We start from the raw sequence: 72,089 nt of genomic DNA on the forward strand, positions 1-72,089 counted from the left end.
ATTCCTGATGAAGGGCTTTTGCCCGAAATGTCGATTTTGCTGCACTTTGGATGCTGCCTGAACTGCTGTGCTCTTCCAGGTCCACTGATCCAGAACCATTTTTTAATTCACCTGTCACGCATCTGATAAGATCACTTCTCACGCATCTTAGCCGCGTTGTGAATAGGCCCAATCGACATAATCTTTTCTTTCCAAATGATTGGAGATATCAACACTTCACCTGAGGAAGGAACAGCACTCTGAAAGCTTGTGATCTCAAATAAACCTATTGGACTAGCACCTGGTGTCATGTGACTTCTGACTTTGTCCACCCCAGTCCAACACCAGCACCTCCACATCGTGCATAATCTTTGATCGTAGGGCGCACCGTTTCAGCCCTGGGACCAGCCAAATAAATCTTCTAGGAATGGTCTTCAGTGTAAGTTGATCTCTTGTTAAATGAGGGACAAAGTCAACATTATCATTGGGTATGGCCTCACCAGCGTCCCACAACAAATTTCAAAATTTGATATTCCAGTCAAGCTTGGAACACAATCCACTATTCTATTTGTCTCTTCCAAAGCTTGCTGTGCCTTTATTTAAAAAGAAAAGCGTTCATTTGTATGTGGGCTGCCTGACCTTTCTGTATCATAGCGGGATCATCACCAGACTGTTAATACACAGACATAGTTAAAAATCACACAACATCAGGTTATAGTCCAACAGATTTAATTGGAAGCACGAGCTTTCGAAGCATCGCTCCTTCACCAGGTGATGCTGGTGCCTGTCTTCAGTGATTGGTCAGGAGCTGAGGATCCAATTGCAGAGAGTGTGGAGCAGAGACCGAGGTCTCAGAGTTTGGAGATTAGTTTAGTTGGAATTATAATGTTGAAGGTGAAGCTACAGTCAGTAAGTAGAAACATAATGTAGGTATCCTTATTCCAGATGTTCGAGGGACGAGTATAGGGATAGGGACATGGTGTCGGCCATGAACAGTAGGAAAATTGCTAGGGGGCAGGCTGGGAGGCGAGAATTGATATGAACCATGACTAACCTCTGGAAGCATTTCATAATGACGGAGGTCAGAGCCACCAGGTGGTAGTCATTGAGGCACATCGCATGAGATTTCTTTCGGTACAGTGATGATATTGGTCTTGGTGAAGCAGGTAGGGGTTTTAGATTATGGTAAAGGGACATTGAAGTTATCAGCTGGTCAGCACAGCATCTGAGTGCACAACTGGGCACTCCATCTGGGCCAGTCACTTTCTGTGGGCTAACTCTCAGAAAGGCTGAACTGATGTTCGCAGCAGTGACTGAGGAAACAAATGCATCCAAAGCTGTCTGGACAGGTGACACCATTTTGCTGATCTTCTGTTTGAACTAAGCATGTAATGCATTGAGTGTATCAGGGAGGGATACATTTCTGTCCGCTATTCTGTTCTGCTTCACGTTGAAGCCTGATATGTCATGTAGACCTTGTCACAAACGACAGGTGTCCGTGTGGTTAGTTCGGGTCTCTAGCTTAGTCCAGTGTCGCCTCTTGGCATCTCTAATGGCCTTCCAGAGGTCTTCTGTAAAGGTCAGAGTCATCAGACTCAAACTCCACACACCTGGTCTTCAGTCGGCAATGGATTTCCTGATTCATCCATAGTTTCAGGTTGGGGAACTTACAGATTGACTTCTTTGGCATGTAGTCCACTGCATATTTACTAACAAAATCCATTTTGATGTGGCATACTCATCCAGATTGGCCACTCAATCCTTGAATTTGGACCAGTCCACTGATTCCAAGCAGTCCTGGAGAAGATTTCCACTGCCTCAGACCAGCATTATTTTCCGTACTGGTTCCTCATGTTTCAACATCTACTTGAAAGCTGGGAGGAGGAACACAGAGGAACACTGATTTTCCAAATAAGGTCAGAGCAGGGCCAAAGTTGGAAGCAAAATCCATAAACGTTTCCAATTCCAGATGATAGAGGAAAGCAGCACCGAGTGGTGTACCGAACAAAGAGTTGTGGATTGGGGCCCAAGAAGGACTGGAATAAGGCAAGTTCCACAGATGCTGCCAAACTTGCTGAGCTGTTTCCAGCAATTTCTGTTTTTGTTTTGGATTTCCAACATCCGCAGTTCTTTGTAATATTTTTGTTACAGTGGCAATGCCTAAATGGCTCCCCAGTTAATTTTCTGTTCAGTGTTTGTTCAGGACGCCATGAGCAAAATGGTTATGATTGGGCATGCTGGGAAATTTGGTGACACATTGCGATCTATTCTGTCAGCTGTGACCTGAAGCTTCCTGTGCTGACCAAATAAGGGAGATGTGATAGTTGTCTTCAGACATACTGCACCACTATTACATCACATGGAATCTTTGTGTAAACATTTGGGAGTAGTTTACCTGTAAAACTCCATTGGCTGGAATCAGATATTGTGATCAAGTTTTGGTCAATTCATTGGCTGAGTGCCAGAGAAGTTTCTGGGAAGTGAGCTCATCTTGTGAAAAAAGTGAGCAGAACAAAGAATTCCTCAGGAGATGCCTTGGCGATCACATTTGAGATGAGTCATGGACCAGATCAGAAAACACCAACAATGCATTGTAAGGAGATAGCCTACACTTTAACATAGAACATAGAACATTACAGCAAAGTACAGACCTTTCAGCCCTTGATGTTGCACTGACCTGTGGAACCAATCCGAAGCCCATCTAACCTGCACTATTCCATTCTCATCCATATGACTATCCAATGACCATTTAAATTCCCTTAAAGTTTGGGAGTCTACTACTGTTGCAGACAGTGCGTTCCACACCCTACAATCTTCTGAGTAAAGAAGCTACCTCTAACATATGTCCTATTTCTATCACCCATCAATTTAAAGCTATGTCCCCTCTTGCTGGCCATCACCATCTGAGGAAAAAGGGTCTCACAGCCCACCTTATCTCATCGTCTGATTATCTTTTATGTCTCAATTAAGTCACCTCTTAACCTTTCTCCTCTAACAAAAATAGCCTCAAGTTCCTCAGCCTTTTCTTGTAAGACCTTCCCTCCATACCAGGCAACATCCGAGTAAATCTCCTCTGAACCCCTTCCAAAGTTTCCACATCTTTCCTATTATGTGGTGACCAGAACTGTACGTAATATCCAATTGCGGCCGCACCAGAGTTTTGTACAGCTGCAGCATGACCTCATGGCTACGAAATTTAAGCCCTCTACCAATAAAAGCTAAAACACTGTATGCCTTCTTAACAACTCTATCAATCTGGGTGGCAACATTCAGGAATCTATGTACATGGACATTGAGATCTCTCTGCCCATCTACACTGCCAAGAACCTTCCCATTAGCCCAGTATTCTTTATTCCTGTTGCTCCTTCCAAAGTGAATCACCTTACTCTTTGCCGTATTAAACTCCATTTGCCATCTCTCAGTCCAGCTCTGCAGCTTATCTATGTCCCTTTATAACCTGCAACATCTGTCGGTACTATCCACAACTCCACTGACCTTAGTGTCATCTGCAAATTTACTAACCCATCCTTCCACACCCTCATCCAGGTCATTTATAAAAATGACAAACAGCAGTGGACCCAAAACACTTCCTTGAGGTATACCACTAGTAACTGAACTCTAGGATGAACATTTCCCATCAACCACCACCCTCTGTCTTCTTTCAGCGGGCCAATTTCTGATCCAAACCAGTAAATCACCCTCAATCCCTTGCCTCTGTATTTTGTGCAATAACTTACCATGGGGAACCTTATCAAACACCTTACTGAAGTCCACATACACCACATCAACCACTTTACCCTCATCCATCTGTTTGGTCACCTTCTCTAAGAACTCAATAAGGTTTGTGAGGCACAACTTATTCATTTCTAGAAAGGACCCAAACATTGTACACCATGAGACCTGTCCTCATTTTGACCATTCCTGATGAAGGGCTTTTGTCTGAAACATTGACTTACCTGCTCCTCGGATGCTGCACGACCTACTGTGCTTTTCCAGCACCACTCTAATCTTGACTGTAATCTCCAGCATCTGCAGGACCCACTTCCGCCCTCACTTTGACCATGCCTCTTCCTCAAGCTGGGCCATTCCCACAGTTGCAGCAGCACATTTTGTCCCATGAAGAAAACTGCCTCTTGCGCAAAGAGGGATTTTGTGGCTGGCATTGGCCTTCCTGATGCCGTTTCACCCTTCCCACAACGTCCGAGAAGATCAGATTTAACCTGGTGTGGGATCTTCACACTGGTAACTCTGTGAGAGCTGTCCCTGCAGTTGGGTGAGCGCTGCTTCTATTATCAAACAGAAACTTGAATAGCTTGTTATCCAGTGAAGTTGTAGGCTGGGTCTTGAAACCTCTCTTCCATGTTTGGACTGTCCTTTCCACCAGACTGTTGGACAATGGAAGCAGCTGTCAGTACATGCTGACTGCCATTCAACTCTAGCAAATACTCAAAGCTCCCTGCTGTTAAATGAATGCCCGTTATCTGTGACAAAAATGTCCAGACGCTCACAACTTTTAAAGCATTGTCCCCACATTTGTCAAATGAACTTTATACACATCTAACCACATTGAACGAGCGCGCACAAGAATAAAAAGCATGGATCCCACAAATGGACTGGCACAGTCGATATTTAACTGAGTCCAGGCTTTACCTGGCCAGTCCAATGAGTATGGTGCACTGCTGGCAGGAACATTTGCCCATGTTGGCACTCTGGGTACTGCCCCACCAGCACAGCTGTGTCGGCGTCCGAACCTGGCCACCTTGGCAGTCAACATCGCCATTTTGGAAATCACAGGATGACGCTGGTGGAGCTTGGCCAGTATCTGACAGTGCCCTTTGCTTGGATTAAACATTGCCTGTTCCCCCCCATTAGTATGCTGTTCTCAATGGTCATCTGGTCACACCAGGACCAGGAAGGGTTCAATCCTGGTTGCGATGACCCTTTTATTTCCAACATCATCAGTTGTTTTTGCTTCACCAGGACAGGACCTTTTTTATATCCACAGTCCATTATTGTCAGAAATGACTGGAAGGACAACACATGTCAGCATGACATCTCACTGGGGATTATTCAGTGCCACCATCATCAATGACGATAGCTGCCTTTTCACTTCCTGAAAGGTTACTTCTTGGCAACATGACTATTGCAAGGCTGATCCTCACTGAATAGTAAATCGAAGCTGCCAAGATGGAGGCCAGGTCATTATACAATTTTTCTGTAATAATTCACCAACCCAAGGAAAGGCCGAGGCTCTGATACAGACGTGGGAGCTGAGGAACCCTGGGTTGCCCACACTTTATCTTCGAATGTGTGTAACCCGGTCCTGTTGATGCAGTAGATCAAGGGGGCCACTTGCGGTGCCATGGAACACACATTTTTTCTTTCTGAAGGTCTTGGATGAACATTAAATGATCTTCCCAGTTATTAGCACATCATTCAGATAAATAATGACTTGGATAGACCTTGTAGAATGTTCTCTGTCGTTCACTGGAACATTTCACTGGCTGATGATAACCCAACAGAAAGCCAGTCATGTGTATTGGTTCCACCCTTATAGGTATTAAATGTAGCATATTTACAGGAATCCTCATCGAATCACAATGGCACATTTGCATGGCTCATATCCAACTTCATGATGAACAGTCCCCTGCAGATTTGCGTACAACTCCTTGATGCGATGGATCAGTTATTTATCTGGCTTCAAAAATTGGTTCACTGTTTCTTTATGATCTCCACAAAAGTGAATTGACCCATCACAGGTACGACCAGTGCTGCTCATAGGGCAAACTATAGTGGTTTGATGATGGGAGAAGATTTGTAGCTCGGGTGCTCGTTGTTGTGGTTCTCTTCGCCGAGCTGGGAATTTGTGTTGCAGACGTTTCATCCCCTGTCTAGGTGACATCCTCAGTGCTTGGGAGCATCCTGTGAAGCGCTTCTGTGATCTTTCCTCCGGCATTTGTAGTGGTTTGTCTCTGCCGCTTCCAGTTGTCAGTTCCAGCTGTCCGCTGCAGTGGCCGGTATATTGGGTCCAGGTCGATGTGTTTTTTGATGGAATCTGTGGATGAGTGCCATGTCTCTAAGAATTCCCTGGCTGTTCTCTGTTTGGCTTGCCCTATAATAGTAGTGTTGTCCCAATCGAACTCATGTTGCTTATCATCTGCGTGTGTGGCTACTAAGGATAGTTGGTCGTGTCGTTTTGTGGCTAGTTGGTGTTCATGGATGCGGGTCGTTAGCTGTCTTCCTGTTTGTCCTATGTAGTGTTTTGTGCAGTCCTTGCATGGAAGTTTGTACACTACATTGGTTTTGCTCATGATGTGTATCGGGTCCTTTGTCCTGGTGAGTTGTTTTCTGAGAGTGGCTATTGGTTTGTGTGCTGTTATTGAGATTTCACCACAAAGGTATACAGGAAAGCCACACACACAGACCAAGTCCTAAACTACAAAAGCAACCACCCCAACACACACAAAAGAAGTTGCATCAAGACACTGTTCAAAAGGGCCACAACACACTGCAGCACACCAGAACTGCAAAAAGAGGAAAAAGAACACCTCTACAATGTATTCGCCAAAAACGGATATCCCCGCAATTTCATCAACAGATGCCTAAGAGAAAGACAACGAAATGAGGACATGCCACAACCCAAAGGACTAGCCACGCTACCATACATCAAAAACATTTCTGAACTGACAGCCAGACTACTACGACCACTAGGACTCATAACAGCACACAAACCAACAGCCACTCTCAGAAAACAACTCATAAGAATGAAGGACTCAATACCCAGCATGAGCAAAACCAATGTAGTGTACAAAATCCCATGCAAGGACTGCGCAAAACACTACATAGGACAAACAGGAGGACAGCTAACGATCCGCATCCATTAACACCAACTAGCCACGAAACGACATGATCAGCTATCTTTAGTAGCCACACACACAGATGACAAACAACATGAATTCGACTGGGACAACACTACTATTATAGGGCAAGCTAAACAGAGAACAACCGGGGAATTCCTAGAGGCATGGCACTCATCCACAGATTCAATCAATAAGCACATCGACCTGGACCCAATATACATGCCACTGCAACCGACAGATGGAACTGACAACCGGAAGCAGCAGGTACAAACCACTACAAATGCCGGAGGAAAGATCACAGAAGCGCTTCACAGGAGGCTCCCAAGCACTGAGGATGTCACCCAGACAGGGGACGAAACATCTGCAACACAAATTCCCAGCTCGGCGAACAGAACCACAACAATGATTGCTTCACTTTCCAGTCTCATGATTTGTGTCTCTACTTTTGCACAGAAGGCAAATGGCACTGGTGGTGTGGACCTGTTTTACCGAAAGGCCTGCTTCCATACTGTCGAGTTCCTGTCCAACCCTCAGGCTCTCTGTTCGACAACACTTCACAGGCCCTACCATTAACTGTGTAACTCTTGCCCTATTCCCCTAAACAATACGCACCACTTTGCATTTATCAAAATTAAACTCCATCTGCCAAACCTTACAAACCAGGTTTTCTATATTCTCATCCAAATCCTTTTCGTAAATGACAAACGGCATTGGACTTAGCACCACTTTCTGTATTCGTCACAGGCCCCCAGCCTGAGAAACAATCCTCCACCCTTTAAAAGGTGTACGTAGAAAAAAGCCAAGATCCCCTGACACTACCTCCATCAGACACTCCCAGAACAGGTACAGCACCGGGACAAACACTCTGCTCTTTAAAAACCGAAACCAAAGCTGCTTTCACTTTGTTAAACCAAAACGACACTGTTACTCTGGGGAAAGACAGAAAGAAATAAAAAATCAAAAACTGGCTCTCCCTGGACTCCGTCCCCACCAACAACTCATGGGCATGGGTCACAGGGGGCCAAAATAAAAATAAACTCAAACAAATCAAGTGGTAAATGAACAGCATTGATTAGATTCGCTACAGTGAGGAAACTGGCCCTTTGGCCCAACAAGTCCACACCCATTTCCCCACCCTATATTTACCCCTGACTAACACATCTTTGGACTGTGGGAGGAAACCAGAGCACCCGGAGGAAACCCACACAGACAGGGGGAGAATGTGCAAACTCCACGCAGACAGGCAGGAATTGAACCCAGGTCTCTGGTGCTGTGAGGCAGCAGTGCTAACCACCGAGCCACCATGCCACCCCATGAGTGGAGTTATCTCCACTCGAAATTCTCTCTCTCTCTCTCTCACATATGGATGGTGACTGACCTGCTGAGATCTCCAGCATGTTCTTTTCAACTAAATAAATAGATTCTCTCTGGTCTGTGGCTATTGAACACTCCTGGGGAAGGAACAACAACGGTTGAAGATTCAGAGGAAGTAACCAGCTCATCTCAACTAAAAATAACTTGCCCCTCACGCTGACCCACATAAGAGCTTCTGGGACAGCAACTGGCTCAACATTGGACAGCTTGTCAGTGGTGAGGTCCTGCAGCGAGGTAGATTCTGAACAGTGTTGAGGTGGTGACAGAGCCCCACTCGACACATGTTCAGAGGGGGAATGGGTCAGTGTTGAAGCCATTTGTCAATATGATAACTTACACATCGTTGTGGACCAGGCGAATGAGGATGACAAACTTCATGGTGCAAGTAAAGTGGAGAAGAATGCTTCCCAATTGATTGTGTCAAAGGCCTTTGTAAGGTCCAAGAGAGCGATATACAGCAGCGAAAATCATGCCCCTCTGTGGCCAAACACCACACTGAGACTCCAGGAGGAGTTCCTCAGCCATAGGGAGGAGAGTTGAAAAAGACCTTGGCGATGAGTTTTCTAATGTTTGACATCAGTGATATTTGGCTATAGTTACCCCAGGCTGGCATGCTCACTTCTTTGAAAATACTCCTGACTTTGGCATCTGGGAGCTCTCCAGGGATCCTCTTCTCCTTCCAGATAAGGCAGACAAGGGCATACAGCTACACTGGGAGTTCAGTGCCTCCACACTTCAATGCCCCATTTACACCTGCAGCCTTCTTCTTAAGCTGGAGGACAGCCTGCTCTGTTTCATCCAGGGCTTGGGTATTGCTAAGGTCCTTACGTGTAATATGCTGCAGGAAGCAATTCAACAATTTAGACTGCACAGTACATCGCACTCAACCTCGCCTTTCCCAGTGAGCAGACCTCCTGACACATCAGGCCTCCCTGATTGGGGCTGTTAACCTGGTCCAATCTGGGAAATCGTATTCAGTGAGGTCCAGCAGGCTGATCTCATTCCAATCACTACCTTCCTTGCCCTCGCTGTGCTGAGACACAGGCCTATTCTGTTTGCTTCAGCCTGATTCCTGATGAAGAGCTTTTACCCGAAACGTCGATTTTCCTGCTCCTCAGATGCTGCCTGACCTGCTGCACTTTTCCAGCACCACTCAATTTGGGACTTTACTCACTGGAGTTTAGAAGAATGAGAGGTGATCTCATTGAAAGATACAGGGGCTTGACAGGGTCAATGCTGAGAGGATATTTTCCCCTCATGGAGAGTCTAGGACCAGAGGGCACAGTCTTAGAATAAAGGGGTGCCAACTGAACACTGAGATGAAGAGGAACTTCTTCACTCAGAGAGTTGGAGTTTTGGAACTCCTTGCCACAGAGAACTGTGGAGGCAGAGTCCTTGTGTCTATTTAAGGCTACAACTGATAGATACTTGATCAGTTGGGGAATCAAAGGTCATAAGGAAATGGCAGGAAAATTAATGTGAGCAGCTGAATGGCCCATTTGTGTTCCTATTTCTTATGGTCGTATGAGATTGTGATTCTGTCTATTAATGCGGCAAAGGTATATTTGTACATTATTTGAAACAGTACGTGTTGCACTGGAGTCATCTTTTCAGTGTGGAATGGGGTGCATGTGGAATTGAAGGCTGGCGAGAGAAGGAAACTGAATCAACCTTAAATGCACCCTTGACAAACTAATTCTTTTTTAAAAAAATCATTCAAGAAATGTGTGCGTCACTGGCTAGGCCAGCATTTATTGCCCATCCCTAATTGCCCAGAGGGCAGTTAAGAGCCAACCACATTGCTGCAGGGTCTGTAGGCACGTGTGGGACAGACCAGGCAAGGATAGAGGATTTCCTTCTCTGAAGGACCAGACGGGACAACAGGATGTCATTTTAGGAATGTGAAAATGATAATATCCCTGATAGGATTGCAGAATAGTTAAGGTGGAAATGATGTATGATTTTTCAGTTGTCTGTCGCAGTATCTCATTCCCAACACCAATTGCAGATATCTCCACATGATTATTCTCTTCAGTAACTTGCTCATTTCCTGTTGAAATCCACAATTGGATTTTATATTTATGCAAATGAACGGCATTGCAGATCGCAAACTTTTGCAGTGTGAAAAAAACATGTTTGAATCATTTATACTTTATATATTCAGCTTGCAATCATGATTCTCAGAACTTCCCCCAAAAGAAACTTGCAACCCTCTAATTTTTTCCCTGAACAGCGTGGTATTGAGTAACTACAAACAATATTTTGTTAAACTGGATTTCTTCAAAGAGGGAAAAATCCTATAGCCAGATAGACACCATATCAATGCTCAAAGACAGCCCCCTAAAACATTCCAATCCCATTTTCCCAACTCTTGGTCTCCAGCCTTGACATTACACGTTTCTCATTTCAATGCAATGGGATAAATGTTCCTGCCTCTCACCCTCACAGGAATTCCAGATTCCCCACATCCCATCTCAACCTCCTGCCTGAGTTGCTTCATTATTAAGTTACTGAGTGATTAACACGCTCAAACAAATATGTGGTGCACTTGCTCATCAGGAGACAGCTCGAAGCAAATAACTGTCTCTCAATCCTGTAACCTTGATTTCATAAAAGAACTGCGCGACAAGAATTCACATTATTAGCAAAACGAATATCTTTATTGAAAGGAAATGACTTGTCCAAAAAAAAAGCCCTTTTAACAGATTCACATACTTCATTACAGTGTGTACTATACATTTAGGTTCAATTCCTAAATTATGGTCATATGAAGTGTGTCAAAGTTATGTGCTTCCGAAGAGAGGAGCCATAAGTATTACCACAATCCTCTGAAAAGTTCTCCAGGCTCCTCCACAAAAATTCACACTCATTCACAGTTTGTCATGAATGTGAGGGTCTCAGCTCCTTATCCAGGTCATTTTTGGTATTTCCAATGTAATGGGCTTCTTGCTTCCTTTTGTGGATAGCTTTGTTTTTTTTCTTCTCTTTGAGAATTTAGAAAGTGAAGGGGTGACCTGATCGAAGTCTTCAAGATATTAACAAGAAAAGAAAAGGTAAATAAAGATAAGCTACTTCCACTGGTTGGAGAATTCTAGAATTAGGAGAAAGTAAGAACTGCAGATGCTGGAGATAGAGTCAAGAGTGTGGTGCTGGAAAAGCGCAGGTCAGGCAGCATCCGAGGAGCAGGAAAATTGATGTTTCAGGCTGTGTGCTGAGGGGTTGGTGAAGGTAGCTGAGAATGTGACAGGTGGATGGGGGCGGGGGGGGGGGGGGGGGGGGGGGGGGGGTCGGTAAAGGTGATAGGCCAGAGAGGAGCGTGGAGCGGATAGGTGGGATGGAAGATGGACAAGTGGGACAGGTCATGAGGGCAGTGCTGAGTTGGAAGGTTGGATCTGAGATAGGGTGAGGGCACAGGAAATGAGGAAACTGGTGAAATCCACATTGATGCCCTGGGGTTGGAAAGTCCTGAGGTGGAAGATGAAGTGTTCTTCCTCCAGGATGTGGGTGGTAAGGGTTTGGCAATGGAGGCGGCCCAGGACCTGCATGTCCTTGGTTGAGTGGGGAAGAAGGGGGGGGGTTTAGTTGAAGTGTTCAGCCACGAGTATGGGGCAGTGTTCTGATTCCTGATGCTGAGCTTATGCTCGAAATGTTGACTCTCCTGATCCTCCGATGCTGCCTGACCTGCTGTGCTTTTCCAGCATCACACTTTTTGAACTCATTTCGGAAATATATCAGGAAGCATTTCTACCCATAAATTGTTGTGGAGGCTTGGAACTCTCTCGCAAAAGTGACAGTGGATGCTGGATGATTTGTTATGTTTAAATCCAAGATTGACACTTTTTTTGTTAAGCAAAGATAGGAGCCATATACAGGTATGTGAAGTTAGGCCATACATCAGTCAGGATCTCATTGAATGGTGGAATAGGCTTGAGGAGCTGGATAGCCTGTTTTTTCTTTTCGTTCATATGCTGGACGTGAGTGTGGCTGGCTGGGCCAAGCATTAAGGGCCTTTCCTTAATTGCCACTGAAGGTGGTGGTGAGCTGCCATCGTGAACTGTTATAGTCCACATGCTGTGGGTAGACCCACAATGCCCTGTGGGAGGGAATTCCAGGATTTTGACCCAGCAACACTGAAGGAATGGCCAATATATTACCAAGTTAGAATGGTGGCTCAGAGGAGGACTTGAGGGTATTGGTATTCCCATGAATCTGCTGCCCTCGTCCTTTGAGATGGACCTGATTGGGGGTTTGGAAGATGCTGTCTGAGGATCTTTGATGAATTTTTGCATCTGATGTTTCTGCATTTTGTAGATGCTGCTACTCAGTATTGGTTGTGGATGGCATTGATGTTTGTGGGTGTGGTGCCAATCAAACAGAATGCTTTGTCTTGGACGCAGTCAAGCTTCTTGAGTGTTGTTGGAGCTGCACCCATGCAGGTAAGTGGGGAGTATTCCATCATGCAAAAAATGAGGTCTGCAGATGCTGGAGATGACAGCTGCAAATGTGTTGCTGGTCAAAGCACAGCAGGCCAGGCAGCATCTCAGGAATAGAGAATTCGACGTTTCGAGCATAAGGGCTTATGCTCGAAACGTCGAATTCTCTATTCCTGAGATGCTGCCTAGCCTGCTGTGCTTTGACCAGCAACACATTTGCAGCAGTATTCCATCATGCTCCTGACTTGTGCCTTGTAGATGGTGGGCAGGCTGTGGGAGTCACGAGGTGAGTTACTTGCTGCAGTATGACCTGCTATTGTAGCCACTCTGTTCATGGGGAGAGACCAGTTGCATTTCTCAATGGTAACCTTCATGGTGAGGGAGATTCCGTGATGGTGACACCATTTACTATCAAGGGACAATGGTTAGATTCTTACTTATTGGTAATGATACTTGTGTGGCCTGAATTTCACACGTTATTTCTTTTAATCCATATTTGGTCAGTCATCCTCAGGTGAATACACTGTTTTTATACTGGCAACCTGCACTCGACAGCACTGCTGAAAGAAATTTGACAATGCATGAGCAAAGTAGGCAAGAAATATCATTTACTCTCAAATTTTAAAGAGCTCACTAAAGGGATAGCACACGAAAGTACACATGGCCCCACAGGAGTGCTCACTCATTTTCATGAGACAACTGGTAGGTGGCTTAGTCTCAGGGTCACAACGCAGGCATGAGGAGAGTTTGAGAAGGAAGGTCTTTAATTGTAACCTTCAGGAATTGAACCTATGCATCACTTAAATTGTAAACTAGCTGCCCACCCATCTGAGCTAACCTTTGAAGCTTGTGTTCAAGTGGCTCAGTGGTTAGCTCTGCTCTCTCAACACCAGGGACCTTCAGGGGGTTCTGTCTGCATGGAGTTGGTGCATTCTCCCCACTGTTTGTGATATACATAAACCACACAAGTGATTTGGAGGAAGGAATCGGTGGTCTGATTAGCAAGTTTGCAGATGACACTAAGATTGGTGGAGTAGCAGATAATGAAGGGGACTGTCAGAGAATACAGCAGAATATAGATAGATTGGAGAGTTGGGATGAGAAATGGCAGATGGAGTTCAATCCAGACAAATGTGAGGTGATGCATTTTGGAAGATCAAATTCAAGAGCGAAATATACAGAAAATGGAAAAGTCCTGGGGAGAATTGATGTGTAGAGATCTGGGTGTTCAGGTCCATTGATCCCTGAAGGTGGCAACGCAGGTCAAGAAGGCATACGGGATCAACGGGATATTGAGTACATGAGTTGGCAGGTCATGTGACAGTTGTACAAGACTTTGGTTCAGCCACATTTGGAATATTGCATACAATTCTGGTTGCCACATTACCAAAAGGATGCGGATGCTTTGGAGAGGGTGCAGAGGAGGTTCACCAGGATGTTGCCTGGTATGGAGGGTGCTAGTTATGAAGAGAGGTTGAATAGAATAGGATTGTTTTCATTAGAAAGACAGAGCTTAATCTCCTGTGCACTCCCAACTCCCTCCCATTTCCCTCTTTCATCTGTCTGTCTGTCTCCTTCTCTCTTCCTGCCTCCTTGCCCCACACCTCACTCTCCATCTTCCTCTTACTGTCTTTACCTCCACTGGCCCGTCTGTTTCCCTCTTTCACAGTGTCTCCCTCTCTCCGATGCCCTGTTCTCTTTCTCTCTCTCTCCTTCCTCCCTTTCTGCATCCTTCTCAGTCTCACTCCCTTCCCTGTCTCCTTGCCTCTCTCACCATCTCCCTCCCCTCATCTCCCTGCGTCTTTGTTCTTTTCACACCCCTCTTGTCTTTGCCTTTCTTTAAGGTGCATTCTCTCTTTGGAGAGAAGCCAATTCAACTTTGCTTAGTTTTGTAAAAACTAAACACTTACCATTCATTCTGCTTGGAAAGTGACGTTTACATCTGTAAAAAAAAACAAAATCAGTTCTGGTATCGCCCCAAAATGCACTTTCATCTTTATTCAGGGACAGGGCAACATTTTGACTGCTTAGCAAATCATAATCCTCGCAATCAGAATAAAAATTGGACACTTATTGACCATCGCTAATTACCCAGAGGTCGCCCATGTTGCTGTGGATCACACTGAAATCTTGCGCAAGATATTAGAAAGAAATAAAGATTAGATTAGATTACTTACAGTGTGGAAACAGGCCCTTCGGCCCAACAAGTCCACACCGACCCGCCGAAGCGCAACCCACCCATACCCCTACATTCACCCCTTACCTAACACTACGGGCAATTTAGCATGGCCAATTCACCTGACCCGCACATCTTTGGACTGTGGGAGGAAACCAGAGCACCCGGAGGAAACCCACGCAGACACGGGGAGAACGTGCAAACTCCACACAGTCAGTCGCCTGAGGCGGGAATTGAACCCGGGTCTCAGGCGCTGTGAGGCAGCAGTGCTAACCACTGTGCCACCGTGCCACCCACTAAATAAAGGATATCAATTTGATTTATATTAACAACAGCATGACTTTTCAAAAAAGAGTTGACTTTTTTCCAATGATTGGAAATCAGTTGGTCTGAGCATGACCTTATTTAAATCCTGACAAATTCCACACTTGCATTGAAGGCTCTGCAAAGAATGTAGAATTTCCCCAACCCCTTCAGAAAAATCAATGGCAGAGCAGATGCTGTTTCCATATTGGTGATAGGTTAGAGTTTTGCAGTTGGAGAAGCCCACAACACCTTCAACAAAAGCCCTTCGACCCATTGAGTCCATGCTGGTCAAAAAGAACCATCCTCACAATTCTCTCATCCCATTTACCCAGTACTTGGTCTCTCGCCTCAGCGTCACAAGTGCACATCTGAACCCTTCTTCAATATGACAAGGGTTTATGTCTCTCCCACCTTACAGGCGGTGAGTCCAGATTCTCAAACATCCTCGGAGTGAAAAGAAATGTTTCCTCATCCCCTCAACCTTCTGTCCCTTACCATCAATCCATGTCCACACCCTGGTCACTTCACTCTTAATGGAGGGATTAAAGTTTCTTCCCACTTACCCTGTCTGTGCCCCATATTGTTTTATATGCAGTATCTCAATTATGTCCTGTCCCTCTCTCAAACTCCTCTGCTCTAAGGGAAACAACTGTCCAATCTCTCTCCCCCTTACCAAAACTCTCCAGCCCCAAGGCAACATCCTGGTAAATCTCCCTCTGCACCCTCTCCTAGTGCCATCACATCACTCCTAGAATGTAGATTCCAGAAGTGCATACAATACTCTCACTGTGTGGCCTAACCAATGTTTATATGGTTCCACTATCACCTCCCTGCTCTTAAAACTCATGGCTAATAAAGGTAAGTATCCCCATAACCACTTTATCCACCTGTCCTGATCACTTAAGAGACTGGTGGACTTGCCTTAAGTGATCTGCCATGTGCATCCCTCACATTTATAACCACAGCATTACGCTTGAGAGGATACAAGTGACACTGTATTGTATCCATTGCATGGGATCCATGCATCCATCCATTGCAGGATTTCAATTGAACGTTGGAGCTGTTACTCATAGACTAACAAATATAACTGCATATGACTTACTATTCCTGTCCAATTAAACCTTGAAAATACATTGTGCAATTTTATGCCTATCATGGCTTGAATCATTTTACTTCAGTAATGATGCTCTGGCTGAAACAGTCAGCCATTCAACTTTCAACGGGAACACATGTTTGTAAAGGTCACCAAATACTTTCCTCAATTATTGTTTAAGCAAGTGAATACATGCAAGGACAAAACGAAAGATCTGCAGATAGTGGAGAATTGAAGCACACACAAACAGAAGCTCAGCAGGTCTGGCAGCATTGGTGGAGAGAAAAACAGTTAACATTTTGAGCTGTGACCCTTTTTCAGAATTCTCCCTACAGATGCTGCCAGACCTGCTGAGTTTCTCCAGCACTTTCTGTACTTTACATGAATACGTATCAGTTTTCCTTGTCCCCTTCCTTAAAACCATTCTCAAATATCGAAAAATGACACTTACATGTTGCATCTTGTTTATCAAAAGATGGAATTCCATTGGCTGTGATGCTTTTTCTGTAAAAATAGACAAAGATACAATCTTGCTATGAGGTTTGACCAACGTTGAAGCTTATCAATTGCCCGCACATGTAAGAAAGTGGGTATTGAAGTGATTTATTTTAGCACTATATACTTTCCACAATTTGAATATCCCAGTTAACAAATGAAGTAATTTTCCTACCTCTTGATAGCATGTCTTTTGCTTTGCGCTGCTGAAGAGAAGAGATAGTTTCATAAATCATATCAGAGTCAGAGGGTCCTACAGCATGGAGACAGGCCCTTCGGCCCAATCTGGTCCATGCTAACCAAAATGTTCATCCACGCTAACCCCATTTCCCTGCACTTGCCCATATCCTGCTAATCCTTTCCTATCCATATGTTTGTCCAAATGCCTTTTAAATGTTGTTAGTGTACCCGCCTCAACCACTCCTGCTGGCAGCTCATTCCATATGTGTACCACCCTCTCTGTAAAAATGTTGCCCCTCAGGTTCCATTTTATTCTTTGCCCACTACCCTTAAACTGATGCCCTCCAGTCCTCGATTCCCCAACCCTGGGAAAAAGACTGAGTTCATTCACCCTATCCATGCCTCATGATCTTATAAACCTCTGAGGACCCCCTCAATCCCCTATGCTCTAGAGAAAAAAATCCTAGCTTGTCCAACCTCTCCTATAACTCAGATTATTGAGTCATGGTAATGTCCTTGCAAATGTCTTCTGTAATTTTCCCAGTTTAATAACATCCTTCCTCTAACAAGGTGATCACAACTGCACGCAATCCCCAACTGCGGCCTCACCAGCATCCTGTACAGCTGCAAAATAACTTCTCAACTTCCATTCTCAGTGCCCTGACTGATGAAGGCCAGTGTGCCAAAAGCCTTCTTCACTGCCCTGTCTACCTGGGACTCCACTTTCAGAGAAACGCAAACCTGAACTCCAAGGTCCCTTTGATCCACTGCACTCCTTAAGGCCCTATCATTCACCCTGAAACTTCTACCTTGATTTGACTTTCCAAAATGCAAGATCTCACACCTATCTGTATTAAACTCCATTTGCCATTTCTCGGCCCACTTCCCCAGCTGATCAAGGTCCTGCTGCAATTTCTGATGACCTTCCTCACTGTCCACAATACCGCCTATTTTAGCATTGTCTTTAAACTGAGTAATCATGCCTTATACCTTTTCATCCAATCATTGATATGGATAATGAACAGCAAAGAGCCCAGCACCGATGCCTAAGGCACTCCACTTGTCACGGGCCTCCAGTCCAACAAGCATCCTTCCACTATTACCCTCTGCTTCCTACCATCAAGCAGATTGTGTATCCAATTTGCTAGCTCGCCCTGGATTCCATGTGATCTACCCATGTTGGACCTTATCAATAGTGTCTGGGCTATCTATGCCACCCCCATTGCTTTAGACATCTGTTTTTTCCTCCTCCCAATCTTCCCTGCACTATGGAAATCAATCGCAGTCTACCCAATCTTTGTCTATCACTGAAATTCTCCAGCCTCAAGGAAACAACCAGGTAACTCTCCCTCTGCACCTTCTTCCAGTCCTATCACATCCCTTCTAGAATGCAAAATCCAGGTCTGCACACAATGCTCTCGCTATGTAAGGCCTGACCGACATGTTATTGAGTCCCAACATCATGTACTTGCTCTAAAACTCTAGCCTCAGCTAATGAAGGCAAGTATCCTCATTGGCGAGATCAATGATAGGGATGGGGTTGGGAGGAGGTGGGCGGCGGGGAATGAGTTGATTTAACATAAGGGGCACAAGGTTGTGAGGGAATGTGAGGAAAAGGAAATTCGCCCAGAGAGTGGTGGTGAATCTGGAACACAGCCTGTAATGGTTGAACAGGCAGAAACCCTCATCACATTGATAGGCACTTGCAGTGCCCAGGCTCTCGGGCTGTGAAGTTGGGTAAATGGGGTTAGAAGTGTGGTTTGTTTCTGATCAGCACAGTCTTGATGAGCTGAATGGCCTCTTTTCTGTGCTGCAGATCCCCATGGTTGCTACGTTCATGTGAGCTTTCTGCCCATATTAGTCCTTACATGATTTTGTTTTATTGCTTCATTCATTTGGCGGGGGCATAGCTGGCCAGGCCAACATTTATTGCACAGAGGTCAGTTAATAGTCAACAACATGCTATGGGTTTGGCGTCACACATAGGCCAGACACACAAGGATGGCAGTATCCTTCTCTGAATGCCATTAGTGAACCAAATGTATTTTTCTGGCAATCGGCAATGGATTTGCAGTCCTCAGTCTATAATTCCAGATTTCTACTGATTTCAAATTCCACCATTTACTGTGGTGGGATTTGAACTCGGGTCCTCAGAACATTACCTGGACCTCTGGATTAACTAGGCCGTTCCCCCTCCCAAAGTTGCAAGGCCTTGCACAAGCTTCACTTACCTTTGTTGACAATGAAGAAAAATATTAGCGTCACGATGATTAAAATGATAAGAAAAACACCACTTATCACATCAACACGTTGGCATAAGTTCCTTTGAGCATCTGTACAGTGAGAAGTTCCAAAAAAAAACATCAATGATCAGAAATTATCTGCCACAAAGGGACTTGCTCATTCTCATTATAAAATTAAACTCAGAGCAGCATCTTCCATTGATTATTTAGAACAAACATTTGGCACGATGTTCCCTTGGATGCAATAGCACTGATATTTTGTGGCCTAATGACCACACAGGAATGGGAGTAGGCCATGGAACACCTTGAACATGTTCCACCATTCAATAGGATCGTGGCTGATCTATGGCTTGGCTCCGTATACCTGTCTTTGACCCTTATCCCCTTAATACCTCTATCACAAAACTTTGGCTCTCCCAGATTTAAAATTTACCACTGATCCACTGCCATTTGTGAATAAGAGTTCCAAACCTCGGCCATCTTGTGTGTGTAGAAGTGCTTCCTAACCTCTGTCCTGAACAATCTGACCTTCATTTTCAGACTATACTCCAAATTCAAATCTATAAGTGTTCCATCCCACTCATATCTAATCATTCACAGAGCTCCATCAGAATGTCTGGTAAATGTTTTGTCCAGAAACACAGAACAAAACTAGCTAGAGAAACCCAGCAGATCTGGCAACTTCTGTGGAGAGAAAGCGAAGCCGAGTTAATATTGCAGATTGCAAGCACAGAAAGTGATGGAGAAACTCAGCAGGTCTATCGGACACAATTGACAATTCTTGTGCTCTCCCTCCACAGATACTGCCAGACCTGCAGAGTTTCTCCAGCATTCTTTGTTTATATCCTGTAGTGTTAAACCATTTTCTTTCACTTTCTCCTCAGATACTGTCAGACCTGCTGAGTTTCTCCAGCACTTTGTGCTCATAACCTGTAATGTTACCTCTGTTTCTCTGAAATAATTGCAGAGGAATGAGGAGACTGAATCACCTGCTTGTTTTTTTTCCTTGTCTTTTTTGGAGGAGAAAAAGAGCCGAGTCCTTCACTCACGCTGATCAATCTCCTGCTTATTTTTTTTTCTTACCAAGTTCCCCTTTTAGTAACACGTGTAGAGTCCCAGACACCGATCCAGCTCTCTCAGAGTGAATAGAACCCCTAACACTCATCTCCTGCTTATGTTTTCTCCCCCCACAAGGTGCACAAATCTTTATTCGATTTCCACCACCAGGAAGAAAGGAAACATCCGAGTGGCCAGGGACAGGCAGTGCCCTTCACATCAAAGGGCAATGCTGTGTGATCAAACAGTGAAGGGGAGGGTTAAATCAAAATAGAGTTGGAGGGGGAAATAATGCACTCCACTCCCTGCGGCGCCCACCTCTCCCTGAACAACTCCAGGATGTCAGTGGAGACCGCGTGCTCCTTCTCCAAGGACACCCGGGCCCTAACGTAACCACAGAAGAGGGGCAGGCAGTCGGCCCTAACGACCCCCTCCACGGCCCGCTGCCTGGACCTGTTTATGGCCAGTTTGGCCAGGCCCAGGAGCAGACCCACGAGGAGGTCTTCAGACCTGCCCTCCCTCCTCCGCACCGGGTGCCCGAAGATCAGGAGCGTGGGACTGAACTGCAACCAAAAGCAGAGGAGGAGGTTTTAAAGAAATTCAAAAAGGGAGTGCAAATGCCCACTCCCAATGTACACATGGTCCACGGACTCCACAACACCACAGAACAAGCAGTTGGGCTATGACCTGCGGCAGCGTCCAGCCCAGGCCCCCGGCACCCAGCACGTCCCCGACCCTGGTCGCCCTCGCCGCCACGGCCCTCCCCGCCACGGCCCTCCCCCACAACAGCCACTCGAACCCGCGAGCACGGAGGTGCGGATTCCTGAGCAACAGCTCCCTGACGACAGCCGCTACTCCTGCCGGAGGGTAGGCGCGACGCGATTCGACCATGTTCCAGACAGTGATCAGGTCCTGGTAAAAGACAGGCAGCACCTTGAGGGCGACCTCCAAACTGTCACGGTCGACGAACAGGAGCTGCGTGTCGTAGTTGAGGTTACGCACCTGGCGGAAAAAATACGTCGCCAGGGCGCACCACCTGGGAGGAGGCTCGACGTAAAGGTATCGCTGCAAGGTCTGAAGGCGGAACGTCGCGACCTGGGTGCGGACGCACACCAGCAACTGACCACCCTCCTCAATAGGGAGACTCAGAACCTGCGCAGCGACCCAGTGCATCTTTTTGTCCCAGAAGAAGTCGACCAACGTTCTCTGGATGTCAGCGACAAAGCCAGGAGGAAGGACCAAAGTGACCAGCCGGCACCACAGCATGGCGGCCACCAGCTGGTTTATGACCAGCACTCGGCTCCTGTAAGATAGCACTCGGAGCAGTCCTGTCCAGTGGCCTAGGCGAGCTGAGACTTTGGCCTCCAGCTCCTGCCAGTTGGCCGGCCAGGATTCCTCGGTCGGGCTGAGGTAGACCCCCAGGTAGAGGAGATGGGTGGTACTCCAGCTGAACCCCAGTAACTCCCACGGCAGGGAGTCCACCCGCCACGGACCCACCAGTAGCCCGGAACATTTGGCCCAGTTGATCCTAGTGGAAGACGCTGCCGAGTACACGGCCTGGCACTCGCGCATCCTCCCCAGGTCAGCCGGGTCGGTGAAAGTGAGGAGCACGTCGTCGGCGTAGGCCGAAAGGACCACCCCCGTGCCCGCGCCGCGCAGAACCAGCCCCGACAACCTCCTCCGCAAGAGGCGCAGGAAAGGCTCCACGCACAGGGAATACAGCTGGCCGGACAGGGGGCAGCCTTGACGCACTCCTCTCCCGAAGCGAAGGGGCGCCGTCAGGGACCCGTTAACTTTAACCAGACACTCTGCGGCGGCGTACAAAAGTCGGATCCGGGCGACGAACTGCGTCCCGAACCCGAATGCCCGCAGAGTCCCGAGCAGGCACGCGTGATCGACCCTGTCGAACGCCTTCTCCTGGTCGAGAGACAGGAAGGCGCTCGGCAGACCAGCCCGTCGACAGAAACGGATCAGGTCCTGGACGTTGTCATGTATCCTCCGGCCCGGGACCGTGTAGGACTGGTCCGGGTGAATCATGTGGGCCAGCACGGAAGCCAGGCGAGAAGACAACACCCTGGCGAAGATTTTGTAGTCCGTGCTGAGGAGGGAGACCGGACGCCAGTTCTTCAACGAACGAAGGTCCCCCTTCTTTGGCAGTGGGACGATGACCGCCCTGCACCAAGAAAGGGGCAGCTCTCCGGCATTTAGACACTCCCCCAGGACCTGTACATAGTCGCTCCCCAGGACGTCCCAGAACGCTCTGAAGAACTCCACAGTCAGCCCGTCCAGCCCCGGGGTTTGCCCCTCGAGAGCCGGTCGAGGGCGCCGGTCAGCTCCTCTAAAGTGACGGGAGCGTCGAGCCTTCCGGCGTCCTCCGGGCCAAGCTGCGGCAGGTCCTCCCACAGAACTCTGCGAGCACCTCGCTGGACGGATCCGGAGAGAACAGGGCCATGTAATAGGATCGGACGTGGGCCCTGATACCCTCCGGATCCGAGACGAGGGACCCGTCGTCGGCCAGCAGCACAAGGAGCTGCTGACAGGTGCCACGCCTTTTTTCCAGCGAGTAGAAGAAGGGGGAGCCGCGGTCCAGGTCCTGGAGGAGCTGGAGCCGCGACCTCACGTACATGCCCCGAGCCCCGACGAGCTGCAGCTTCCGGAGCGCAGACCAGCCCGTCGACAGAAATGAATCAGGTCCCGGACCAGGTGGACGTTGTCATGTATCCTCCAGCAGTTCGTACACCCCGCGCAGGGCCGGGTCTACGTCGGGCTGACCGAGGCGTGACTCCAGGTCGAGCATCTCCCTCTCCAACTCCCCGATCCTGGATTTCCGCCTCTTTGTCGACCCCCTCGCGTACTCCTGACAGAAGGCACGGACGTGAGCCTTGCCCACGTCCCACCATAGCCTCAGGGAGGGGAAGCTTCCCCGCTTCCTTCTCCAGCCGGCCCAGAAACGACGAAACGAGTCCCGGAACCGCTCGTCCTCCAGCAGCAGTTTGTTAAAGTGCCAGTACGCGGAGCCCAACCTGGCGCCGAATGGAAGGAGTTCCACCCACACCAGGTGATGGTCCGTGCACGACACCTGCCACGTGGAGGCCTTCGGAAAGCAGGAGGCGTACGCCCGCGAAACGTACAGGCGGTCGATTCTGGACGCTCCGACCCCAGGCCTCACAAAGGTGAAGGCGATGGAGTCAGGATGGAGATTCCGCCAGATGTCCACCAGGTCGAAGGACTTGACCAAGTTCCCCAACCTCCTCCCCGACGTCGAACTCGTGCGGGCACTGCCGTGGTCCCTGTCCTCGAGGACGCAGTTAAAATCTCCCCCGAGGATGACGCACTGGTTCTCGTCGATGGAAGCGAGATGAGCGGACACCTCTTCGAAGAAGCTCGCTTGCCTCGGCCCGGCCAGGGGAGCGTAGACGTTCACCAAGTGAAGCACCGCGCCCCCCAACCGAACCGTCAGGTGAAGAAAACGGCCTGGCACTGGCTCCCTGACCCCCAAGATCTCCGGCTGAAAATGAGGGGCCAACAGGATAGCCACCCCGCCAGATCTGCGGGTGAGGTGACTCATGTAGATCCCCCTCGCCACTCCAGGAGCCAGGTGGCATCATCTCCCAGGGTAGTGTGGATTTCTTGCAGGAAGCACACCACGTACCTCCCGTTTAGGAGGACGAGAGAGGGGAACAGAAGTCCCTCGCCGTCACCCGGAGTGCCCCCAAGAAGTTCCTGACGCGCTTTCACTCGTTCGCGTCGAGCCCGGGCACCTGGCATGCAGCGTGGGCTGACCAGTAAACTCATCCGAAGGAGCTCCAGCGGTTGGGCTCTATCCCGGCGACTCTGAGTTTCCTCGGCAAACTCCCAGAGTTCCTTGAGGGGGATGAGGGGGAGATCAGTGGGTGGGGGGGGTACCTGGGACTCAAAAATGTCACTGGAGATGGACTCCGCGTCGTTCCCAGTGTCCTCCACCGATCCCGAACCCTCCTCCAGGAGGTCGCCCTCGGTCATCTACCCCTCCCCCACTGAGAGAATGGGGGCTAGTCCGGCACCGCCAACAGGCCTCAAACCTCCAGCGACCCCACCCCCAGGGTCACCGGTGGTACCCTCCTCGGCAGACCCCTTCCCGGAACGCCCCGAGTTCAGGTCGTCGGGCGGCAGAGGCTCGGGGCCCCAGGACGCCCGGCTCCTCGGGGAAATGGTCCTCCCCCAGGCCCAAGGCCCCCGGATAAACAGTCTGGGAGGGAGGAGTGAGGATAACACCTTCCTCCCCTCCACGACCCAGCAGAGGATTCACCATCATCACCATCATCACGTTCTCCCCGTGTCTGCGTGGGTTTCCTCCGGGTGCTCCGGTTTCCTCCCACAGTCACAAAAGATGTGCAGGTCAGGTGAATTGGCCAAGCTAAATTGCCCGTAGTGTTAGGTAAGGGGTAAATGTAGGGGTATGGGTGGGTTGCGCTTCGGCGGGTCGGTGTGGACTTGTTGGGCCGAAGGGCCTGTTTCCACACTGTAAGTCTAGTCTAATCTAAAAAACCTGCACCACGACCCATGTAGTTATTAAAGTCCTCCCCAGGGGCCAGAGGAGTAGGGGAAGGGGATAGGGTAGTCTCCCCGTGGGCAGGCCTGATGTATTGCTTCTTCCGGGGCGCCTTCTGACCGGTCAGATGCTCACCCCCCCTCCCTGCCAGAGGCTGAGGCATTGTGAGCCTCTGGCTTAGCCCCCAGTGCCAGGGCTTGTGGTGTTGACTTCGGGGGAGGGCGAGTGAGTGCAGCGGCACCACCCTCAGCCGTTGGTGTGAGCTGGGCAGCCTTCTGGGTGGGGCAGTTTTTTCTAATGTGCCCCACCTCGCGGCACAGGTGGCACCGTAAGCCGTCCGCCGTCCGCCATCCAGAAGAGGCGATAGGCCGCGCCCTCGTGGAGGAGGGTGAAAGAGCCCTCGGTGACCTCCTCCCAGGCCAGGCAAATGAACACCTGGCATCGGAAGGAGTATAGGTGGCAGAGGGTGGGGTCCTTAAGACCGAGCAGGAGCGGTTGGACACCTGACCGGATCTCCCCCAAGGTGGTGAGGTGGGGGAGAAGGAGCTCACTGGCAATGAAGGGCGGGACTTTGGAGATCACGACTCTCTGGGCTGTAACCTCCAGAGGGTCAACGGGCAGATGTGTCCCGCCCACAGTGAGCCCCCTCTCCACGGCCAGGTGGACCGCCTGCTCGGTCTTCAGGAAGAATACGGCCTTCCCATACATGCGGGCCGCAGCGACAATGGCCAGTGGGCCGACCACACTAGCCATGGCTTTACTGCAGGCCTCGATGGTCGTGTTGGGATGGGGATAGGCCTTTACCCCCAGACATTTGGTCAGGTGCCTGAAGGGGGTCGTGGTTGCAGCCGGGGTTGGACCAGCCAAGCCTAAGGCAGCGGCTACCACAGCGTAGGTGCAACAGGGCCCTGCGACCTTTTGGCTTGCCATGCTTCGCTGTCTTCCACGGGCTGGGTCCCCAGGCAGCAGCAGCAGTGGAGGCAGGCCTCAGGCAAGTCCCCGGTAGGCCCTTGGTCGCAGCAGTGGGGGCAGACCTGTTGGGGAGGTTCCCCAAGGCAGCCCCAAAATTTAGCCCCGGGCAGCAGTGGTGGAGGTTGTGGGGAGGGGTCCAAGGCAAGTCCCAGGCAACGGTGGTGGAGGCAGGCCTCAGTCAACAACAGCAGTGGAGGCAGGCCTCAAGTGAGTCCCAAGCAGGCCCTTGGTCGCAGAGGTGGGGGCAGACCTGTTGGGAAGGGTCCCCCAGACAAGTCCCAGGCAACAGCAGTGGAGGTGGGCCTCAGGTCGCAGCAGTGGTGGAGGTTGTGGGGAGGGGCCCAAGGCGAGTCCCAGGCAGCGGTGGTGGAGGCAGGCCTCACAGTTGGAGGCAGGCCTCAGGCAAGTCCTAGGCAGGCCCTTGGTCGCAGCAGTGGGGGCAGACCTGTTGGGGAGGGTCCCCAAGGCAAGTCCCAGGCAGCCCCAAAATTGAGTCCCAGGCACCAGCAGTGGAGGTGGGCCTCTAGCAGCAGCTGCAGTGGTGGAGGTCCTGGGAAGGGCCCCGAGGCAAGTCCCAGGCAGCAGCAGTGAGGCAGGCCCCAAGCAATAACAGCTGAGGCAGGTCTGGGCGGGGTCCCAGAGATCAGCAGTGGGAGTGGGCCCCAGGTCAGCAGCAACACTCCCTTGATCTGGGTGAGGGCCAGGCTGCAGCTCCAAAAGTAGGCCCAGGACTCAAAGCTCTCACCTCCTTCTTTCCTCGTCCTTGGCTTGGCAAAATAACATAAACTCAAACACAGGTTCTTACAGGAACGATGTCAGAGAGGGAGAGGATCAGCATGGATATGTTCTCAGGGTCTCCAGCAGTTAAAAAACTTGAACAGCAGCCGCAAACAGTCTGTTTGCTAAAACCAAACCAATCCAAACCCTGAAATTGGAGAACTGATCACTCTCCTTTCATTGTACAAGTATTTTAAAAGAAAAAAATTAAAAGTCTTCTCAAGTCGGGGTCCTGGATCACATTTTTTACCATTTTAATGTGTACGCCTGCCTGGCAGAAACATTTAAGCACTATGTCTAATTTCTCCAAGTGCTGTTGATTGGTTTTCCTGGTTATTAGCATGTCATCCAGATCAAAGGCACCCTTTGTAAAATGTTCTCCATCACCCATTGGAAAAAGACACTGGCTGATGATATCCCAAATGGCAATCTTGTATATTGCTACAAACCTTTCTGGGTATTTAATGAGAACTTCACTCAGGTAATTTTGAGCCAAGGAAGTTGTATCTTTCTCAACCAATTCTGTCCAATCAAGCTTGGGCCTGAACCTCTTACAACAATCAGTATTTGCACCAACTGGTTCTCATGGGTGACTAGAACCAAAGGCGTACTCTTCACCAGTAACGATTCCCAGGGATACATTCTCAGCTGGGCCGAGGGTTTGTGCACATGTAAAGGTTGGAGTTCAGAGCTAATCTTGTTAAAGATTGGTTCCACAACCACAGATACAGCTGCACCAGCAATGACCTGCATGAGAACTAAGTGACCATTTAACCAGCCGCTAATTTTAATTAGAAAGCAAAATACTGATTCTGGAAATGAGAAACAGAAATAGAAAATGCTGGAAAAGCTCAGCAGGTCTGGCAGTGTCTGTGGAGAGAAATCAGAGCATAAGTTTCGGGTATAGTGATTCACTCTGAGGAAGGGTCACTGAACCCGAAACATTAACATTAATTTTAATCGGTTCCGATTTTGATGTCACTAGGCAATTTAATTATTCCCAACCACGTGTCGATGCACTTTCCAGGAATGGATTCTCCTGGATACTGACCTATGAGTTCTCCCACTGAGGTCAGACCTCCTACAACTGTTTCGCTGTCTCGAGTCTGCATAATGGCGGCAACTATAATGTTGAACCGTGTGGTGCTGGAAAAGCGCAGCAGGCAAGGGCCTGCTAGCTCAGAGCCAGAAGAACATTTGGCTAACGCTTGGCTTTGTTTTTGGGTTTTGTTGTTGGCTGGCTGAGGCCCCTCTACTCAGGGTATGCCCTCTGTAAGGCTCTGCAATTGCCTCGAGTAAGTGGTGCTCCCCAAGCTCAGTTAGATCGATGAGTGTGTCAACCTCCATTGGGATGCCCTGTAGCTCACATTGTTCACCTGCCACATTTTCTACTGACAAAGCCAGTTGCAGCGCCATTTGAAGTCCAGTTGGGCTTCAGCTAGTCAGCATATTTTGCATGGTTACATCATTAATCCCAAATACCAAACAGCCTCTCAGCATCCAATTCAGGGTTAACCCAAAATCACAGGCCTCTGCCAGTTGTCTTAACCTTGTCAAAAATCCCAAAAAGGATTCATCCTATTTTCAAATAGCCAAATAAAACTGATAGCATCTCCATTTTGGAGGCTTGAGATTCTTGAACTGAAGTCATCAATTCTTGTTAGTATTTGATACCTCCGGAAAAGATGGGCTCCTGATAACTGAAATTGCTGCAGGTCTGCAAGCAGTCAGAAAGATTACTCATTTCTTTTCATCTGCCCCAATGTCATTTGTCTGGAAAGTAAATTTTGCATTTTTAGCACGTACTGGACTGTGTCTTTGACAGCAGGATTGAACAAATCAAACTTCCCAAATCAAACTTCCCAGAAATGCTTAGCATAACTCAAAGACAATGGCTGAGAGCGAATTTTCTTCAGGAGTCGACTGTTTCTCTTGATGATGCTGATATAACTGCACAGAGTCTGGTATCCTGTCACCAACTCGCTGTTTATTCACACATGTACAATGCATGGGCTCTGACCAGCTAGCTCAGAGCCAGACCCGAGAATGATGGGATTCTCTGAATCTCCTGTCAATCTGTGTCAGCCAGAGCTCCCTGATTGACCAAGCTGAACAATCCCAATCAAGGATCTCACAGTCAATGAGATCCACTGGACCTTTGTTCCAATCACTACATTGTCTCTCTCCACAGATGGTGCCAGACCTGCTGAGTTTCTCCTGTACAGTACATCCTGTGGTTATAATGTATAATATTAACTCTGTTTTCTTCTCTCTTTCTCTCTCTCTCTCTGTCTCCACAGACCCTGCCGGAACTGCTGAGCTTCTCCAGTACTTTTACTTAGAGTCATCGAGTCATAGAGGTGTACAGCACGGAAACAGACCCTTCGGTCCAATCCGTCCGTGCCAACCAGATATCCCAACCCAATCTAGTCCCACCTGCCAGCACCCGGCCCATTTCCCTCCAAACCCTTCCTATTCATATACCCATCGAAATGCCTCTTAAATGTTGCAATTGTACCAGTCTCCACCACTTCCTCTGGCAGCTTATTCCATACACGTAGCACCCTCTGCGTGAAAAAGTTGCCCCTTAGGTCTCTTTTATATCTTTCCCCTCTCATCCTAAACCCATGCCCTCTAGTTCTGGACTCCCCCACCCTGGGGAAAAGACTTTGTCTACTTATCCTATCCATGCCCCTCGTAATTTTGTAAACCTCTATAAGGTCACCCCTCAGCCTCTGATGCTCCAGGGCAAACAGCCCCAGTCTGTTCAGCCTCTCCTTATAGCTCAAATCCTCCGAAGTTTGGGAGAAGATTTGTAGCTCGGGTGCTTGTTGTTGCGGTTCTGTTCGCCGAGCTGGGAATTTGTGTTGCAGACGTTTTGTCCCCTGTCTAGGTGACATCCTCAGTGCTTGGGAGCATCCTGTGAAGCGCTTCTCTGATCTTTCCTCCGGCATTTGTAGTGGTTTGAATCTGCCACTTCCAGTTATCAGTTCCAGCTGTCCGCTGCAGTGGCCGGTATATTGGGTCCAGGTCGATGTGCTTATTGATTGAATCTGTGGATGAGTGCCATGCCTCTGTTTGGCTTGCCTTATAATAGTAGTGTTGTCCCAGTCGAATTCATGTTGCTTGTCATCTGCATGTGTGGCTACTAAGGATAGCTGGTCATGTCGTTTCGTGGCTAGTTGGTGTTCCTCCAACCCTGGCAACATCCTTGTAAATCTTTTCTGAACCCTTTCAAGTTTCACAACATCTTTCCAATAGGAAGGAGACCAGAATTGCATGCAATATTCCAACAGTGGCCTAACCAATGACCTTTATAGCCGCAACATGACCTCCCAATTCCTGTACACAATACTCTGACCAATAAAGGAAAGCATACCAAACGCTGCCTTCACTATCCTATCTACCTGCGACTCCACTTTCAAGGAGCTATGAACCTGCACTCCAAGGTCTCTTTGTTCAGCAACACTCCCCAAGACCTTACCATTAGAGTGTGTAAGTCCTGATGAGATTTGCTTTCCCATAATGTAGCATTTATCTGAATTAAACTACACTTCTGTTTCAGATCTTCAGCATCCTGCTGTTTTGCGTTTTATATTGGAAACTTTATCTGTCCCAAAGGGAGACTGAAAAGGAAGGAAACTGGATGGCACATGGACTGACCACAGCAATACAACAAGATAGCTCACAACCGTCTCCTCAGGGGGCTAACAGAGGCACTGTCACCGACCCAGCCAGAGATGCCCATGTCTCATGAATGAATCCTTGCTGATCGAACATTCATGAGAATGTCATGACATCCAAGGCTATGACCCTAATGTTGGCAAGTGGGACGAGTATGGATTTAATTTATTTTTGACAGTCCAGGCATGATGGGACACAAGGCCTCTTCTGTAAGAATAATGTGGGAATATTCTTAGATTTAAAAATGGATTTATATTTATCATTTGTTCATCGACAGAAAGGTCAGGTATTACAGTGGAAAAACATCTCACCTTGTTCTGCTTTGTATCGCCACTCATCTTCCTGAGTAATGGAAACATGTTTACTAAATGGGGAATACACCCAATTTCCGAAAACCTTTGTTTTATAATTGCAGCTGTAATTTCCAAAGGAGTGAATTCCCAACTTGATTGTAAACGTCGCTGTCTTCTCGTCTCTAGTTAGGTGAAGAAACTGTGTGTAATTTTGATGCTGACTGTTGTACAGATAGTAAGTGTCCTCACTGGAGCGAATATCACCTTGGCAAGTAATGGCAATAACTTGACCATCTGAACTGGACTGTGGTGCTGGGAATTTATGAATAGTCGGTGGCGAGGGTCTGTCTGCAATAGAAAGAGATGTCAGGAAATGGCACAGCAATTCACAACAACGATTATACACAGGGGCATTCAAACCTTTTGAAAATTAACCCCAGAGACCCATGTAACTTTTCAGGACACTTGGAGAAAAGAAGGTTTAGGGGTGACGATGGTAGGACGATCGTATGAGGAAAGGCTGAGGCAATTGGGGCTGTTTTCATTGGAGAAAAGAAGGTTTAGGGGTGACTTGACAGAGGTGTACAGGATGATCAGGGGTTTAGATAGGGTTGACCATGAGAACCTTTTTCCACGTATGGAGTCAGCTATTACGAGGGGGCATAGCTTTAAATTAAGGGGAGGTAGGTATAGGACAGATGTTAGGGGTAGATTCTTTACTCAGCGAGTCGTGAGTTCATGGAATGCCCTGCCAGTAACAGTGGTGGACTCTCCCTCATTATTGCATTTAAACGGGCATTGGATAGGCATATGGAGGATAGTGGGCTAGTGTAAGTTAGGTGGGCTTGGATCGGTGCAACATCGAGGGCCGAAAGGCCTGTACTGCGCTGTATCTTTCTATGTTCTATGTTCTGTGACACAGGCTGGAATCTGACCATGGCAGATACCGGGATTTGAATTCAAAGATAGCCTGGAATTAAGATGTTAACAATGACCTTCAATACGAAAGTTAGCAAATTCTAATGAGGGAAAATGTGAAGCAGTCCATTTAAGAACAAAAGATCAGAAGACTATTTAAATGGAGAAACAGTGCAGAAAGCTGCAACACAACGGGACTTGGGGGAGGGAGGGACTTGTGCAGAAACACAGAGAGCAAGAACACTGGGGAAGCAATCTATGCCTTAGATTAGATTCCCTACAGTATGGAAACAGGCCCTTCAGCCCAACAAGTCTACATTGACCCTCTGAAGAGCAACCCACCCAGACTAATTCCCCCACCCAGGCTCATTCCTCCACCCCTATGTTTACCCCTGACTAATGCACCCAACACCACGGGTAATTTAGCACAGTCAATTCACCTAACCTGTACATCTTTGGACTGTGGGAGGAAACCCACGCAGACACGGGGAGAATGTGCAAACTCCACACAGACAGTTGCCTGAGGTGGTAATCGAACCCAGGTTCTTGATGTTATGAACTGCAGTGCTAACCGCTGAGCCACTGTGCCACCCATGTAGCAGGAAGGGCTAAAGAAAGGCATTTGGCAAAGTTGGCTTAACTGGTCAGACTACTGAGGATAGAAGTTAAGACATTACGTTACAGTTGTACAAGACATTGGTGAGGCCACTTTTAGACTACTGCGTGCAATTCTGGTAGCCCTACTTTGGGAAGGATGTTGTTAAACTATAAAGTGTACAGAAAAAAAAGTGTACAAGAATATTGCTAAACTGCAAGGTTTGAGTTAGAAGGAGAGCCCGGATAGGCTGGGATTCCTTTCCCTGGAATGTTAAAGGCTGAGGGGTGACCTTATGGAGGCTTACAAGATCACGAGGGGCATAAATAAGGTGAATTGCCCTTTCCCTAGTGTAGGGGAGTCCAAAACTAGAGAGGATAGATTTCAGGTGAGAGGGGAAATATTTCAAGGGGACCTGAGGGAAAAACTTCTCAGAAGGTGGTGCAAATATGGAACGAGCTGCCAGAGGAAGAGGTAGAGGCAGGAACAATTACAATTTTTAAAAGACATTCAGACAGCTACATGAGCAGAAAGTATTTCAGGAATATGGGCCAAGTGCAGGAAAATATTCAGTTTACGACACCTGGTCAGCATGGACTGGTTGGACCTATGGCACTATGAATGTTGACTCTTATTTCAATGGGATTGGAGCAGAAAAGTAGGGATGTCTTACTGCAGCTGTACAAGGTGCTGCTGAGACCACATCTGGACTACTGTGAGCAGTTGTGGTCCCCTTTACCTGAGGAAGGATGTAGCTGTATTGAAGGTAGTTCAGAGGAAGATCACAAGTTGATTCCGGAGATTAAGTCAATTATTTATCAATTAAATCATCACTTTTCATGACCCTGAAGACGAAAAGCAAAATTTGTATTGTCAGCACGCCCATTGCCTTTATCGCCTCCAGATAAATCCATGTAGGTATGCATGCAGATGAGAATATAAGTTGGGAAGTGTTGTTGCAGTGTACAAGGTTTCTGCATCCAGACTACCGCAAAGAGGTTTGGTCTCCTTACTTGAGGAGGGATATAGCTGCAGCAGAGGCAGTTCAGAGAAAGTTCACTAGATTGATTCCACAGATAAAAGCCTGATGTAAGGAGAGACTGAGCAGTTTGGACTTCTACTCTCTGGAGTTTAGGAGAATGAGATCTAACAAAGGTACATATGAAAGGGGATTGACAAAATAGACTTGGAGATGGTGTTTCCTTATCGTCTTATGGAGTCATAAAGCATGGAAACAGACCCTTCAGTCTAACCGGTTCATGCCACACATAATCCCACACTAAAATAGTCCCACCAGCCTGGCCCATATCCCTCCAAACCTTTCTTATTCATGTACTTATCCAAATGTCTTTTAAACATTGTTATTGTACCCACATCCACCACTTTCTCAGGAAATTCATTCCACCAGCAAACCACCCTCTGTGTAAAACATTTGCTCCTCATGTCTTTGTTGAATCTTTCTGCTCTTGTTTAAGAATATGCCCTCTACATTTGAAATCCCTCATCTTAGGCAGAAATCAACTACCATTAACTTTATCTGTACACCTCATTACTTTATAAACTTCCATCAAGTCGCCTCTCACCCTCCGACACTCCAGTTTGTCTGCCTGCCTATTATATAATGGTAATTCAGTTTAAATCATATACATCTATTAGATTATTTTGTACTTTAACTTTTGCTGTGCTTCAGCTACTATATTATTAATAATTCACTGAGTCTTCTAGAGTTGATTATTTGCAGAGTCTGGGATTTGCCTGGTTAGGAGTCATTGAGGGCAATTTTATAGGTCTTTGAAGGTTTTAGTTTTGCTGTCTTGCCAATGCAGAGGTAGGAAGGCTGTCTTTCTCTGTTTTGTAACAGTGTACACACTCATTAAAACTAGAGTAGAACCCAATCAACACTGCAACAAAAAATGAGTAAGGCTCACTTGAGATAAGCAAATCACTCTCTGAACCAATTCCTGGAAACTGCATGCCAACGACTGTCATACATTAGTTCAATTTGGCCAAAGAAATGTTTCTGATAACTAACTATATTAGGGTTACAATATGAACATAATATGAACAACATTTCATTTCAAACATGCACACTTACACACATCTTCCTGTCCGACGAGACCACGAAGATGGACTAGAGAGGAGGAAAAAGAAATAATAATTAAAGGATAACAGGTAGGACTAGAGTCAATTTTGTGCTCATTCTAAATCTAGCTAAGTGTATGCAAGAAAGAGAGTGAGTGAGTGTGAGAGAGAGAGGGGCATATTATGTGTGGGAGAGAGTATGTGAGTAAGTGACACATTCTCTCTCAATGTGAGACAGCATGAGAGAGAAAGTACGCACGTGTAGGTACGTGTGTATGAGAGAGATACTGATAGTGTGTATGAGATCACGAGACAGACAGCATGTATGTGTTTGTGTGCGAATGAGAGAGATAGTGAGAGAACGTGTGTGTGTGAGAGAGAGTGTGTGTATGTGTGAGTGAATGAGTGTGTGGGAGAGAGAGCGATGGTGAGAGAGTGTGTGCGTGAGGGAGAGAGAGAGATTGGGAGACAGTTTGTGTGTAAGAGAGTATGTGAGAGGGAGAAAGATAGAGTAAGACAGCATGACAGAGTGTGCACATGCATGTGTGAAATAGAGAGAGACTGCGTCTGTTTTTTGAGACGAATCTGTGTGTGTGTGTGAGAGTGTGTGTGTATGTATATGTGTCTGAGAAAGTGTATGAGAGAATGGGCAAGAGAGAGTGTGCAAGAGAACATGTGGGAGAGAGATGTGAGAGACAGTGTGTATATGTGAAAGGGCACGTGTGTGTGTGTATCTATTAGAGAGTGTGTGTGAAAGAGTGTTAAGAGAGCATGAGAAAGAGTGTGCACATGTCTGTGAGATAGAGAGTCTATTTTGTAAGATGAGGAGGAGTCAGTGTACTGCTATGGGAATGAGATACTGAGATTGCATGATCAGCCATGATTGGACTGAATGGTGATGCAAGCTTGAAGGGTCAAATGACCTACTCCTACACCTATTTTCTATGTTTCAATGTTTCAATGCGTGTGTGTGAGAGAGAAAGAGTGACAGTGTGTGTATGTCTGTGTCTGAGAAAGGTGTATGTGAGTGTGTGTGAGAGAGAGAGAGAGAGAGAGAGAACATGAGTGTGTGTTCAGGTGCTCCCTTCCCCCGTATCTGCAAGTGATACATTCCAAGATGCCCGAAGCCACAGATCATGGTGAACCCTATCATTTAAATAGGAAACCTACCTCCCCTGCAGTCCCCTAGAATTATTTCTGGAATGTTCCATGTAATATTTTTGGACCACGGTAAACCACGGATAACTGAAACCGAGTCAGCGGCTATGAGGGTTCTACTGTAAATATCTATGAGAGTGTGTGACAAACTGTGTGAGAGACAGAGTGCATCTGTGTGAGAGTGCGAATGAGAGAGAAAAAGTGTAACAGCAGAAGAGAGAGGATGCACATACAAGTGTGAGATAGAAAGTGTGTCAGTTTTGTAAGAGAGAGAGGAGTCTGTATGTATCTCTGAGGAAGTGTGTGTGAGAGACAGACAGTGTATGTGAGAGTATTTTGTATAAACTGATGATGAAAGAGTTATATCAAAGCTAAGTTAATCAGCAATGCTCAATGACTGACAGTAAGAGTTAGCTGGATTATTTTCACATTGTTTGCTGATGTAGTGAACAATTGTACTACCTGGATAATGCAGAAACCTGCAGGCTGCTTATTAGCACAATCCGCAGGACGGAGAGATTACCTAATGAGCAAAGGCTTAACAGGTTGGGATTCTACCCAAGAATGAGAGGTAATCTCACTGAAACATATAACAGCCTGACAGGGTCAATGCTGAGAGGATGTTTCTAGCTCATGGGAGAGTCTGGGACCGGAGGGAGTTGTCTCAGAATAAAGAGATGCCAATTGAAGATTGAGATGAGGAGGAATTTCTTCTCTGAGGATGGTAAGTCTTTGAAACTCCTTGCCGTATTGTGTAGGGGAACAGAGTTCTTACATATGTTTAAGACTGCGACAGAGAGATTTTTGATTAGTCAAGGAACTAAGGGAAAGACCAGGAGAGTGCAGTTGCTCACTGGTTAGCACTGCTGCCTCACAGCACTAGGGACCTGGGTTTAGTTCCAGCTTTGGGTGACTATCTGGGGTGGAGTTTGCACATTCTCCCTGTGTCTGCGTGGGTTTGCTCCGGTTTCAAAGAACATTATAGCACCTGAGCAGGCCCTTCAGCTCTCCAACCCTGTGCCGATCCACATCCTCTATCTAAACCTACTGCATATTCTCTAAGGATCGATATCCCTTTGCCCCCTGCCCATTCATATATTCCTGTGCCTGCTCCCCCCCCCCCCCCCCACCTTCGCTGTCAATGCATTCCATGCACCTACCACCCTCTGCGTGAAAAACTTTCTACATATATCTACCCTAAACATATCCCCTCTTACTTTGAACTCATGACCCTTTGTAATTAAGTCCCCCACTCTGGGAAAAAGCTTCTTGCTATCCATCCTGTTTACACCTCAATCAGGTCCCCCCTCAACCTCCATCTTTCTAATGAAAATAATCCTAATCTACTCAACCTCTCTTCATAGCTAGCACCCTCCATATCAGGCAACATCCTGGTGAACCTCCTCTCCACCCTCTCCAAAGCATCCACATCCTTTTGGTAATGTGGTGACCAGAACTGTACGCAGTATTCCAAATGTGGCCGAACCAAAGTCTTATTCAGCTGTCACATGACCTGCCAACTCTTGTACTCAATACCCCGTCCGATGAAGGAAAGCATGCCGTGTGCCTCCTTGACCACTCTATTGACCTGCGTTGTTACCTTCAGAGAATAATGGATCTGAACACCCAGACCTCCCTGTACATCAATTTTCCCCAGGACTTTTCCATTTACTATATAGTTCGCTCTTGAATTGCATCTTCCAAAATACATCACTTTGCATTTGCCCGGATTGAACTCCATCTGCCATTTCTCTGTCCAACTATATTCTGCTGTATTCTCTGACAGTCCTCTTCACTATCTGTTACTCCACCAATCTTAGTGTCATCTGCAAACTTGCTAATCAGACCACCTATACCTTTCTCCAGATCATTTATATATACCATAAACAACAGTTGTCCCAGCACGGATCCCTGTGGGACACCACTGGGCACAGGTCTCCATTTTGAGAAGCTCCCTTCCACTATTCCTCTGTGTCTCCTGTTGCCCAGCCAGTTCTCTATCCACCTAGCTAGTACACCCTGGACCTCATGTGACTTCACCTTCTCCATCAGCCTACTATGGGGAACCTTATCAAATGCCTTACTAAAGTCTATGTATATGATATCTACAGCCCTTTCGTCATCAATTAACTTTGTCACCTCTTCAAAGAATTCTATTAGGTTCATAAGACATAACTTCCCTGCACAAAACCATGCTGCCCATTACTGATTAGCCAATTTTCTTCCAAATGGGTATGTATCCTAGCCTTTAGTATCTTCTCCATTAGCCTCCCTACCACTGACGTTAGGCTCATAGGTCTATAATTACCTGGAATATCCCTGTTACCCTTCTTAAACAAGGGGACAACATTTAGCAATTCTCCAGTCCTCTGGGACCTCCTCAGTATTCAAGGATGCTGTAAATATATCTGTTAAAGCCCTAACTATTTCTTCTCTCTCTTCCCTCAGTAACCTGGGATCGATCTCATCTGGACCTGGAGACTTGTCCTCCTTAATGCCTTTTACAATATCCAACACTTCCTCCCTCCTTATGCCAATTTTACCTAGAGTAATCTAAGATCTATCCCTAACTTCAACATCCGCCATGTCCCTCTGCTCGGTGAATACCGATGCAAAGTACTCGTTAAGAATCTCACCCATTTTCTCTGACTCCACACATAGCTTTTCTCCTTTATCTTTGAGTGGGCCAACCCTTTCTCTTGTTACCTTCTTGCTGCTTATATATGAATGAAAGGCTTTGGGATTTTCCTTAACCCTGTTTGCTAAAGATATTTCATGACCTTGTTTAGCCCTCTTAATTCATTGTTTCAGATTGGTCCTACATTCCCGATATTCTTCCAAAGCTTTATCTGTCTTCAGTCGCCTAGACCTTATGAACACTTCCTTTTTCCTCTTAGCTAGTCTCACAATTTCACTGTCATCCATGATTCCCTAATCTTGCCATTTCTAACCCTCATTTTCACAGGAACATATCTCTCTCCTGCACTCTAATCAACCTCTCTTTAAAACCTCCCACATATCAAATGTGGATTTACCTTCAAACAGCTGTTCCCAATCTACATTCCCCAGCTCCTGCCGAATTTTAGTATAGATGGCCTTCCCCCAATTTAGCACTCTTACTTTAGGGCCACTCTCATCTTTGTCCATGAGTATTCTAAAGCTTACAGAATTGGGATCACTATTCCCAAAGTAATTCCCTACTGAAACTTCAACCACCTGGCCGGGCTCATTCCCCAACACCAGGTCCAGTATGGTCCCTTCCTGAGTTGGACTACTTACATACTCCTCTAGAAAACCCTCCTGGATGGTCCTTAAAAATTCTGCTCCATCTAAACCTTGAAAGCTAAGTGAATCCCAGTTAATGTTAGGAAAATTAAAATCTCCTATCACCATCATCCTGTTGTTCCTACATCTTTCCATAATCTGTTTACCTGTTTGTACCTCTATCTCTCGCTCGCTGTTGGGAGGCCTGTAGTAAAGTCCCAACATTGCTACCGCACCCTTCCTATTTCTGAGCTCTGCCCATATTGCCTCACTGCTCGTGTCCTCCATCGTGCCCTCCTTCAGCACAGCTGTGATACCCTCCCTGACCACTAATGCAACTCCTCCACCCATTTTATCTCTCTCTCTATCCCACCTGAAGCATCTATATCCTGGGAAATTTAGTTGCCAGTCATGCCCTTCCCTCAACCAAGTCTCAATAATAGCAATAACATCACACTCCCAGGTACTAATCCAAGCCCTAAGTTCATCTGCCTTACTTAATGCACTTCTTATATTAAAACAAATGTACCTCAGACTACCCGTCCCTTTACGTTCATCATCTGCTCCCTGCCTCCTCGTCCCCTTAGTCATGCTGACTTCATGATCTAGTTCCTTACAGGCTTTAGTTACTCTCTCCTTATCGTCCACTAACCACCTCATTTGGTTCCCATCCCCCTGCCACATTAGTTTAAACCCTCTCCAACAGGGTTAGCAAAAGCACTCCCAAGGACATTGGTTACAGTCCAGCCCAGGTGTAGAGTGTCCAATTTGGACTAGTCCCACACCCCCAGAACCAGTCCTAATGTCCCAAAAAATCTGCACCCCTCCCTCCTGCACCATCTCTCAAGTCACGCATTAGTCCTGATTATTCTATCATTCCTACTCTGACTAGCACGTGGCACTGATAGCAATCCTGAGATTGCTACCTCTGAGGTTCTACCTTTAATTTAGTTCCTAGCTCTCTAAATTTGCCTTATAGGATCTCCTCCCATTTTCTTACCTATATAGTTGGTGCCTATATGCACCACAACAACTGGCAGTTCACCCTCCCCCTTGAGAATTTTCTGCAGTCAATCCGAGACATCCCTGACCCATGCACCTGACCCACTTACCATTTGGGAATATTGTTTACAACCATAGAAACGCCTATCTACTCCCCTTACAGTTGAATTTCCTATGATGTCAGCCCTTCCACTCTTTTTCCCGCCCTTCTGATCCTAATCTGCAGTGTGGCCAATTCACTAAACATGCTATCCAGCATCACGGGTGCTTCAGAGTGAGTCCATCCACAGCTCCAGAGCTGTCATGTGGTCTAACAAGAGCTACAACTGGACACACTTCCTGCATGTGAAGGAGCCAGGAGCATCAGCCATGTCCCTGAGCTCCCACATTGAGTAAGAGAGCACATTTGGAAATTTAATGGGATTAAAACCCAATAAGCAGCCCCACCCCACCCCACCCCAGCATGATGCCCTGCATCCCAGAGTACTTAAGTCCTTATAAATATTAGATGCATTGATGATCATTTTCCAGCATTCTATAGACTCTGGAAGAGTTCCAATAGACTGGAGGGGAGCTAATGTAACACTTAAAAAAGGAAGGAGAGAGAAAATGAGGAATTATGGGCAGGTTAGCCTGATATTGGTGGTGGGGAAAATACTGGAGTGAACCGTTAAGGATTTAATAACTGAGCATTTGGAAAGCAGTGACAGAACTGGACTTAGTCAGCAGGGATTCACTAAAGGAAGTCGCTGCAATGTTTTGAGGATATGTTTTGGACAATGGTGAATCAGTAGATGTTGCAAAGGCTTTTGACAAGGTTCCATATGACAGATTAAAGCTCATGGTATTGGAGGGTATGTATAGACATCGACAGACAACTTCTTGACAGACAGCGGGCAGAGAGTCAGAATAAACAGGTCCTTTTCAGAGTGGCAGGCAGAGATGAGTGGGGTGGTGCAGGGTTCAGTGCTGGGACCTCAGCTGTTCAAAATATCTATTAATTTGGAAGAAGGAATTGAATGCAATATCTCCAAATGTGCTGATGACACTGAGCTGGGTGGCAGTGTGCGCTGTGAGGAGGATACTAACAGACTTGGACAGACTGGCTGAATGGGCAACTGCAATATAATGTGGGTAAATGTGAGGTTATCCATTTTGGTCACAAAAACAGGAAGGCAGATTGTGATCCGAATGGTGGCAGTTTAGGAAAAGCTGACAAGACCTGGGTGTCATGGTGGAACAGTTGCTGAAGGTTGGCATAGAGGTGGCATGCTGCCCTTCATAGCGACAGGATTTGAGTATCTGAGTGAGGATGCCTTGCTGCAGTTTAACGGGGCCTTGGTGAGGCAACGCGTTGAATATTGTTTGCAATTTGGTCTCTTAGTCTGAGGAAGGACATTCCTGCTATTGAGAGAGTTCAGGGAATGTTCACCAGACTGATTCTGGGATGACAGGATTGACATATGAGGAAAGACTAGATAGATTGGGTTTGTATTTGTTGGAATTCAGAAGAATGGGAGGGATCTCATAGAAACATATAAAATCCTGATGGGACTAGATGCTGGATGAATGTCTCTGATGTTGGGGAATTCCAGAATAAGGAGTCACAGTCTAAGAATAAGGGCAAAACCATTCAGGATTGAGATAAGGAAGTAATTCTTCACTCAGAGTTGTGAACCTGTGGAATTTTCTCCCACAGGAAGCTGCTGGGGCCAGTTCATTAGATATATTCAAGAAGGAGCTGGGTGTGACCCTTGCAGCTAAAGGGATCAAGGGGGTATTGGGGGAGGGCGGGAATAGGATACTGAGATTACTTGATCAGCCATGAGCGTACTGAATGGTGATACAGGCTCAAAGGGCCAAATGGCCTACTCCTGCACCTATTGTCAATGTTTCTATGTTTTATCTTACCTAAGAGAACAATGGGATCTCAATCAACTGGGTCAGTGGGCCAAGGAGTGGAAGATGGCATTTAATTAGACGAGTATGAGGTGTTGCATTTTGGGAAGACAAACCACAGAAGGACTTGTACAGTTAATGGTAGGGCCCTGGGGAGTGTTGTTGAACAGAGAGACTGAGTGGTTCAGATATGTAGTTCTGTGGAAATGGCATCACAGATAACCAGGGACGTGAAGGAGCTGTTTACATAGAACATTACAGAGCAGTACAGGCCCTTCAGCCCTCGATGTTGCGCCGAACTGTGGAACCAATCCGAAGCCCATCTAATCTACACTATTCCATTATCATCTGTATGATTATCCAATGATCATTTAAATGCCTTTAAAGTTGGTGAGCTAACTACTGGTGCAGTGCCCCTCACTACTCTCTAAGTAAAGAATCTAACTCTGACATCTGACCTAAATCTATCACCCCCTCAATTTAAAGCTATGTCCCCTCGTGCTAGCAATCACCATCCGAGGAAAAAGGCTCTCCCTGTCCACCCAATCTAACCCTCTGATTATCTTATATGTCTCATTAAGTCACCCCTCGACATTCTTCTCTCTAACAAAAACAGCCTCAAGTCTCTCAGCCTTTCCTCATAAGACCTTCCCTCCATAGCAGGCAACATCCGAGTAAATCTCCTCTGAACCCTTTCCAAAGCTTCCACATCCTCCCTATAATGCGGTGACCAGAACTGTACACAATACTCCAAATGTGGCCACTCCAGAGTTTTGTACAGCTGCAGCATGACCTCGTGGTTATGAAACTCAATCCCTCTACTAATAGAAGCTAACACACCATATGCCTTCTTAACAATCCTATCAACCTGGGTGGCACCTTTCAAGGATCTATGTACTTGGACACCAATATTTCTCTGCTCATCTACACTGCCAAGAATCTTGCCATTAGCCCAGTACTCTGCATTCCTGTTATTCCTTCCAAAGTGAATCACATCACAATTTTCCACATTAAACTCCACTTGCCACCTCTCAGCCCAGATCTGCAGCTTACCTATGTCTCTCTATAATCTACAAAATCCTTCATCACTATTCACAACTCTACCAACTTTAGTGTCATCGGCAAATTTACTAACATCCTTCTACGCCCTCATCCAGGTCATTTATAAAAATGACAAACAATAGTGGACCCAAAACAGTTCCTTGCGATACCCCATTAGTTACTGAACTCCAGGATGAATATTTCCCATCAACCACCACCCTCTGTCTTCTTTCAGCTAGCCAACTTCTGATCCAAACCACTAAATCACCCTCAATCCCATGCCTCTGTATTTTGTGCAATAGTCTACCATGGGGAACCTTATCAAACACCTTACTGAAATCCATATACACCACATCAACTGCTTTACCCTCATCCACCTGTTTGGTCACCTTCGCAAAGAACTCAATAAGGTTCGTGAGGCATGACCTCCCTTCATGGTGTTGACTGTCCCTAATCAACTTATTCAACTTTAGGTGACTATAAATCCAATCTCTTATAACCCTTTCCAACACTTTACCCAAAACCGAAGTAAGGCTCACTCATGTATAATTACCACGGTTGTATCTAGTTCCCTTCTTCAACAAAGGAAAAATATTTGCCAGCTTCCAGTCTTCTGGCACTATTTACGTGCTCCACGGGTTACAGAATTGAGTACTGGAGACATTGATACAGCCATACTTTGTGTACTGCATACAATTCTGGATGTTCTGCTATAGGAAGGACCAGGTTTACAAGGATGTTGCTGAGATTGGTAGGTTTTAGGTACAGGGAGAGGCTAGGTAGTCTGAGGGGTGACCTTATAAAGATTTATAAAATCACAAGAGGCATAGATAATGTGAATGATGTGCCAGCAAATCCTATCACTGTATCTATCTCCTGGTGCCAACCTGCTGTATTGTTCCCCTCATCTCCAGCCCATATTCCTGCGCATCCTGTTTCTATCCAACTAATCATCCAATGCCCCTCTCTGAAGCCAAAGAACGCGCCTCCACCACATTTCCAAGCAGTGCTGTCCTAACTACTCACTGGATGACAATGGTTTTTGCTCACTTCACCCTCACTTTACTTACACATTACTTCAAATCTATGCCCCTTTGCATTAAGACCATAGAGCATGAAAACTTGGTCCAACTTGCCCATGCTGACCAGTACCATTTGCCTGCATTTGGCCTATACCTTTTTAAACCTTTCCTATCCATCCCTGTCCAAATCTCTTTTAAATGTTGCAACTATGCTGCCTCTATCACTTCCTCTGGTAGCTCATTCCATATACATGCAACTCTCCATGTGAAAAAAAATGCTCCCTTTTAATTCTTACCCCTCTCACTTTAAACCTATGTGCTCTACTTTTGGACTCCCCTACCCTAGGGAAAAGGCCTTTGCTATTCATCTTATCTCTGCCCCTCGTGGCTTTATAAACTTCTATAAACTTCAGCCTCCAATGCACAGGGGAAAAAAGCCTCAGCTGGTTCAGCCTCTCCTTCTAACTCAAACCCTCTTGTCCCGTCAACGATCTTGCAAACCTTTCCTGCACCCTTTCCAGTTGAACGGCATCCTTCCTAAAGCAGGATGACCAGAATTGGACGCAGTTGTTGTGCCACAGACAAGGTTAACATTGTACAACAATCTTGTAAGAGTTAAACTCCGGGATTCTCTGGTAGCAGAACGCCAAAGGCCCACACTGCACAAGGATTGAACACACCCAGACACAGATGCTGTTGGTTGGAACTGCAGCCAGGCCGCAAGACACAACTTGCTTCCTTGAGGGGCCTCATATGGGTTGGTGCATACAATAACGTGTAAATCATTGCTTCAGTATTTGGTTGTCTGTGAGATTTCCTGATAAGCAGCTGAATTAAAGGTAGCCTGTGGTAATTTGTACACAGCAACAATTGTGCAAACTTCAGTCATGATTTTGAGATGCCAACGTTGTTCTGGGGTGGGCGAAGTTAAAAATCACACAACACCAGGTTAGAGTCCAACAGGTTTAATTGGAAGCACACTAGCTTTCAGATCTGATGAAGGTTCGGCGCTCCAAAAGCTCGTGTGCTTCCAATTAAACCTGTTGGACTCTAACCTGGTGTTGTGTGATTTTTTTTAACTTTAGCAGTGATACCTGTTATCTGTCAGCACAGTTGACTGATTTACTGATATCTGATTGACTGTCCCTCCCCTTAGTCTCACAGTAGTATCCAATTTCCCTGAGTCATTAAGACTCCACCCAACCTACCCCCCACCCCCCCCCCCCCGCCCCACCCCCACACTCTGCAATCTTTCCAACGGCTTCAACTTGGCATTTTTTTCCCCCTTTCTTAGAATCTATTGTACGCTAATGTTACCAGCACTGAGAAAAAAATAAGCGAGAGGTGTCAATTTTACTTCCAGATCTACAGATTTCCATTCTGCCCACTGCAGGTGTCCTATCCTCACCTATACCCTCCCAGCCGCCCAGTATTGAGTCTGACCTCTCCTACTTGTCACTGAGAGGGATACAGATACATATGTTATCCCTTATTTTTTCTTTCTCATGTGGCAATGCACCAATATTTATGTTTATATCAATGTGATCTATCAGAAGTGGGATGTTTGCCAATGATTGCACAACGTTCAGCACCATTCGCTGCTACTCAGATACTGAAGCAGTCCGTGTGCAAATACAGCAGAATGGGGACAATATCCAGGCTGGGGCTGTGAAGTGGCAAGTAAGATTCACATCACACTAATGCCAGCCAATGACCATTTCCAATAAGAGACAATCTAACAACTGCCCCTTGATATGCAATGGCAACACCTTCACTGAATTACACCTGACAATGTGGAAAATTGGGGCAGGTCAGGCAGCATCCCAGGAACAGGAGAATTCCTGATGAAGAGCTTATGCCCGAAACATCGATTCTCCTGCTCCTTCGATGCTGCCTGACCTGCTGTGTTTTTCCAGCACCACACTCTCGACTCTGATTCCAGCTCACTTCCAGTCCTCAATTCCTCCCAATGTGGAAAATTGCCCAGTTATGTCCAGTACATCCAAAGCTGGACAAAACCAACCTGGTAAATTACCAGGAGAAAGTGAGGTCTGCAGATGCTGGAGATCAGAGCTGAAAATGTGTTTCTGGAAAAGCGCAGCAGGTCAGGCAGCATCCAAGGAACAGGAGAATCGACGTTTTGGGCATAAGCCCTTCTTCAGGAATGAGGAAAGTGTGTCCAGCAGGCTAAGATAAAAGGTAGGGAGGAGGGACTTGGGGAAGGGGCTTTGGAGATGCGATAGGTGGAAGGAGGTCAAGGTGAGGGTGATAGACCGGAGTGGGGTGGGGGCGGAGAGGTCAGGAAGAAGATTGCAGGTTAGGAAGGCGGTGCTGAGTTCGAGGGATTTGACTGAGATAAGGTGGTGGGAGGGGAAATGAGCAAACTGGAGAAATCTGACTTCATCCCTTGAAGTTGGAGGGTTCCTAGGCGGAAAGTGAGGTGCTCTTCCTCCAGCCGTCGTGTTGTTATGGTCTGGCGATGGAGGAATCCAAGGACCTGCATGTCCTCTATCACCCTCACCTTGACCTCCTTCCACCTATCGCATCTCCAGCGCCCCTCCTCCCAGTCCCTCCTCCCTACCTTTTATCTTAGCCTGTTGGACACACTTTCCTCATTCCTGAAGAAGGGCTTATGCCCGAAACGTCGATTCTCCTGCTCTTTGGATGCTGCCTGACCTGCTGCGCTTTTCCAGCAACACATTTTCAGCTCTGGTAAATTACCACCCCATCATCAGTCTACTCTCAATCATGAATAAAATGATGGAATGTGCCATCAATAGCACTATCCAGTAACACCTGCTCAGCAGGTTTTGCTCTGGGACGCCCAGTTTGGGTTCTGTCAGGGCCATTCAACTCCTAATCTCATTCCAGCCTTAGTTCAAACACAGACAAAAGAGCTGAACTCCAGAGGGGAGGTGAGAGTGACAGCCCTTGACATTAAAGCCCCATTTGACTGAGTGCCACATCAAAGAAACCTGGGAAAACTGGAATCAATAGTTATCCGGGGGGGACGTTCTCCATTAGTTGGAACGTGGGAAGATGGTTATGGTTGTAAGAAGTCAGTCATCTCAGTTCTAGGACATCTCTGCAGGACTTCCTCAGCCCAAACATCTCCAGCTACTTCAACAGTGTGACCGTCCCTCCAGTCTGCTGGGGGATGGTCACCAATGACTGCACAATGTTCAGTATCATTCACCATTCCTCAGAGAGATAGCGGTCCATGTTCGAATGCAACAAAATCTGCACAATATCCAGGCTTGGAATGACAAGTGGCAAGTTACATTTGCACCAGGAGGCAATGGGCTCCAATAAGCTAGCCACACCCATACCTCACAAATCAATCAAAAAGGAAAACATTTCTGCTCTGTGCAAATTGTTGCATCAACATCTTACTTTTAATTTCAAGAATATAAATAGATGGGTTTTCATTTGAAGCAGTGAAATGCATTGCCTTTCACACCAAAAGTGATTACTTGCACATTTCAGTTTCCTCGCTAGCTTGAATGCAATTGAGTGTGTTCCTGAAAAGAAAATTGCAGCAAGCCGCACTTTGTTGATACAGTTCCTCAATTTAACATAAACGACGCATTACAATTTCTTATCCAGAGATGAATCTTTGAGGAATTAAAGTCACAAGGAGTGCAGGCATGTACTCACCAATCCCGAAAAGAACAGGGAAAGAAAGCATTTTCCAGGGAGAATACCACATGGCATCACAAATCTCCCCACCACGATTCCTTTCCTGCTTGCCTTCCTGACCAGTTGAAGTGAACGGATGTGACGAGCTTGCTGCAACAGAACCTGTGATTTATGCAACATATCATGTATCATGTCAGACTTGTCCCTACTCATCATATCATATCATGTCATACTTGTCACAACTTGTGCACCATTTTAGGACAAGTAGAGACTAAAGGGCAATAAAGCATTGTTTACCTTGTATTATTGTTTTCCGGTCGAGAGTGTGGTGTTGGAAAAGCACAGCAGGTCAGGCTGCATCCTCAGATCCTTCTCCTTGGATGCTGCCTGACCCGCTGTGCTTTCCCAGCACCACACTGTCAACTCTAATCTCTAGTATCTACAATCCTCAATTTCACCTAGCTTTTTTTACCCCTAGTTTATACCAGAAGACTGTGAAATAGAGAATCTGCAAGGACCATCAGCCAAGATGACTAATCAAAATAACAAGACTTAGGAGCCTCATGGGGAATACCAAAGCATGCGACAACACAGTGGCTTAGTGGTTAGCACTGATGCCTCGAAGTGCCAGCAAACTGGGTTCAATTCCAGCCTCAGATGCTGTATGCACGTTCTCTATGTGTGTTCCAGTTGGATGGTCCAGTGTCCTCCCACAGACTGAAGCTGTGTAATTTAAGTGGATTGGCCATGCTAAATTGCCCTGCAGTGCACAGATTAGGGGGATTAACCATGGCAGATGTGGGGATAGGTGGAGGACTGGGTCTGAGTGAAATCTCTTTGAAAAGTCGAAGCATTTCAATGGCTGAATGGCCTCTCTCCACATTGAAGGGGCTCAGTGACTCTCTGCTTGCAATACAGAATGAAACCAATAGCGTGGGTTCAATTCCCCACACCAACTGAGGTTACCATGAAAGACTTACCTTCTCAACCTCTGCCCTCATCTGAAGGATAGTGACCCTCAGATTAAATCACTATCAGTCATCTCTCTCATGAGACCCTTTGCTCTGGCAAACCAATGTTCTCTTTATGTGCGAATATCAGGCATTGGTATTATATTAGGCCTTAAGAAGTAGGAGTGAAATTAGGCCATTCAGCCCATCAAGTTACATCTGCTGTTTATTGATGTAGAGCAGCATTGGGCTATTCAGCCCATAAAGTCTGTTCCACCGTTTGATCTTGGCTGATATGTTTCTCGACCCCACTCTCCTGCCTTCTCCTCATAACCCTTGACCTCCTTACCGATCAAGAGCCTGTCTCGCTCTGTCTTAAAGACACTCAGTGGCTTGGCCTCAACAAGCTTCTGCAGCAAAGCTGTTCCACAGATTCACCACCATCTGGATGAAGACATTCCTCCTCATCTAAAGTTCCGAAGGGTCATCCCATCACTCTGAGGTTGTGCCCTCAGATCCTAATCTCGCCCATTTGGGGAAAAATCTTCTCGATGTCCACTCTATTCAGGTCTCTCATTTCTCTGTAAGTTCCAATCAACTACCCCCCCTTTATCTTCCTAACCTCCATCAACTAGACCCAGAGTCCTCACCTGCTCCTCATTGTACATGCCCTTCATCCCCGGGATCATTCTTGTCAACCTCTTTTGGACCTTCTCAAATGCCAACACATTCTTCTTTAGTTATGGGGTCCAAACATTGCTCACAATATTCCGAATGCCATCTGACCAGAGCCTTATACGGCTAAAGCAGTACACCTCTTCTCCTGTATTCTAGCTCTCTTGGAATTAACACTAACATTGCACTTGCCTTCCTAACTGCCACTGAACTGGCATTTTAACCCAAAGAGAATCCCAAACCAGGACTCGCAGGTACTTTTGTGTTTCAGATTTCCAAAGCCTTTCCCAGTTAGAAAATACTCCAGGGCATCTATTGTTCCTGAAAAACCTCATTGTTTCCTACATTGTATTCCATCTTCCTTTTCTTAATCCGCTCTCCTAGCCTGTCCAAGTCCTTCTGCAGCCTCCCCACTTCCTCAACATTACCTCTCCCTCTATCTATCTTTGTGTCACTTGCAAGTTTGGCCACAGTGCCCTCAGTTCCTTCATTCAGATCAATCACATGAATAGTTGTGATCCCAACACTGACCCCTGTGGAATTCCACTAGTGGCTGGTTGCCAAGCTGAAAAAGACCCCTTTTTTTGCTATCTCTGCCTTCTAGGAGAAAGTGAGGACTGCAGATGCTGGAGATCAGAGCTGAAAATGTGTTGCTGGAAAAGCGCAGCAGGTCAGGCAGCATCCAAGGAGCAGGAGATTCGACGTTTCTGGCATGAGCCCTTCTTCAGGATTCCTGAAGAAGGGCTCATGCCCGAAACATCGATTCTCCTGCTCCTTGGATGCTGCCTGACCTGCTGCGCTTTTCCAGCAACACATTTTCAGCTCTATTTCTGCCTTCTGCCAGTCAGCTAATGCTCTGTCCATGCCAGTACATTGCCTCGAACACCATTGGCTGTTACCTTATTCCGCAGCCTCCTGTGCGGCACTTTGTGAGGGGCTTTCTGGAAATCCAAATAGATCATGTCCACTGGCTCTCCTTTGTCTAGCTTGCTCATTACCTCCTCACAGAGTTCGAACAGATTTGTCAGGCATGTTCTCCCCTTGATGAAGCCACACTGATTCAATCCTATTTACCATGCGCTTCCAAATGTTCTGCAATGATCTGATCATCCTTAATTCTGCTTTCCTGCCTTTTGGCTCCCATAACCCTTGACTCCATTCCTAATTAAAAATCTCTCTATCTGAGTGAAAACCAAAAGAACTGCAGATGTTGGAAATCAAAAACAAGAACAGAAATTGCTAGAAAATATCAGTGAGTGTAAATCTACAATAGTGAGTAGAGTGGGTGCTTTTTTGACTATATATTTAATTGTGATCTGTGTCTTGATTAAAAATATAAAATTGAAGGAAGAAGTTGGCCTGAAGCAGTGTTTTTTTTAAAGAGCAGTAAGACTGCACTCACTTTCTGTTGTCTTCTCGTTTCTGTGTCTGCATGTCATGATCTGATACTTTTCATGAGCTATGGTTAGTGTTCAGGGCATCAGTTTTCACACATTCGCAAAGTGTGGGCATGCTTCTGTATTAGTCAGTCGCTCAAGTAGCATGCAAGTGTGAAGAATGCTGGTTTTCATCGACACCAGGCTGACAATAAAGCATGCAATTCATTCAGACAGAGTGCTGCTCATTCTTTACCACTGTTTTTCACAGTGCACAAGTGTCACCTTAAATTGAAGAGATGACTTTCAGAAATTATGGTTCAAAGCTCTGCTGCTTGACAGGAACGAGACTTTATATATTGCCTTCGGGTCAGGACATGTCAAGGGCATGTCTTTTTGTATCTGTCATTCTGTGAGTGTTGATGCAACTTGGATAACTTCCATGAAATTATATCTATTGTACACTTTATGATAGTTTATTAATTCAATTTGTTCCCATCGATGTTTGAATAGAGGATACTTTCTGTATCTTTTCATGTCAATGTTTGGCTTCCTTTTTAGTCTACTCAACAACAAAGTATTTATTTTTGTCAATTTGTATCTCTCAGTCACTTCCCATTTCAATTCCCCTTCCTATTCCCTCTCTGACATTACCATCCTTCTCCATCGCCATAGTGAACCAGCCCGCAAATTGGAGGAACAGCAACTCATCTTCCGCCTACAGCCCGGACGACTCAACATTGAGTTCTCTAATTTCAAATAGCCTCTCTTCCCCATCCCCCAACTCCCTTCCCAGCCCCTCCTCCTCCTCCTGTCCATTCCACTGACCGACCCTTCCTTCCAGCCACCAACCGAACCAAGCTGTAACCCTCTCCCTGTGTTCACCTATCACTACCTCACCACCCTGCCCGTCTTTTCACCCGAAACCCTCCCCCACCCCCCACTCTATCTGCAGCTCTCCTCCCCCCACCCCTCCAATTCTGAAGGAGGGTTAAACCCAAAATGTTGACTTCTCCACCTCCTGATGCTGCCTGGCTTGTTGTGTTCTTCCAGCCGCCTGCCTGTCTACTTTGGATTCCAGCATCTTTGTGTCTCTACCTACCCGATGCAAGCAGGTATGTGGATCTATGAATTTATTGATTGCTGTTCCAGCTGGCTGCTTGTGAGAGTGTAGTAATCAATCTGTACTTGTCTGTTTCTGCTGTGTGGATCTGTAAATATAGTTATCAAATTCTCACCATTAGTCTCTGATATGTGAATGTGTCAATCTACGTAGCGATCTGTCCTGTCAGCTTATGTATATGAATCGGAGAGGATAGTTACAAATCTGTAACTGCCAGTTTTGGCAACATGAATGTGTGAATACAGTTACCAATCTGTGCTCTGTCAATACGTGAGTGAACTTATCAATGGTGACATGGCAGTTTCTGCACTGTAGATATGCAAGGGTAACTGTCATAGAGTCATAGAGCTGAACACCATGGAAACAGACCCTTTGGGCCTACCCCTGCATACCAATCATAAATCCTCAATTAATCCAGCCCCATTTGCCAGCATTTGGCCTAAACCTTTATAAACCCCTCCTATCCACCCACACCTTTAAAATGTTATAATTGTACTACCCTCCACTACTTCCTCTGTCAGCTCATCCCACACACGCATCACCCTCTGCATGGAAAAGATTCTCTTAGGTCTCTTTTATATCTTTCCCCTCTCACCCTTTCATTTCCTCCGTTCTGGGATGTGGATGGTGAGCAGTTATTACCAGTCTCTAGTTGCCCTTGAGATGGTGATGATAAACTGCCTTTTTGAACCACTGCAATCCACCTTCAGTGGGTTGCCCCATAATGCCCTTAGGGAGGGAATTCCACAATTTTGACCCACAATCTTAAAAACTATGCTCTTGAGTATTAGACACCCCAATCTGGGGAAAAAAGAACTTTGCTGAAAATGTGTTGCTGGTTAAAGCACAGCAGGTCAGGCAGCATCCAAGGAATAGGAAATTCGACGTTTCGGGCCAGAGCCCTTCATCAGGAATTATGCCCGAAACGTCGAATTTCCTGTTCCTTGGATGCTGCCTGACCTGCTGTGCTTTAACCAGCAACACATTTTCAACTGTGATCTCCAGCATCTGCAGACCTCATTTTTTTACCCGAAAAAGAACTTTGGCTAGTCACCTTATCCATACCTCTTATGATTTTATAAACTTCTATAAGGTCACCCCTCAACCTCTGACACTCCAGGGAAAACAGCCCCATCCTATTCAGCCTCTCCCTATAGGTCAAACCCTCCACCACCGGCTACATGCTTATAAATCTGTTTTGCACCCTTTCAAGTTTAACAACGTGCATCCTATGGAGAGCAGAAGGTTTACAGATAAAATAACAGATACCCAGCAGTGAGTTACAGACTGGAATCTAATCAAGGGTTTTGTATTGTTTATATATGGAATAATAGATCCCTGGGAGTGAGTTGCAGACTGAAATCTAATTGAGGGGTCCAGGGTGGTTTATATCTAGAATAACAAATATTCAGAATGTGAGCATGAGAGGTATGGTTAGTAAGTTTGCAGATGACATCAAAATTGGAGGTGTAGTGGACAGCGAAGAGGGTTACCTCAGATTACAACAGGATCTTGATCAGATGGGTCAATGGGCTGAGAAGTGGCAGATGGAGTTTAATGCAGATAAATGCGAGGTGCTGCATTTTGGGAAAGCAAATCTTAGTCGAACTTATACACTTAATGGTAAGGTCCTCGGGAGTGTTGCTGAACAAAGAGCTCTTGGAATCTAGGTTCATAGCTCCTTGAAAATGGAGTCGCAGGTAGATAGGATAGTGGAGAAGGTGTTTGGCATGCTTTCCTTTATTGGTCAGAGTATTGAGTACAGGAGTTGGGAGGTCATGTTGCAGCAGTACAGGACATTGGTTAGGCCACTGTTGGAATATTGCATGCAATTCTAGTTGGCTTCCTATCGGAAAGATGTTGTGAACCCTGAAAGGGTTCAGAAAAGATTTACACGGATATTGTCAGGGTTGAAGGATTTGAGCTATAGGGAGAGGCTGGGTCTGTTTTCCCTGGAGCGTGGGAGGCTGAGGAGTGACCTTATAGAGGTTTATAAAATCATGAGGGACATGGATAGGGTAAATAGACAAGGTCTTTTCCCTGGGGTGGGGGGAGTCCAGAACTGGAGGGCATAGGTTTAGGGTGAGAGGGGAAAGATATAAAAGAGACCTAAGGGGCAACTTTTTCAGACAAAGGGTGGTACGTGTATGGAATGAGCTGCCAGAGGAAGTGGTGGAGGCTGGTACAATTGTAACATTTAAGAGGCATTTGGATGGCTATATGAATAGGAAGGGTTTGGTGGGATATGGGCCGGGTGCTGGCAGGTGGGACTAGATTGGGTCAGGATATCTGGTCGGCATGGACAGGTTGGACCGAAGGGTCTGTTTCTGTGCTGCATGAAATCTAACAAGGGAGTCACACAGGGAATGGGATTTGAGAATAACGAATACCTGGGAGTGAGTTACAAACAGGAATCTAATCGATGGGTTCGGGGCAGTTTATGTATGGAAGAACAGATCCCTGAGAGGGTCTTACAATCCAAGACTGCAATTTGGAAAGCAAAATCATTCCCTCCGTGACTTCCTTGTTAGGTCCACGCTCCCTGGAATCTAATCAAGGGGTCTGGGCTTTTTTATATACAGAACAACAAATACCCAGGACAGAGCTACAGACCAGAACCAAAGCGAGGTGTTCGGGGTTGTTTATATATAGAATAATAGATACCCAGGAGGAAGGTACAGTCAGGAATCTAATTGAGAGGCTCAGAGTGGTTTATAGATGGAATAATAATTTCCTGGAAGTGAGTTACAGACTGAAAGCTAATCAAGCGGTTTGGGGTGGTAGATTTAGAGAGTAACAGGCTCCTGGGAGTGAGTTACGGACTGAAATCTAATCCAGGGGTTCAGGCCGATTGATGTATAGAATAACAGATACCTGGATTGGAGTTATGGACTGAAATCTAATGAAGGGGTTCATGGTGATATCTATATTGGGGACTGGAATCTAATCGAGGTGTTTCACAAGGTTCATAATCGATCTCCAGGAGTGAGTTACAGACGGGAATCTACTTGAGGATATCAAAGTAGGTGAAATACAATACAACAGATACCCAGGGCTGAGTTGCAGACTGGAATCTAATCGAAGGGTTCAGGGTGGTGTATATGTAGAATAATAGATCCCCAGGAGTGAGTTACAGACAGGAATTTATTAGAGGGGCTAGGGGAGGCTTATATATAGAACAACAGATGCCTAGAAGGGAGTTACAGGCTGGTAGCCAATTGAGGTGTTTGGTGTGGTTTATATATAGAATATCAGATACCCGGGAATGAGTTAGAGACTGGAATCTAATCGAGGGTTTCGGGGTGGTTTATATATTGAATAACAGATATAAGGGAGTGAGTTACTGAGTGGGATTTAATCAAGGGGTTCAGGGTGGTTAATATATGGAATAATAGATATCAGGGTGGGAGATACAGACTGAAAACTAATCAAGGGGTTTGGGGTGGTTTATGTACAGAACAACAGATACCTGAGAGGGAGTTATAGACTGCAATTTAATTGAGATGTTTAAGGTGACTTAAATATAGAATAACAAATCACTGGGAATGAGTTACAGACAGCAATCTAATTGAGGTTCAGGGTGGTTTATATATAGAAGGCCAGATACCCAGGACTGTGTTACAGACTGGTTTATATATCGAATAACAGATACACAGGAGTGAGTTACAGAATGGAATCTTATTGAAAGTTTGGTATGGTTTACACATAGCATGACAGATTTCCGGGAGAGAGTTACAGACTGGAATCTAATTAAGGGTTCACAGTGGTTTATATACAAAATAACAGATAACCAGGAAAGAATTACAGTCTGGAATCTATTCGAGTGTTTCGGAGTGATGTATATACAGAATAACAGTGAGTTACAAACTGGAATGTAATTGAGGGTTCAAGGTGATTTATATTGAGAATAACAGATACCCAGAAGTGGGATACAGAAAGGAAAATAATTGGGAGTTTTAGGTGGTTAATTTGCAGAATAACAGATACCCTGGAGTGGAATGTGATCGAGGACTTCGATGAGGTTTATATACAGAATGACAAAGCCTGGTGTAAGGTACAGAATGGAATTTAATTGAGAGTTTCTGGTGCTTTACATACAGAATAACAGATACCAGGAGTGGAATCAAGTTGAGGGACCAGGGTTGTTTCTGTAAAGAATAACAGAAATTCGGGAGTGAGATACTCTAGAATCCAATCAAGGGTTTTGGAGTGGTTCATGTTTAGATTAGATTAGATTACTTACAGTGTGGAAACAGGCCCTTCGGCTCAACAAGTCCACACCGACCCGCTGAAGCGCAACGCACCCATACCCCCACATTTACCCCTTACCTAACACTACGGGCAATTTAGCATGGCCAATTCACCTGACCCGCACATCTTTGGACTGTGGGAGGAAACCGGAGCACCCGGAGGAAACCCACGCAGACACGGGGAGAACGTGCAAACTCCACACAGTCAGTCGCCTGAGTCGGGAATTGAACCCGGGTCTTAGGCGCTGTGAGACAGCAGTGCTAACCACTGTGCCACCGTGTCGCCCAAAATATATTTAGAATAACAGAAACCCAGGAATGAGTTCCAGACTGGAATCTAATAGAGGGAATAACAAATCACCAGGAGTGAGTGATCACTGGAACCTAGTCGAGGACTCGAAGTGGTTTATATACAGAATCACAAATACTCGGGAGAAAGTTACAGACTGGGATCTAATCGAGGGGCTCAGGGTGGTATATATACACAATAACAGATACATGGGAGGGACTTACAGACTGGAACCTAATCCATGGATTCCGAGTAATTGATATATAGAGTAACAGATACCCAGGAGGGAGTTACAGACTGGAATCTAATCGAGAGGTTCAGGGTGTTTTATATACAGAATAACAGATACCCAGGAGGGAGTTACAGACAAGAATCTAATTGAGGGGTTTGGTTAGTTTATCTACAGAATAACAGTTACTTGGTAGTCAGTTACATACTAGAATATAATCGAGGGGTTCACAGTGCTTTATATATCGAATAACAGATACCCAGGAGTGAATTACAGACTGGCGTGGAAATGAGGGTTTCTGAGTCATTTACAAATAGACTAACAGCTTCCCCAGGAGTATTTAACAGATTGGAATGTAATCGAATCGTTCAGCATGATTTTTATATATATATTATATACATATATAAAATAACAGATATCCAGGAGTGAGGTACAGACTGGAATCTATGCAAGGGTTTTGGTGTGGATTATATACAGAATAACAGATGTCGGCAGTGAGTTGCAAACTGGAATCTGAGTGTTTTGTGGTGGTTTATATATTGAATAACAGATTCCTGGGCGTGAGTTACAGACTGGAACGTAATAAAGAGATTCAGGGTGGTTTATAAACTGAATAACAGATACCCAGAGTGAGTTACGGACTGTAATCAAGTCAAGGGGTTTGGGGTGCTTCATCGAGGCAGTAACAGATACATGGATAGTGAGGAACAGGATGGAATCAAATTAATGGTTTTGGGATGGTTTATGTATCAAATAAAGGATACCCATGTGGTAGTTACAGGCTGGAATATAATCGAGGGGGTCGAGTTGGTTTATATAAAGAATATCTGATGCACGGGAGTGAGTTACTGACTGGAGTTTAAATGAGGGGTTTGGGTTGTTTAGTATGCAGAAACCTGTGACAGAGTAACAGACTGGAAACTAATTGAGCAGTTCGGGACAGTTTATGTACAGAATAACAGTTACACGGGAGTGAGTTACTGACTGGAAACTAATTGAGGGGTTCGGGTGGTTTATATGTAGAATAACAGATACCAGGGAGGGATTTACAGACTGGAATCTAATTGAGAGTTCGGGATGGTTTATATACAGAATGACAGATGCCCACAACTGAGGTACAGACTGTAATCGAATCGAACATTTCGGGGTGGTTTACATATAGAATAACAGAAGCCAGGACTAAGTAAGAGACTGGAAACTAAATGAGGGGTTTGATGTAGGTTATCTACACAATAACAGAAACCCAGTATTCAGGCCCATTGTTCCCTGAAAATGGCAATTGAGGTCAATAGAGTGGTCAAGAAGGCCTCATCTTCCGCCTCGGAACACTTCAACCCCAGGGCATCAATGTGGACTTCAACAGTTTCCTCATTTCCCCTTCCCCCACCTCACCCTAGTTCCAAACTTCCAGCTCAGCACTGTCCCCATGACTTGTCCTACCTGCCTAGCTCCTTTTCCACCTATCCACTCCACCCTCTCCTCCCTGACCTATCACCTTCATCCCCTCCCCCACTCACCCATTGTACTCTATGCTACTCTCTCCCCACCCCCACCTTCCTCTAGCTTATCTCTCCACGCTTCAGGTTCTCTGCCTTTATTCCTGATGAAGGGCTTTTGCCCGAAATGTCGATTTCGCTGCACTTTGGATGCTGCCTGAACTGCTGTGCTCTTCCAGCACCACTGATCCAGAAGAAGGCATACAGCAAGCTTTCCTTCATCAGTCAGGGTATTGAGTACAAGAGTTGGCAGGTCATGTTATCCTTGAATAAGACTTTGGTTTGGCCACATTTGGAACACTGTGTACAGTTCTGGTTGCCACATGGGATGTGGATGCTTTGTAGACGGTGCAGAGGAGGTTCACCAGGATGGTGCCTGGTATGGAGGGTGCTAGCTATGAGGAGAGGTTGAGTAGGTTAGGATTATTCTCATGAGAAAGAGAGAGGTTAAGTCAGGATCTGATTGAGGCCTACAAAATCATGAGGGATGTAGACAGGTTCGATAGCAAGAAGCTTTTCCCTAGAGTGGATGACTCAATTATTAGTGGTCACAAGTTCAAAGTGAGAAGGGAAAAGTTTAAGAGAGATATGCGTGGAAAGTTCTTTACACAGAGGCTGGTGGGTGCCTGAAATGTGTTGCCAGCGGAGGTGGTAGAGGTGGGCACAACAGCGTCATTTAAGATCTATCTAGACAGATACACAAATGGGCAGGGAGCATAGCGATACAGACCCTTAGAAAATAGGCAGCAAGTTTAGATAGAGGATCTTAGACAATAGGCAGCAGGTTTGGAGGGCCAAAGGGCCTGTTCCTGTGCTGTAATGCTCTTTGTTCTTTGATCTTTGAGGGGTTCCATGTGTTTTATGTGGAGAATAACAAATGCATGGGAGTGAGTTACAGACTGGAACCTATCGAGGGGTTCAGGGTGCTTTATATAAAGAATAACCAATCCCCGGAAATCTGTTGCCTACAGGAATCTAATCGAGAGTTGCTTGTTTGTGTATATATAGAATAATAGATCCCCAGGAGCAAGTGACAGGGTGCATGCTGGTTTATGTAAAGGACAAGAGATACCCAGGAGTGAGTCACAGACTGGATCCTGATTGAGAGGGTCAGTGTGGTTAACATGCAGAATAACACATACCCGTGAGCGAGGTACAGACTGGAATTGAATCAAGGGGCTTGGGGTGGGTTGTATAGAGAGTAACAGATCTCCGGAAGTCAGTTGCCTAGAGGAATCTAATCGAGGATTTCTTGTTTGTTTATATATGGAATAACAGATCCCCAGCATTGAGTTACAGACTGGATTGGGATCAAGGTTTGCCGGGTGCCTTATCAAAAGAGTAACTGATAACTGAGATAGAGACTGAAATCTAATTGAAGGTTTCGGGATGGTTTATACATAGAATAACAAATACCTGAGAGTAGCTCACAGACTGGAATCTAATTGAGGGTTCGGGGTGGTCTATATACAGAACAACAGATTCCCGATATTGAGTTACTGACTGGAATCTAAGATAGAGGTTGTTGTGGTTCTGTTCGCCGAGCTGGAAGTTTTTGTTGCAAACGTTTCGTCCCCTGGCTAGGCGACATCATCAGTGCTCTGGAGCCTCCTGCGAAGCGCTTCTTTGATGTTTCTTCCAGTGGTCTGTCCTTGCCGCTTCCGGGTGTCAGTTTCAGCTGTCCGTTGTAGTGGTTGGTATATTGGGTCCAGGTCGATGTGTTTGTTGATGGAGTTTGTGGATGAATGCCATGCCTCTAGGAATTCCCTGGCTGTTCTCTGTCTGGCTTGCCCTATGATAGTAGTGTTTTCCCAGTCGAATTCATGTTGCTTGTTGTCTGCATGTGTGGCTACTAGGGATAGCTGGTCGTGTCGTTTCGTGGCTAGTTGATGTTCATGTATGCGGATTGTTAGCTGTCTTCCTGTTTGTCCTATATAGTGTTTTGTGCAGTCCTTGCATGGTATTTTGTAAACTACATTAGTTTTGCTCATGTTGGGTATCGGGTCCTTCGCACAAACCTTGAACTAAGATAGAGGTGTTCAGGCTGGTGTGAATATAAAATAACAGACCCCAGGACTCGAATCCAATCGAGGGTTGGATATGGAATAACAGATCCCCGGCACTCGGTTACAGACTGGAATCTATTCGAGGGTTTCGGTGTGGTTTATATATAGAATAACAGATACTCGAGAGTGAGTTACAGACTGGAACGTAATCGAGTAGATCGGGCTGGTTTATGTATAGAATAACAGATGTTCAGGAATGAGTTACGTTCTCAAATCTAATCCAGGACTTGCCGTGGTTTATATACAGCATGACAGACCCCCGGGAGTGAGTTACACACTGGAAACTAATTGAAGGGATCAGGGTGGTTTAAATAGAGAAAAAACAGATATCCAGCAGTGAGTTACAGAGTCAAATCTAATTGAGGGTTGGGGTGGCTGATATACAACATGAGATATCCCCGGGAGTGAGTTACAGACTGGAATCTAATCAAGGCTGTTGGGATGGTTTACAGAGAGAAAAACAGAGACATGGGAATGAGTGACAGATTGGAACCTGGGTGAGGGTTTGAAGTGGTTTATGTACAGCCGGCAGATAGCCAGGAATGAGTTAAAGACCTAATTGAGGCTTATGGTGTGCTTTATACAGACAAGTACAGACACATGAGAGTGTGTTACAGACTGGAACCTCAGTGAGTGGTTCGGGCTGGTTAAAATGCAGAGGAACAGGTAGCCGGGAGTGAGCTACAGACTGGAAATGAATCAAGGAGTTCAGGATGGTTTATATAGAGAGTAACAGATCCCCAGAAATCAGTTGCCTACTGGAATTAAAAGGAGTTTTTCTTGGTGCTTTACATAGGATAATAGATCCCCAGCATTAAGTTACTCATGAGACTCGAAACAAGGGTTTCAGAGTGTCCCCCACTCCGGTTTTATCAACCCCACACTATCCCGCTGAGAGTGTCCCTCACTCCGGGATCATCAATCCCAAACTATACCACTGAGAGTGTCCCTCACTCCGGGATTATCAGTCCCACACCATCTCGCTGAGAGTGTCCCTCACTCCGGGATTACCAGCCCCACACTATCCCACTGAGAGTGTCCCTCACTCCGGGATTACCAGCCCCACACTATCCCACTGAGAGTGTCCCTCACTCCGGGATAATCAGCCCCACACCATCCCACTGAGAGTGTCCCTCACTCCCGGATTATCAGTCCCACATTATCCCACTGAGTGTGTCCCTCATTCCAGGATTATCAGCCCCGCACTATCCCACAGAGAGTGAACCTCACTTCGGGATTACCTGCCCCACACTATCCCGCTGAGTGTCTCCTATTCCGGGATTATCAGTTCCACACTATCCCGCTGAGAGTGTCCCTCACTCCGGGTTTATCAGTCCCACGCTATCCCACTGAGAGTGTCCCACTCCAGGATTATCAGCCCCACGCTTTCCCGCTGAGAGTGTCTCCCAATCCAGGATTATGAATCCCACACTATCCAGCTGAGAGTGTCCCTTACTCTGGGATTATCAATCCCACACTATCCCACTGAGAGTGTCCCTCACTCCGGGATTGTCAGTCCCACACTATTCCACTGAGTGTCTCCTATTCCGGGATTAACAGTCCCACACTATCCCACTGACAGTGTCCCTCACTCCCGGATTATCAGTCCCACACTCTCCCGCTGAGAGTATCACCCACTGCGGGATTATCAGTCCCATACTCTCCCACTGAGAGTGTCCCTCACTCCGGGTTTAACAGTCCCACACTATCCCGCTGAGACTATCCCCCACTCCGGGATTATCAGTCCCACACTATCCCTCTGAGAATGTCCCTCACTCTGAGATTAGCAATCCCACACTCTCCCACTGAGAGTGTCCCTCACTCCGGGATTATCAGCCCCACACTATCCCAGAAAAGGGGATACACTCAGCGGGATAGTGTGGGACAGATAATCCCAGAGTGTGGGATATTCTCAGCGGAATAGTGTGGGGCTGATAATCCCAGAAAAGGGGATACGCTCAGTGGGATTATCAGCCCCACACTATCCCACTGAGAGTGTCACCCACTCTGGGAATATCAATCCCACACTATCGCACTGAGAGTGTCCCTCACTCCAGGATTATCAATCCAACACTATCCCGCTGAGAGTATCTCTCACTCCGGGATTATCAATCCAACACTATCCCACTTAGAGTGCCTTCCACTCCGGGATTATCAGTCCCACACTCTCCCACTGAAAGTGTCCCCCTCTCTGGGATTTTCAGCCCCACACTATACTGCTGAGAGTGTCCCTCACTCTGGGATTATCTGGATTTGTGGTGCTGGAAGAGCACAGCAGTTCAGGCAGCTTCCAAAGTGCAGCGAAATCGACGTTTCGGGCAAAAGCCCTTCATCAGGAATAAAGGCAGTGAGCCTGAAGCGTGGAGAGATAAGCTAGAGGAGGGTGGGGGTGGGGAGAAAGTAGCATAGAGTACAATGGGTGAGTGGGGGAGGGGATGAAGGTGATAGGTCAGGGAGGAGATTGTATTCTTTAAATCCAACAGAGAACATTATACAACTATACACTATATACAACTTCTTTCTCTTAAGCCTATCTTTTACCTCCCACCCTACTATAATGGTGTGTTAAAAAATACCCAATTAAGATTCTCATTTCAAAAAACAGCTAGTGATGTCGATTCTCCTGTGTAGATTTTCCTCTGTAGATTTTCCTGTGTATTTTCCTGTGTCTTCTTGTCTTCAGTCTTCTGCTGCACAAATTTCTTATGGACAGGTACCTTTCAAAGAGCTATTCAGCTAGTACTCTGTTTGTAGATGCTCTTTGCTGTTCTTCCACTAACTGTTCAAGATGTCAGATTTTATACCACAAAACATCGGATCATTTCATTGGTTTAATGTCATCAAAACATTAAAATTCAAATTCGATTGGATTTTGGTATCTGGGGCATAATTTAAACTGTTTGGCCGAATTTGAATTGGTTTTTGTACCATGGGAACACGGCACCAGGTATTTGTGTCAACTCAATGTTACATTTTTACATCTTTCAGCACACCCTGTGCCTCTCTAGGTCCGAGCCAGCTTCCAGTCTCCCTTAAAGGTACAAAACACACCTACAACTTTATAATACCTCCCCCCTTCAGGAAAAATGAACCATCATAATGAAAAGATGGCTTCTTTTTTTTCTATTCCTTAACCACATTACCATGATATTCATATGGCTTTAATCTAAGTTCATATTAACTTCTACCCACATATATATAACATTGAATAGACACAGACCTCATCTATACTTTCTCAGTTAAATCCGTGAGAACGCATCAGTGACTACATTCTTACAATCCGGAACACGTACAATTTGTAAATTAAAAGTCTGTAACACAAGACTCCAACAAAACAGTCTCATACTGTTGTCTTCAAAGTATTCCAAGAATGCAAGAGGATTGTGATCTGTGTACACAACCATCTCTGACTCATTGTTTGTGACATACACATTAAAGTGTTGGAAAGCCAGTACCAAACTCAATAGCTGTTTTGTACCATGGGAACACAGTACCAGGTATTTGTGTCAACCTAATGTTACATTTTTAAATCTTTCAGCACACTCTGTGCCTCTCTAAGTCCATGCCAGTTTCCAGTCTCTCTTAAAGGTACAGTACACACCTACACCTTCATAGCAGTGCACCCAGTGGCCTTATGGGTAATTCACTACCCTCCTCAGCCAGGGATTGTGCGTTCAACTCTTTTCTGGGATAGCCTGGGGTTTGTCAAAGCTCTTGCTATTTTTGTCACAGTAAAGTTATCTTTTACTTCAGCAACCAGTCTTGGAATTTCCTGTTGAGTGTCTCAATTCTCACTGTCTCTTCCTTTCCAATGTCACATCACTTCTGTTCAACATTACAGAATTAGGAGGCAGTTTCAGTATGACATTGAGTTAACTTGTAAATCCCCATCAAGTTCCAGCTGAGATTAGAATGAGGCAGCGAGTTTTTAATTCACTTCAGAAATCATTTCAGACTCATCTTTTCATTTATTCTTATACAGGAATGTCGTCGGGTGCTAGTGCAGCAGACAGACTGCGTTAGAGTGAGAACGGAACATGGCTGAACCAGGCCTTAATCCTGAGGCGTTATTTGGAAATGGGATGTGAGCGTGACCCCGTACACACCGAGAAAGATAAAGAAATGGGGGTTTAGTCAAGAATCTGAAGGAGGACTCAGGGCAGGACGTGCTGAGGGAAGCCCATAGAGACCAGGCCAGACACGTGCTGGAGAATCCTCACAGGGAACAAGGGAGTGGGAGAAACTAAATTCACGCTGCAGTAACCGTGCTGGGCCTGGGGGACATTTAGCAAATTCGCACACGCAAGGGAACCTGCTTATACACATTGTAAGAGCCATATTGATTGTGAACTGACTTTATTGTATTAATTCATGGGATGAGGACATCACTGTCTCGTCCAACATTTACTGCACAACCCTACTTACCCTGAGGGTAGGGAAGAATCATGGCTGTGGGACTCATGATGCAAGTAGACTACAGCATCCCTACAGTGTGGGAGGAGGACATTTTGCCCATCAAGTTCCACCTGGCCCCACAGAGAGCTTCCATTCCTGACTCACGCCCCACACCCTATCCCCCTAACTCTGCATTTCTTACAGCTAGCCTGCACATCCCTGGACACTATGGGCAATTTCTCATCACCAATCCACCTAACCTGCACATCTTTGGACGATGGGAGGAAACCCACGCAGACAGTCACCCAAGGATGGAATCAAACCCAGGTCCCTGGCACTGTGAGGCAGTAGCGATAGCCACTGAGTCACCGTGCCAGGTGGAGGTGTAGGTTTCCTCTCCAAAATGACATTGGTGAACCAGGTTGGCTTTTCCCCACATTTGAAAATCGATTAATTTATTAGACTCTTTATTCAAGATTTTTATTGAATTCAAACGTCATCATGTGCCAGATTTGATCTCCAATCACCCAGAACGTTACCTGGGTCACCAGATTACTTGTCCAACAAGAGGCTGTCACCCCTCACAAACTGTACTCGGAAAGGATGCAGACTTGGATGGGTGAGCTGAGGGCTCCACCATGAGGTTCAGTATGGAATGACAAGCAAAATCAGTTCAAAATGTAGCACAGTTGGGACACATGCTGTGGAACAGAAATGTTGGTCTAAACAAGGACCAAGAGCAGCAGGGAATGATCACAGTTACTCTCCTGTCTATACTGATAAACAACTCAGAAGAGGAGATTTTGGTCAATGACAAAGTAAAATTACAGCATGACATCTCTGAGTAACTTGGGTGCCTGCCACTTCTCACACTGACCGAGAGTACACTCTTTCAGCCACATTTAACTTCACCAGACATTTTCCATCTCACGAGACATTCCTCAGCTCTGAATATTCCTGTGTGTCCCTCTTGTTCCAGCTCTTCAACACTCACTCTCAGCTCTACTTCTGACACTATGTTACACGGTCAATCCAGTCACTTGCTTGTGTTCTGTACCATTATGGAAACTGGCTGAAAGACGAATGCCCCAGGGCAGTTTTAAAGTTCATGCTTTCATTGACATCTTTAGCTTGGTATTTTTAGCTCCTGAAACCTGTGGGAGAGTGGGAATTGACCCAACAATGGACAATGTGGAGCCCAGAAAGCTTCCCATGAGTTGTCGCAAATGGGTAAGTCCTGCATTCAGGAACCAAACATTGTTAACTCTGCTGCTGCCATCTTGGTAGTCAATGTATGTAGAACAGGATGTTAGTCTAAACAAAGACCTAAAGTGGAAGGGACTGATCATAGTTACTCGCGTATATTGACAATCGATTCGACAAACAGTTTGGAAGATGCTACAGAGAGATTGGTTAACGGCAAAGTATAATTACAACTTGGTATCACAGGAGAACTCATTTCTCAGACCGATAGAATTGTCGAAAGCTTTCCCCACACGACAAACCAAACCTCAGATAGGATTTGAACTCACAATCTCTCGTGCTCGAGGTCATTGTGGGACCAGTGTTGAGAATGACTGCCGAGGAGGTGTTATCCTTACGGTCTGTGGTGTGCGGGTCAGGAAGTTGATGATCCAGTTGCAGAGAAGGGAGCAGGGTCCTTGTTCTTCGAGTTTGGAGATGAATAGTGGTCTTCTTGAGGCAAGTGGGAACTCAGATCAGAGTAAGGAGAGGTTAAAGGGCCACGGCAATGTCAAACACAATAAGAAAGACAAAGCTTCCATCCAGATATCGCAGTGTTTTTCAGCTCTTAGCTGATCCCATGAGGTCTGCCATCATACATAATAGGATACCACTCGGCCCCTTGAGCATGCTGTACCATTCAATGATATTCTGGCTGATCTTCCACTCCAACACTGTATCCATCATTAGCATTGTGAAATGCTCCAAATCTATTTTCAGGGCAGTTTTAAATGTTCATGTTTTGCTTGATATTTTTGGCTTGCAGTTTTTGGCTCCTAACACCTGTGGAAGAGTGGGAATTGACACAACGGTGAAGGGCCTTTGCCCCAAATGTCGATTCTCCAGCTCCTCGGATGCTGCCTGACCTGCTGTGCTTTTCCAGCACTGCTCTCATCTAGACTCTGGTTTCCAGCATCTGCAGTCCTTGTTTTTATGGTGCCCAGAATACCTCCCGTGGGTAATTGCAAATGAGTAAGCCTTGATAGTAGGATACTACTGCTCTCTCAATACTTACTAGCATCAAGTAGGGAGCTCACCCCTGGTTCGATGAATACAGGAAGGCATGGCAAGAGTAGCACAAAGCAAATGGAAAGTGAGTTCAATCACAGGCAACACCTCAGTGACTTAATGGATAAAGCACTGGCCTCCTAAGCCAGGGATTGTGGGTCTAAGTCCCACCCAGGATGGTCTTAGCCAAACCCTGAAACACTTGCTGTTTTTGTCACAGTAGAGTTATACACACAGAAAGCAGACCCTTTGGTCCAACCAGTCCATATCGAACATAATTCCAAACTAAACTAGTCCCACTTTCCTCAGGAAGTTCAGTCCACACATGAACCTCACTCTATGTAAAACAAATTGCCCCTCATGTCTTTTCCAAATCTCTCTCCACTCTCCTTGAAAACACGCCTCCCAATCTAGAAATCCCCCATCCTAGAGAAAAGATATCTATCATTAAAGCTATCTATACCCCTCATCATTTTATAAACGTATCACTCCACACCTCAAGCCTTCTAAACCCAGCAACATCCTGGCAAATCTCTTCTGTCTTAATAATAACCTTCCTATAAGAAGGCAACCCGAACTCCAGGAGAGGCCTCACCAATGTCCTGTACAACCTCAACATGATTTCCCAACTCCTATACTCAAAGGACTGAGCAATGAAGGTAAGTGTGCTAAACGGCTTTTTAATCATCCTGACTACATGTAGCGCAAATTTCAAAGAATTATGTAACTGAACCCTGAGGTCCCTCTGTTCTACAGCCCTATCCAAGGCCCTACCATTAATTGTGTGAGCCCTGCCCTTGTTGTATTACCAAAATACATTACCTCGTATTTATGCAAATTGAACTATATTCGCCATTTTTAACTGACTGACCCATTTGATGTAGCTCCGTTTATAATCGCAGAAAACCATCCTCACTGTCTACTACACCATCAATTTTGATGTCATCTGCAAATTTACTCAACATGCCTTGTGTGTTCTCATCAAAATCATTTATATAAATGACAACCTAAAGTGGACCCAGCACCAATCCCCCAGTGCTGGTCACAGGCGGAAAAATGACCCTCCACCACCATTCTCTGTCTCCGCGCGCACGCATACGTTTGTGGGGTGAATTTGTACTTGCAGAGTTACATTGTACTTTGCTGAAAAACTGCATGAATCCGCATAAGACTCTGTTTACTCACTTTTTAGATTAGGATCAGTCTAAACATTATGGCACAGACATGGAACACAGGGGGCTAACATCTTCAACATATTATCTGGGCTGACACCAATTGTTACAGTTAACCTGAGAATATAACTCTTTAAAAATAAGTTTTGTGATTTACATATGAAAGAAGTGGTCATTCTAACAGATGTGAGACTTAACAAACCATAAAGGTATTTTTCAATGTACAATTTCCATTACATCACACTGTAACCTTTTGCTATAAATTCTGTGCCTTACAACTGTGTATTCCACAACCACTGATGAAGGAGCGACGCTCTGAAAGCTAGTGTGCTTCCAATTAAACCTGTTGGACTATAACCTGGTGTTGTCTGGTTTATAACTTTGTGTATCCCAGTCCAACACCGGCACCTCCGAATCCTGCCATTAAGCCAATTTTGTGTCCAGCTGGCAAGTTCACCGTGAATCCCATGTGACCCAGCTCTAATGTATCTACCGTGCAGAACCTTGTCAAAGGCTTTACTAAAGTCCAAGTAAACAACATCTATTGGTCTGCCCTCATCAATCTTTTTTGGTAAACTTCGTCAAAAACCACGATCAAGTTTGAGAGATGATTTTCCTCACACATAACCACCTGACTGTCCCTAATCAATGTTTGCCTCTCTAGTGTCTGTAAATCCTATCTTTTAGAATTGCCTCTGTCAATTTACACACAGTGAGAGTCAGACTCAATAGGTGTACAGTTCCCCAGTTTCTCCTTGCAATCCTTCTTTAACAATGGCACAATATTTGCCACACTCATTAGAGACAAAAAAAACTTTGCAGATGCTGGAATCCAAAGTAGGCAGGCAGGAGGCAAGCCAGGAAGCATCAGGCATGTCGGCATTTCAGATGTAAACCTTCTTCAGGATCCCCCCCCCAATGCAACAAAGACAGAGCCCCCCCCCCTCCCCTTGTCCTCACCTACCACCCAGGCGAAAATGAGGACTGCAGATGCTGGAGATTAGAGTCAAGAGTGTGGTGCTGGAGAAGTGCAGCAGGTCAGACAGCATCTAAGGAGCAGGAAAATCAACGTTTCGGGCAAATCCCTTCATCAGGAATCACTTACCTTCATCACCTACCACCCCACCAGTCTCCTCATCCAACGCATCATCCTCAAACATTTCCGTCAACTCCAAATAGGCCTCACCACCAAGAACATCTTCCCCTTCCCCCACCCCTCTCTGCCTTCTGCAAGGACCGTTCCCTCTGACGGTGCTTATTCATGCCACTCCCGTCACCACACCCCTGGGTACCTTCCCCTGTTACCAGAAAAGGTACAAAACCTGCCAGTACACCACGCCCACCACCCACCTCCATCCAGGGCCCAAACAATCCCTCCAGGTGAGACAGCGGTTCACCTGCCTCTCCTCCAACCTGGTTTACTGGATCAGGTGCTCCCAAATGTGGTCTTTTCTGCATCAGGGAGACCAAGTGTAAATGTAGGGAACTGAGCATCTCAGCCAGGCTGACCGGACCTCCCACTCACTGCCCATTTCAGTTCCCTAACCACTCCCTTTCTGACATGACCATCCTTGGCCTTCTCCATTGCCAAAACAAACCACAGCTCCTTCAAGAGGAACAACACCTTATCTTCCACCTGGGCACCCTCCAGCCCGGAGGACTCAACATTGAGTTCTCTAATTTCAAATAACCTCCATTCCCACCCCCTGACTTCTTTCCCACCACCCACCACTCCTCCCTTCCATTGCTCCCTGCCACAAACTGGATTCATTTGTCCCATTGACCAACCAGGTTGTACCCTGTACCTGTCTTCACCTATCCCCACTTCACCACCCTGCCCACACCTCCCTCTTTATCTGCAGCTCCCCCCACACCCATCCCCAGTCCTGAAGAAGGGTTACACCCGAAGCATCGACTTCTCCACTTCCTGATGCTGCCTGGCTTGCTGGGTTCTTCCAGCCTCCTGCCTGTCTACCTCACACTCCAGGCATCAGGCACCTCACCTGTAGTTATAGATGATGCAAATATTTCTGCAATCTTACTTCAGCCACCAGTCCTGGGAACTCTTGCTGAATGTCCCCAGCTCTCTCTGTCTCTTCCTTTCCAGTGTCGCAAAGTATCTGCTGAACATTATGTCATCACAGAGTTAGGAAGCAAACTGAGCCTGACAGTGGACAGTGAGGGTGCAAAGGTCATCGCCAAAGGTACAGCAATCTCTTCCCCGGCTTCCCATAGTAACTTCTTGGGTATATCCCATCAGGCCCAGGGGACTTATCTTGCCTTATGTTTTTCAAAATTTTCAGCACATCCTCTTTCTTAACCTGTTTGAGCACATCAGTCAGTTTTATGCTGTCCTCACAAATGTCAAGATCCCTTTCACTAGTGAATACTGAAGCAAAGTATTCATTCAGGACCTCTCCTACCTCCTCTAACCCCAGGCAAAAGTTCCCTTCACTCTCCCTAGTCGGCCCTACCCTCACTCTGCCCACCCTCATGTTCCTCACGTACGTGTAGAATGCCTTATGGTTTTCCTTAATCCTACTTGCCCAAGCTTTTTCGTGCCTCCTTCTAGCTCTCCTAAGTCCATTCTTCAGTTCCTTCCTGGCTACCTTGTAACCCTCTGGAGCCCTGTTTGATCCTTGCTTCCTCAAACTTAAATAAGCTTCCTTCTTCCTCTTGACTGGATGTTCCACACCCTTGTCACCCAAGATTCCTTCATCCTACCATCCCTTCCTTGCCTCAGTGGGACAAACCTATCCAGCACTCGCAGTAAGTGCTCCTTAAACAACCTTCACATTTCTGACGTCCATTTCCCTGAGAACATCTGTTCCCAATTTAGGTGCCTCAGTTCCTGTCTAATAGCATTGTAATTCCCCCTCTCCCAATGTAATACCTTCCCATACCATCTGCTTCTACCCCTCTCCATAGTAAAGGTCGGGGAGTTTGATTGCTATCACTGAAATGGTCTCCCATCGAGAGATCTGACACCTGACCTGGTTCGTTGCCAAGCACCAAATCCAATATGGCCTCCTCTCTAGTCAGCCTATCTACATATTGCATCAGGAATCCTTACTGGACACATCTGACAAAGCCTGCTCCATCCAAACTATTTGCACTGAGGAGGTTCCAATCAATATTAGGGAAGTTACAGTCATCCATGACAATAACCCTGTTACTTCGGCACCTTTCCAAAATCTGCCTCCCAGTCTGCTCCTCTGTGAGTCTGTTGCCACTGGGGGGATCTATAGAAAACTCCCAATAAAGTGACTGCTTCTTTCCTGTTTCTGACTGCCACCGATATTGACTCTGACGACAAACCCTCCTCGGCGACCTCCCTTTCTACAGCTGTGATACTGTCCGTGATTAGGAATTCCACTCCCCCACCTCTTTTACCTCCCTCCCTATTCCTTTTGAAACATCTAAACCCTGGAACATCCAACAACCATCCCAACCATCCAACAACTATATCCAAGACCACATAATGGACACAATGTCATAGTTCCAAGTTCTGATCCATGCTTGAAGGTGATCACCCTTATTTCTGACACTTCTTGTGTTAAAATAGACACAGTTCAACCCAACACACTGACGACAACTTTGTCCTATCAACTGCCTGTTCTTCCTCACAGACTGTATCTGCCTGTTCACCAGCCACCCCAATCTCTGATCCATAGCTCCACTTCCCAGCCCCCTGCCAATCTAGTTTAAACCTCCTGCTCTGGATATTGGTGCCCCTCCAGTTCAAGTGCAACTCATCCTTGTACAGGTCCCACCTTCCCCAGAAGATATCCCAATGATCCACATATCTGAGTCCTCCCTTTCCTACACCAGCTCTGCAGCCATGTGTTCAGTTGCTCTCTGTCTTTAGCCTCCCTAGCCCGTGGCACTGGTAGCAATCCTAGGATTACTCCTCTGCTTCTCCTGCCTTTCTGCTTCCAACCTAACTCCCTATATTCAGTATTTAGGTCCGCATCCCTTTAACCTGCCTTGTACCAGACTTCTGGCTGCTCCCCCTCCCCCTTAAGAATCCCGAGACATCCCAGACCCTGACAGCCAAGACGTTACATACCATCCGGGAGTCTCACTCGTGACCACAGAATTTCCTGTCTGTTCCTCTAACCATTGAATCCCCTATCACAATCACTGTCCTATTCTCCCCCTTTCTCTTCTGGGTCACAAACCAGGCTCAGCGCCAGAGACCTGGCCCCTGTGGCATGCCTCTGATTCATCAACTTCACCAACACATTCCACCCTGACCTTAAATTTACCTTGTCCATCTCTGACACCTCCCTCCCCTTCCTGGACCTCTCCATCTCCATTAATGATGACTGACTTGACACTGATATTTTTTACAAACCCACCGACTCCCACAGCTACCTGGATTACACCTCTTCCCACCCTACCTCCTGCAAAAATGCCATCCCATATTCCCAATTCCTCCGCCTCCGCCATATCTGCTCCCAGGAGGACCAGTTCCACCACAGAACACACCAGATGGCCTCCTTCTTTAGAGACCGCAATTTCCCCTCCCACATGGTTAAAGATGCCCTCCAACACATCTCGTCCACCTCCTGCACTCTGCCCTCAGACCCCACCCCTCCAACCGTAACAAGGAGAGAACCCCCCCTTGGTGTTCACCGTCCACCCTACCAACCTTCGAATAAGCCAAATCATTTCTGCCACCTCCAAACAGACCCCACCACCAGGGATATATTTCCCTCCCCACCCCTTTCCGCCTTCCGCAAA

At 46.3% G+C, this 72,089-nt stretch overlaps 1 protein-coding gene across 4 annotated transcripts; it reads right to left on the reverse strand.

The window, feature by feature from the left end:
• Window positions 1-12,854: 12,854 nt before the first annotated feature.
• Window positions 12,855-47,185, reverse strand: LOC132820657 (uncharacterized). 4 transcript variants are annotated; one of them, XM_060832871.1, is made up of 8 exons: window positions 47,091-47,185; window positions 34,061-34,096; window positions 30,471-30,800; window positions 19,128-19,229; window positions 16,892-16,919; window positions 16,673-16,725; window positions 14,557-14,588; window positions 12,855-13,206 (listed from the first exon to the last, which is right to left on the reverse strand). In XM_060832871.1, exons 1-7 carry the CDS (start codon window positions 47,140-47,142, stop codon window positions 14,560-14,562), a joined length of 630 nt encoding a protein of 209 aa, XP_060688854.1. In that variant the 5' UTR covers window positions 47,143-47,185; the 3' UTR covers window positions 12,855-13,206; window positions 14,557-14,559. The 4 variants fall into 4 exon arrangements, with proteins under 4 accessions (XP_060688854.1, XP_060688853.1, XP_060688852.1 ...); XM_060832870.1 differs by having other exon boundaries at window positions 12,855-13,203; window positions 16,892-16,922; XM_060832869.1 differs by having other exon boundaries at window positions 16,892-16,922.
• Between the last annotated feature and the right edge of the window lie 24,904 nt (window positions 47,186-72,089).

The sequence above is a fragment of the Hemiscyllium ocellatum genome, chromosome 12 (assembly GCF_020745735.1).
Source record: "Hemiscyllium ocellatum isolate sHemOce1 chromosome 12, sHemOce1.pat.X.cur, whole genome shotgun sequence".
Classification (NCBI taxonomy): Eukaryota; Metazoa; Chordata; class Chondrichthyes; order Orectolobiformes; family Hemiscylliidae; genus Hemiscyllium; species Hemiscyllium ocellatum.

What these genes read in the sequence shown, in the direction of transcription:
- LOC132820657 (XM_060832870.1), bottom strand. Translation starts at nt 47,142, where the DNA reads ATGTGGTATTCTCCCTGGAAAATGCTTTCTTTCCCTGTTCTTTTCGGG. An exon ending in CCCTGTTCTTTTCGGGATTG is followed by an intron (nt 34,097 to 47,090) that starts GTGAGTACATGC and finishes CCTCCTCTCTAG; the next exon opens with TCCATCTTCGTGGTCTCGTC. An exon ending in TGATAAACAAGATGCAACAT is followed by an intron (nt 14,589 to 16,672) that starts GTAAGTGTCATT and finishes TTTTTTTTACAG; the next exon opens with ATGTAAACGTCACTTTCCAA.